A 72,089-nucleotide genomic window follows, 5' to 3' on the forward strand; every position below is an offset into this window, starting at 1 on the left:
CATAGCAGCAAAAAACGAAGACTTGGAGGCGCGCTCGAGCAGGAACAACTTGCGCATCATGGGGGTCCCGGAGTACGCTGTCACGGGCCGCATGGAGGACTATGTGGAGCGCATGCTCTTGGGCCTCTTTGGCACTGAAGCCTTCTTCAAAGTGCTGATAAGTGAACAAGCCCATAGATCGCTCATGGCGAGACCGCTGCCCGGTGCGCTGCCACACCCTATCCTTAGTAACACACACATAAGTGTCTATGGGTCTGGAAAAAACCTGATACTCATTATGACGCACATCAAGCTACTCAACAGAATGGAGCCAAAAATAAGAATCAGAAAAGGTGAAAAACACTAGTCCTGACCTATCCTAAAAAAATTAAGTATACCCATCAGTCACCACTCGATACCGCCCTTCATGATTTGGGAATCCTTATTGACCTTGTTGGTAGCGTGCTATAGGTGATGTATGAGGATAAGGTTGAAAATCCTTCATCAACAAGATAGCTCGAGGTCCTTATGGTGTTAGTCAATAGTCTATATTTATGGGTGACTGGATTGCAGTGCATGTGAGTGTGAAAAGGTGTGTTAAAATTAGGTGAAAGAGAAACACATCTTTTATTCCTGTTTCTGCTCAGTCCTCCAATATTAAAAACAGAATAGCAAAAAGCAGTTTTCAACAAATGACTGCCCAGATGGTATATAGGTCAACATGTTTCAGCAAATAAAATGGACCAAATAGTCCTTGCCTTCCACAGGACCTAAGATATTAGTGCTACTGCAATGTGCAAAAAAGAATACAAAATCATTAAAAAGGAATGTGATCACCTGAGATCCTAACTGTCTGATTCTTCCCTACGTGTGGATCAATTATATCACAGTTATGCAGGGAAAATGAGCCTCACCTCACCTGGCAGTGGCTCAGGAAAAGGAAGCACCGCTCTATCCGTCGGCCCTTCTCGGCGGCATCTAAGCCGACACCCTATCCTTGCACGCATCTTAAACTACAGGAATTGGGACACTGCACTGAGGCTTGCGAGCTAAAAGCAAGAACTGATCTACAATTGAGTAAAATTTGTGCTCTATCCAGATTTCACCATGGCAGTACAGGAGGCGCGGAAGAAATTCCTTCCAGCAAAGAAAAAGCTTCAACAGGCTGGCATCCCCTACGGAATGCTATATCCAGCAAGGCTGAGGGTTCAACATCGAGGGAAGACGCACATTTTCAGCAACCCCTAAAATGTCCAGGATTTCCTAAAAACCTGCACGAGACGTTCGCCCAACACATTAGCTGACGTTCATGAATCCGGCCGCTCTACACCTGATCATGAAGAACTGTAATGCCGCACCTGCGAAAGTGATGACGTCTCTGCGAACTGGTAAGACTGTTCTTCTTTCTACTGCATCGGGAACTGGAGTGGGATGAAGATCACCCCAGGAACTCTGAAGATATAGTTGGGCCTCCGAGCCCCTAGTCTAGATGACTCGAGACACTTTCTGAGACTTTTCCTCCTGGGCTCCCTCGCACATGTGAGGTGCGCTGACGGCCTCTCTGGCATGTCCCCCCAGTGAGAATGCCCCATACGGATGTTGTACATGATGTACAGGATGTTAATAATTGTTGTTTTGTTATGGTTTGTGCAGTGCTCAACAGCCTGGTCTCCCCCCCATCCTATTTACTATTGCAGAACAGATTTGGTTTATGGGGCGCAACTGCTACTGTACGCTATTCACAATGCCTGTGTTATTATTTTTTGGAGGGGACTTTATTCTCTGCAGAATTGGGTCGCAGGTGTGGGTGGTGGGTGGGATTTGCTCGATTAGATTGTGTATATTGCTTGGAATTGCATGGTACCACTTCTAACTGTACGCGCTCTAGTGGCATCTATAGTTCTTGGCACATACACCCCTTAGACAAATTGCCTGGTAACGGTCGCTTCCATACTTACAAAACACTGAATGGCTAGCCAACTACAGACTCGCAAACCCACTATTAATTGAATAACGTGGAATGTGCAAGGTATACGGGATCCCTGGAAGCGCCGGCAGGTCATACACTATTTTTATAGGCATCACATCCAGGTGGCTACGCTCCAGGAGACACACCTGGCCCCTGGGTTTCTGCCGACGTTTGGCAAGAAATGGGCTGTGCACAGTTGCTTGTATACGTATTCCACATATGCCAGAGGCACCGCAATCTTGATTAAGAAAGGTCTGGGGTACTGTCCACTGGGTTCCATACAGGACCCGTAGGGGGGATTCAGTATAATGTGGGGTAGATTGGCAGACCATTCGATTACCCTAGTAAACTGCTATGCCCCCAACATTGACGACGCACCTTATTTCACCCGGCTGTGGGGACACATACTGGAGACAGGCTCCACATTTATTTTATGGGGCGGGGACTTTAATTGAGCGATAGAGCCGGAGATGGACTGCTCTCATCCACACTTGCCCTCTCACCCACAGGCTACCAAACACCTCTCTGCCCTAATGGCTGATCATTGACTCTTTGATGCTTGGCACTCTCTGCACCCAACACAAAAGGAGGGCACTTTTTTCTCGACTGTACACAATAGCTGGTCTCTCTAAGACGTCTGAATATTGTCAGCTGGGCTAAACACATGGCTTAAAGGGGCGACGCAACTAGCCCACACCCTCTCAGATCATTTCCGGTCCTTATGAAGCTGGAACCGCCAGGCAGGGAATCTCCATACCGCTCCTGGCGCCTTTTACCTACAGTCCTATTAGGTAGTGCCTTCCGGGAGGAAATACGTCAAGAGATAGTAGAATTCTTCCCCTGCAGTCTTGGTAGTGTCCTCACCCTTGCCTGTGTGTGGGAGAGCTTAAACTTTACAGTCAGAGGCCTGTGTATTGCAAAGAGTGGTGGATTTTTGAGGTCCCTTAGGGGCATGTTGCATAATTAGACAGCAAACAAACAGAGGCACAAATTGCATCCTCACCGGATGCACCGCCGAAAGTCCAGCTTAAATAACTCCTGGTAGAATACGCAGAGGAAGTGAACGCAAGGCCAAATTTCGATCAAAGTACTATACAGATCTTACGGTGAGGACGAACGCCCTGGCAGGGCACTGGCTGAAGCCAGCAGAATTCCTAGATTTGCTAACCAAATCCTGGAAATTACAGATGATGGGTGGCAGAGGCATGTTGGTACACAGGAAATCCTGGCCGCCTTCACTAAACACTACTCTGCGCTCTACCACATGGAGGACCAGGATCCACCAGCCATCGCCACATATTTTGAGGATACGGTCCTGGGTTAGATCAGTGACTCCCGTAGGGAGTTCTTATCCGCAGATCTCAAGGAAGATGAGATTTGGGCTGCCATAATGGGGTTGGGCTCCAGTAAGACCTCGGTACTAGACGGACTCCCCGCCGAATTCTATAAATGCTACAGCGAACAGTTGGTGCATGTCCTCAAACAAGTCTTTGAAGAGGCGCATGGTTCTGGATATCTTCCTCAATCTATGTGACAGGCTCTGATTATTTCCTTATTCAAACTGGGAAAGGCAGCTGATAAATGCGAGACTTACAGGCCCCTGTCTCTAATCAACTGCAATACGAAAATATTGACCAAGGTGAAAGCCAATCGAGTATCCTTACTCATGGAGGGGCTGGTCCTACTGGACTAAGCAGGCTTTGTCCCGGGCAGGGCCATATCCCATAACCTGCGGCCCACCTTTGCGCTCCTCCACGACATCGATCTAGATAGCTCAGCCGCTGAAGTTTTTTTAGATGCCACAAAGGCATTTGATTCCCTGGAGTGGGATTATTGTTGTATGGCATTTTAGGATCCGAGTGAATTTTCCCGATTCATGCCCTTATATAGGTACAATTCACACTGCCCTAATATAGGCATAGAAATCATTCCCTTATTTAGACATAGCTCATGCAGACCAAATACAGGCATGGCTACTTCTACCCGTATCAGAACGTCACAACGATTTCTTGGAGAATCGGCTTAAGCAGTCAGGGACCTTCCCTTGCTTGAATATTGATTTGTCCAAGAACTCATGTACTTTACAAAGAACTACTATTCCCTTGGGGTTCTTTCCTGACGTTATTATGCCTGACTTTACGTCAAACTAGACACCTTCAAGCTATAAATATGCCTTCAACTTGCTCTAGTAAGACACAGTGGTTCGGAGCAGTTCGACTATCTACTTGCCCGACGCAGCTCGCTACAGCAAGTGCCGAAGGAAGTCGACCCTCCAGCTGACGCACTGATCGAGAGGCTGCATTTCTCTCGGCGAAAATCTAGCTCCAGTGTTTCCAAGCTCCCCTTGCGGAGTGTTGGGAAATCGAGTCCCGAGACTGAGATACCAGACCTCCTTCATTCTAAACTAAAGGTATGGAGCTGATTCGAACCTAGAGAAACCTTGGATAGATTCTTGGCAAAGATAAACTAAACCTATGCTACACCACACTTACTCCTTCTCGCGTACTAGGCTTAGGTTAGGTACATTGGGGTAGGCGTATTTTAGTAGCACCAGTTGAGTATTTTTAGCCCTTGTTATTTATGTATGTATTTATATATGGTTTAGAAACCATACAATGCTCTTACAGTAATATTTTATAATATTGTTCTCGAGGTACGCATTATACTTTGCAGTCTGCATTATGATTGTAGCAGTTCACTTTACTTGCATGAGAAAGAAGACTGTTCAATAAATTCTTTTATTGAAAACGCCCGTCTCTCTATTTCTCTGCACCTCTGTAGAAACGAAGCATGCACAAGTGACTTAGGGCTAGATGTAGGTAATTCTATTTTACCACTTCTTAAATACCGAATTTTACCGATTCGGTATTTAAGAAGTGGTAAAATAGAGGGGGGGGGGTATGTAGGTGTTTCAGAATCGGTAAATACCGAATCGTTAAGATTCGGTATTTACCGATTCTGTAAATACCGATTCGGTAATGCCCATTGATTCCTATGGCCCTTGAAGCCCATAGGAATCAATGGGCAATACCGAATCGGTATTTACCGATTCGGTAAATACCGATTTCAGCAAGGGTGCAGGGGGTGTCACTTTGACACCCTCTAGCACCCCAAAGACGGGCATGTGTGCCATGTGGCACACAGACATGCCCTAAGGGCATGTCTGTCTGTCACATGGCTAGGTGTGCATGCACACCTGGATTCGGTATTTTACCACCCAATTGGATTGGGTGTTAAAATACCGAATCTGTAAGGCTTTAGGGACTCTGAAGAGTCCCACCTACATCTGGCCGTTACCGAATCGGTAAAAATACCGATTCGGTATTTTACAGAATCGGTAAATTTACCGATTCGGTAAATTTACCGAATCTGTAAAATGATGCCCCTACATCCCAAATACCCATTTACCGGTCGGTAAATGGCCTCCTACATCTGGCCCTAAGTGAAATACTTATCTATTGTTTCCACTATTCTAGAGATACTTTTCATATTCTTGGGAAACAAAGTTGTCATGTTTATGCGGTTGTCAGAAACTAATCCCTTCTTGTGAATTCGAGAAAGTTTCTAGTGACCTCTGAGCTAGCTGGCATTCACTATTAAGTTTAGTATATTCGATAGAGACCTAGTCGACCTCAGTCCTACGTCTAAACTATAGGATATATTATTCCAATGCGCAGAGACTAATGGGAATATAGGAACTACACTACATGGCGCCCAACGTTTGGTAAGGCACTAATTTAACGCTAGATACTAAAGTAACTCAGTCGTGCTTTTCTCAGAGACCCCTTTTTCCCGTAAAATACTCCAATAGACTTCTGGAGTGGGTAAAAGGATAAAATATCCGCCATAACTAAGTAGGATAAAAAATCCTATGTATTAGTTTTTGTTTTGTTCAACGTTGAAGGATACAATGTTCCAAAATATTGTGCACCTTATCTTTGTTTCCTTGAAACTTGCTCTGCAACTTTCATTAAACAATGACCGGAGACAACAACAACACAATCGGTGGAGCTGCAGCCCTACCCGGCTTAGACGTTACAGGTTTACAACAAGATGACAAGATGACTTGGATGCTATAATCATCCCAGAAAATTTAAGGAAAGCCATCACTATAAAACTTATAACAAATGGCCTATCATCAAGAGGAGGAAGTGGAATTTTTGTGATAGAAGTACACAAATATCGGCAGACAGAGGTATTCTATTAATGGATTATCTTCCCTGAAGCAAAATCAGTAACACATGTGTTTGTAAGGATTGCAGGCTGGTTCCACAGGAGCGTCAGGAATCCGAAGAGTAATCCGCAGCCTTCCCCTACGGTCTTCCGACTCTATCAAGCACTAGAGTACGAGAGACACGCCAGGGGAAAACAGGGAAACAAAACAAGGAAAGATGGGGGAAGACAATGATGGTTGATGGTAATCTCCAGTAGTGAATGCGGGGTGCTTCAATGAAGGGAACCGGAAAACAGGTAGGCTGCAATGACAAGAGGAAGTAAAACACTCTAGCTCTAATCCAATAACTGGAATATACCAATGTACAAATACACAAACATATCACGTACCCCAGGTTCTTAATATGTCGCTGATTTAACAGGTGAAGGTGGAAATAAGGTACAGCGTCTGGAGCTATGATAGGGATGACACGATAGGAAATTGAGCACTTGCAGGCTAGATGTGTATGTTACAATAGTGGCCTATATAAACCCCTTCTTACTTCAACTATCGTGGAACAGCCTTTGAAGACACTTTCACTACTGTCTGGCACACAAAGAACCTTCCGCCCACTTCTTCTGCAGATGTTTTTTACGAGGTTTACCACCATCTATGAGAACCAAAGCGGAATATATATAATCCATCCACATGTATCAATAGTAATGAAAAAAGATTGGTAGCGCATGAGCGCTCTTACCGTGATTCCCTGTAGTGTGGAATATATGCACCCACCCTGATCCACGCAAGAGTGCCACCAAAATACCAAGGAAGGGGGTTCCAGTATAAGTTAAGTTTATGGCGGATATTCTGGAAACAGGGAACGTGAAGGAAATGAGGAAACAGGATAGGGACAGGAAATAGTAAGGGAGCAACCTAACTGACTAACTAAGTAAATAATAAATGGGGAATGCACCGACACCGGACAGCGGAGCACAAACCCGGCCGTCAGGTGTAGTACACAAGTACTCGGGAAGCAAAAGGTAAGACTAGTCCCACCGGATGGCGGAGCGAAGCCCGGCCGCCGGGTGGGACATACAACCAGCGGAAAATGAAGAAGTTCACAATGGTGCCGTGAACAAGCTCTGCAAACTGCAGAGAACAAGGCTGTGCCCAGCCGGATGGCGGAGCTAAGCCCGGCCGCCGGGCGAGGCACAAGGAAAAGGGGAGAGGAGACTAGGCGTTTACAAAGTACGCCTGAGGCAGCGAAACGCTGCCGAGCAAAAGCGTAAAGCGAGTCCCACAATAGGATGGTGCAGGGGACGCATACGCTAATCCAGCAAACAAACAGGAAAGTCGAAACAGGAACTACGAGGTCAGGCAACAGGAATTAGACGGAACCGGAAACAAGGGAAGCTTGACGCAGGAACGTGAAGCGTCGTTCCCGGTTTCCTGGTTCATTAAATACCATGCGTCTTAAAGGGACAGCGTAGGGGAGTCCCGAGGCATGACAGTACACTCCCCCCACAGTGCTCCCCACCTGGTTTGGGCTTGTCAGGATATCTCCGATGAAACTCTCTCAATAAACGGGGAGCATGAACATTGGCCGCAGGTTCCCATGTGCGTTCCTCTACACCATACCCTTTCCAATGGACCAGGTATTGCAATGTTTTTCTAACTCTCCGGGAATCTATGATGGCCCCAACCTCAAACTCCTCCGAATCTTGCAGGATAACAGGAGCAGGTCTTACAGGAACCCTAGTCCCCGGTTCAACCGGTTTGAGTAGCGACACATGGAAGACTGGATGGATCTTAAAGGAGGGAGGCAGGATGATCTTGATGGCGACAGGATTGATCACCTTCTCCACCTTGTAAGGGCCTATGTATTTGGGGCTAAACTTGCGTGGACCCCCCAAAGCGATGTATTTAGTGGAGAGCCAGACCTCATCTCCTGGTGTATAAATGGGTTCCAGTCTCCTGTGTAGGTTTGCCCCTTCGGTGTATCTCACCTTTGCCATTTCTAGATTCTCTAGTGCTCTCTTCTGTACTTCGTGTAGGTGTTCTACCCTGTCTGAGGCAGCCGGGGTTGGACAATCGGTAGGGACACCGGAGGGCAATAACCTGGGGTGATAGCCATAAGAACAAAAGAAAGGTGAGGTCTTGGTGGAGGAGTGTGTGCTTTGGTTGTAAGAGATTTCAGCTAACCAGACTAACTCATCCCAATCATCCAAGGTTTGCAACATCTGATTCCGTATGTACTGCTCGAAACACTGGTTAACCCTCTCTGTTTGCCCGTCTGACTGTGGATGGTGACTGGAAGACAAACGGACATCAATATGGAGAAGGGAACATAAACTTCTCCAGAATCGTGACACAAATTGTGCCCCTCTATCGGACACTAGAACAGAAGGAAAACCATGTAATCGGACTATGTGCTGCATGAATATGGATGCCAACTCTACTGCTGTGGGCAAGCCCTTTAATGGCACAAAATGAGCCATCTTAGTGAACAAGTCTACTACCACTAACAATGTATTGTTCTTCAGTTTTGTGAGCGGTAGTTCTACTATGAAATCAAGAGACACAGTATGCCATGGACCTGCAGGTGAAGGTAGGGGCATAAGAAGGCCCACTGGATTGAGACGTGACACCTTGGTTTGAGCACACACACAACATGTTTTCACATATTGTTCGATGTCTTTCAACATAGTAGGCCACCAAAAACGGTCACGCACAGCTTCTATTGTTCTCTTGATTCCAGGATGGCCTGCTACTGGATGAGAATGATACCACTTTAGGACCTGTTCCTGTAGCTCTCTTGACGGTAACACCACTCCCCCTTGTACCCGTACCAGTCCTCTTCGCAGCGACATTTCCTGTGCTCCTACCACTTGCATCATGTCTACTGCAACTTGACTAGTTCTGACCAGTGTTAGGAATTCATCCTCATTCTGTACAAGTCCTATGATGTTAGCTCTGGGGATGATGTTGACTTGCTCAATGGGGTCTGAAGGGATATCAAAACCCAACCGTGACAGGGCATCCGCCTTGCCGTTTTTTCTCCCAGGTCTATATTGGACGGTGAAGTCAAAGTCACTAAAATATTGGGACCAGCGTAACTGTCTCATGGATAGGGCCTTAGCTGATTTGAGGTACTGGAGGTTTCTGTGGTCTGTATACACTACAGCAGGATATCTAGCCCCCAAGAGATACTGCCTCCACTCCTCAAATGCTTTCTTAATGGCTAAAAGTTCCTTGTCTCCTACGGCGTAATTGTATTCAGCAGGAGTGAACTTATGCGAGAAGAAAGCGACCGGATGGCACTCGCCATTCACCGCATCCGCTTGGGACAGCACACCACCCACGGCCACTTGAGAAGCATCCACTTCCACTACAAAGGGCAATGCAGGATTCGGATAACGCAAGACAGGAGCGCTAGTGAACGCCTTCTTCAGTAGGCGAAAAGAACGATCTGCTTCACCAGACCACACAAAGGGAACGCCTTTCCTCAATAGTGAAGTGACAGGTGATATCAAGGTAGAAAAATCACGGATGAACCGTCGATAAAAGTTTGCTAGGCCCAGAAAGCTTTGAATTTCCTTTACCGAACGAGGAGCTGGCCATGCCAACACAGCCTCTACCTTGGAAGTATCCATACTAAGACCTCTAGGGGATACGACATATCCCAAAAAGGGTACTTCCTTGGTGTGAAAGGTACACTTTTCCAGCTTGCAATACAAACGGTTGTCAAACAGTCGTTCCAATACATTGCGGACATGTTGTTTGTGTTCAGTCAAGGTACAGGAAAAGATCAATAAATCATCTATGTAAGCAATCACATAGATCTCAAGCATGTCCTTTAATACCTCGTTAATAAAGAATTGAAACGCCGCAGGGGCATTACATAGCCCGAAGGGCATCACAAGATATTCAAAGAGACCGTATTTGGTGCAAAAGGCAGTTTTCCATTCGTCACCCTCCTTGACACGCACTAGATGGTAAGCCCCACGTAAGTCTAACTTAGTGAAATATTGGGCATTGCGTATTTTGTCAAGGAGGGAGGCGATGAGAGGCAGGGGGTAACGGTTCTTGATTGTGACATCGTTCAACTTCCGATAATCAATGCAGCATCGCAAACCCCCTTCTCGTTTTGGGATGAAGAATAAAGAAGAAGAGGCCGGGGACCGAGATTGTCGGATAAACCCTTTCTGAAGCATGGAATCCAGATAGTCCCGTAAATAAACATTCTCCTTTTCAGTAAGGGCGTAGACTCTACTGCAAGGAATCCTAGCTCCTGCCTCTAAATCTATACGGCAGTCATATACTCTGTGTGGGGGAAGAACCTCAGCTTCCTTGGCATCAAAGACTGCCTGTAGATCTTGGTAACAGGGTGGTAAGGACGAACTAGACTCTTGACTGTCGCGGTCCATACTTAAGCCTTCTACAGCTGCCCCCACTACGGGTGAAGGTACGACAGAAGGAAAGGTAACTGTAGACGTTTCCCAATTAATAACAGGATTTTGAGACCTCAACCATGGGATACCCAGTAATACTGGAAATTGTGGTGAACAAATCAAATCGAACACCACTTCCTCCTGATGATCAGAATCTATAGTCATACGAATAGGACTGGTACATTGGGTTACGGGGCCAGAAATAAGAGAACTGCCGTCTATAGTAGTAACAGTACTGGGTGTCTCCTTTGTAGTATAGGCTACCAGATTTTCTCTTGCCCACTCTTGGTCCATGTAGTTTCCAGACGCCCCAGAATCAATCATTACCAATACATGTAAACCAAGCGCCCCCTGAGTCATATGTACTGAAATATATAGATGGTTCGTGGGAGTGGTGTTAACCTCAGAAGAAGAGACTGTAAGACCAGATCTACCTGGGTTCCTTGTCTCACAAGAACCCAGGCTTGCTAGTTTCCCTGTACTTTGGTTTGTGTGGACTTGGGTTTCACCGGGCATTCCCGCAGAAAATGCCCTGCTTTACCACAATAAAGACAAAGTCTAAGAGCTCTTCTCCTCTGTCTCTCTTCTGTAGTCAAAGGACCTCTAACTACACCTATCTGCATAGGTTCACTGTCTTCACTGGCTTTCTCAGGAGTGTTCTTTTTCTCCTTAGTGCCAGCGTATCGGTACTCATGTTTCCCTCTCTCTTTTCTTCTTTCTTGGCAGCGATGATCGATCTTTACCACTAAATCGATTAATGCTGGACAGGAGGTGGGAAGGTCGACTATTTGAGAGAGAGCGTCCTTCAATTCCTCCCGCAACCCCCTATAAAACATAGTACTCTGTTTTGCTTCAGGCCAGTCTGATTCAACCACCAAGCTGCGAAATTTGGTTATATAAGATACCAAATCTTGGGTACCCTGTTTGAGGTCTAGCAACTCAGTATCAGCAGAATGAGTATACATGTGTCTGTCAAATAATTTGCGGAACTCTCGCCTAAAAGCCGAGTAGCTGTGTAATAAAGGATCATCCCTGTCTACCAACGGGATTGCCCAGTCTGCTGCTGACCCACTAAGATACGAGACCACAAATGCTACCTTGGCCTGATCTGAGGGAAAACATGCTGCTTTACAAGAAAAGTGTAACTGACACTGGCTAAGGAAAGCAGCGCATCGTGCTGCGTCTCCTGCAAATCTCTCAGGGGGTGCCAGCGGAATGATAGGGGGAGTAGTCACTTGTACTACTGATGTACCCCCTCCAGAAGCCCCCGAGGGCTGCTGCCTCTGGAGTGTGTCTACCCTAGCCATTAGAGTTTGCGTTTCTACCTGAAGATTACCTAACATACCTGCTAGGTCTGTCAGGGTCACTGCTTCGAGATCCATGACGCTCGGGCAGAACGTACCACTTGGGCTTCACGTTCTGTAAGGATTGCAGGCTGGTTCCACAGGAGCGTCAGGAATCCGAAGAGTAATCCGCAGCCTTCCCCTACGGTCTTCCGACTCTATCAAGCACTAGAGTACGAGAGACACGCCAGGGGAAAACAGGGAAACAAAACAAGGAAAGATGGGGGAAGACAATGATGGTTGATGGTAATCTCCAGTAGTGAATGCGGGGTGCTTCAATGAAGGGAACCGGAAAACAGGTAGGCTGCAATGACAAGAGGAAGTAAAACACTCTAGCTCTAATCCAATAACTGGAATATACCAATGTACAAATACACAAACATATCACGTACCCCAGGTTCTTAATATGTCGCTGATTTAACAGGTGAAGGTGGAAATAAGGTACAGCGTCTGGAGCTATGATAGGGATGACACGATAGGAAATTGAGCACTTGCAGGCTAGATGTGTATGTTACAATAGTGGCCTATATAAACCCCTTCTTACTTCAACTATCGTGGAACAGCCTTTGAAGACACTTTCACTACTGTCTGGCACACAAAGAACCTTCCGCCCACTTCTTCTGCAGATGTTTTTTACGAGGTTTACCACCATCTATGAGAACCAAAGCGGAATATATATAATCCATCCACATGTATCAATAGTAATGAAAAAAGATTGGTAGCGCATGAGCGCTCTTACCGTGATTCCCTGTAGTGTGGAATATATGCACCCACCCTGATCCACGCAAGAGTGCCACCAAAATACCAAGGAAGGGGGTTCCAGTATAAGTTAAGTTTATGGCGGATATTCTGGAAACAGGGAACGTGAAGGAAATGAGGAAACAGGATAGGGACAGGAAATAGTAAGGGAGCAACCTAACTGACTAACTAAGTAAATAATAAATGGGGAATGCACCGACACCGGACAGCGGAGCACAAACCCGGCCGTCAGGTGTAGTACACAAGTACTCGGGAAGCAAAAGGTAAGACTAGTCCCACTGGATGGCGGAGCGAAGCCCGGCCGCCGGGTGGGACATACAACCAGCGGAAAATGAAGAAGTTCACAATGGTGCCGTGAACAAGCTCTCCAAACTGCAGAGAACAAGGCTGTGCCCAGCCGGATGGCGGAGCTAAGCCCGGCCGCCGGGCGAGGCACAAGGAAAAGGGGAGAGGAGACTAGGCGTTTACAAAGTACGCCTGAGGCAGCGAAACGCTGCCGAGCAAAAGCGTAAAGCGAGTCCCACAATAGGATGGTGCAGGGGACGCATACGCTAATCCAGCAAACAAACAGGAAAGTCGAAACAGGAACTACGAGGTCAGGCAACAGGAATTAGACGGAACCGGAAACAAGGGAAGCTTGACGCAGGAACGTGAAGCGTCGTTCCCTGTTTCCTGGTTCATTAAATACCATGCGTCTTAAAGGGACAGCGTAGGGGAGTCCCGAGGCATGACAGTGTTTCACTTCTACAAAGTAGAGGAACATCCAACGGAATACGTTCCTTTCGAGGATATTGAAATTCCACTAACTTACCAAGAGCATGCACTCTGGTTTAAAGGCGCCCTACACCATCAAAATCACATTACCAGGTTCGGTCCACTAGGTAGACCAGGAGCAACATGGCCGGTACTAGCCAGCAATACACCACATCCTGAAATTGAAGAAATGTCAGGTGATGAACTGTTCGTTCAACTAAAACAACTAATAAAGATACATAGACAATTGGTTCAATATGTCATGCGGCCTCTAACAGTCCAACCTCCTATAAGGATTACACAACACACCCCTTACCAGGGGAACACAAACACAATCACACCACAGACTATGCAATCAGTCATTGGTAAATTACCTGCAAAAAGGGAACAAATTCCATTCTGGATAGCTAAAAAAATTACTCAAATCGAGGCAGTATTTCCCGATACTACCCCTCAGGAGAAACACAGGATTTTAACAATCTGTTTACCAATGGGGATCGCACCACACTTGGAAGACTGCGACACTTGGGGTATAATCTTTGCTGCAATCTACACAAAAACACATGGTGTTCAGTCTATGGCGGTAATACCAGACGTCCTGAAACAGATTCAAAATGAATACGGGCCTGCTTTAAATCTAGGTATGAAATTACTGAAAGATTTCAAACAGGTCTCAACAATAATATTAGCTAATATTAAAGGTGAAGCAGCATCCATGGCGATCCGCCAAAAGTTAAGAGAACTTGATGTAACAGAGCAACCTCAAGAACTAGCCAGAATAATTGAAAAATCCTATGAAGAACTAGGTAGAGACAGTCTGGGTGCTAAACCAGTAAAACCCCAGCTGACTGAAAGTCCTGAAAAGATCTTTATTAAAAACACTCTCACAGCTCCTAAAAAGAAGTGGGAGAACACTAAACAAACTTCTAAAGAGAAGCGTTCTCAATCCCGAGGTAGGTCTCCACAAAAGGAGCCCTTTGAAAGGAGGTATAACCTCAGGAATAGGGATAATTTGAGAAAACCTGATTTTCAGACTTCATCATAGAAATCGGAAAGAAGAGGACGATCAGAACAAAAAGAAGAATGCGTGAAGTCCAAAGACGATCAACATGTTGCAAAAAATAAGAAAACTCAATTTACCAAAAAGAAGGGGGCAGGTCTAAAAATCAGACATGCCGAGGATCTTGAGGACACAACTCAAGAACAGGGAGTGGGCTCAGACAATGTTAGACATTGCAGCAGAAGTGACCGTAGCTCGCAAGATCCTGAAGGATCATCTGGAGACAGTGGACTTGAATGAGTACATCCAAGTTGAAACTGCTGATACCAGGGTTAGTGTCCCACACAAGTTATATGAAATAACACTCCGGATGGAGGGGGATATAACTAGAAAAATAAGAGCGCTCTTTTGGGAGAAGCTCTTTAAGGGTTATGACATTCTTCTAGCTGAACAAGACTGGCCACCTGAATTTGTCAGGGAGTGCCCACATGGCGAAGACAACATTATGCCAGCCTAGACACATTCTAATTCATAAAAAATACACATATGCTAGAAAATGGGCTGTCTCACAGGCACCTGCATTATATAAAAATCATGTAGGATGGGATGAGGATTTCCTCAACATAAAATCCAGTTAAATACTCAACCAACTGCACAAAGGCAGTACCCAGTTAAGCAAGAAGCTAAAAAACAAGTCAGGGAGATCTTAGATCAACTTGAATACCAAGGGGTGATTGAAACATGCACCTCATCAATGAACAATCCTTTGTTTCCTGTATCCAAACCAGACAATACATATCGTCTAGTTTTGGATTACAGACATCTAAACTCCTGTTGCAAAACTTTTGCAGTACAAAATGCACACAGTGCAGCACTAATGAACAACATTGTGCGTAAAAAATATAAGACAACATTAGCTATTTTTAACAGTTTCTTCTGTCAAAATATTGCACCAGAAAGCAGGTATTTGACCGCTTTCTCAATCATGGGGACACAGCGTCAATTCTGTCATCTCCCACAGGGATTCAAGAATAGTCCAGGGTTATTTTCAGCCAGAGTAACAGAGTTTCAACAAACGTATGATGATGAAGCATTATCATATGTTGATGATATCTATCTAACAGACGATGACTTGGACAGGCACTTGAACAGGGTGAACACCATATTATTGGGCTTCGCCTCTGAGGGGTACAAATTCCATTTTAAAAAAATCACGAATTTCCCACCTCAACGTCCTGTTTCTAGGATATGAATTATCAAGTGAAGGCAAAAGCCTGGCGGCAAACTTTCCTGAGAAATGTGCGCTGCTCCAACCTCGAAAAAAGCTAAAAAAACAACTTACAGTCAATTCTAGGTTTCCTAAATTTCTGAAGAAACCAGATTTCAAACAAATTAATTGGACTCAAAAACACACAGAAATGTTGTGTTCAGTGCAAACAGACATGTTAGCAACCACACATTTACAAACACACGTAAATATACGCAATTTAGTAATCTGAATCATTCCAGGAAGATGCAGATTCACTTACTTAACCTTTAATGAAGGGGAAAAAGTACCAATTGCTTATAAATCACACTTGTACAAACAAGCAGAAATGAAATTCACTTCTACAGAAAAAATTCTGACAGCGGTTCAAACTGCAGTAGCAAAAGAGAGAGCCCTTACACAGGGAAAACGCATATTGGTCGTTACTCCTGTACCTGCTTTAGAAGCAGTAACAAAAGCGAGCATTCCGAATGCATAGGCTTTACTTCCAAAATGGATACAATGGGTTAATTCTCTTGCTGCAACAGATGTTGAATACGTTTTTGACCCCTATTTAAAAACACAAGAATTTCTACATTACGAACAAGAATGTCCTCTGCCCACTGAGATTCTGCCTCTAGAACAGTACGGATGTATAGTTTATACAGACAGATCTGCACAACCCGCAATTGGGGGTAAACAAGCATATAGTGCTGCGTGTACGATCGTTAAAGATCGCTGGCGCAATGGTAAATTCTGACCTATGGTCACAAAAACACAATCTCACGGAGATTGTACAGCTCAGCGAGCTGAACTACAGGCTTTCAAGATGGCGCTCGAAAATACAGATTGGGAATTCCCCACACTCATAGTGTGCTATTCATATTATTGCGTTCAATCTTATAACGAATACTTGCAGAACTGGATTGAAAACGGTTTAAAAGATGCAAAAGGTGGCACAATCAAGCATAAATCGCTTTGGGAACAAATAGTTCAATTACGAAATGAACTACAAAAAGCTCACGTGATCCATATACTGAGTCATCAACGTGATGGTGTTCATGTTGCAGGGAATTAATTGGCTGATGAAGCTGCAAAGGCAGCTGTGCAAACGGCTTCCGTAGGTGTAATCACTCGTTCAAAAATGAAAATAGATGGCGAAATAATGCAAGCTGTCAATGCCTCAAGCAAAGTCAGTGGTAAAACATTACCAAAAGGCTTTCCACTCGTATATAACTAGTGCAAATAATGTTCCGTTTGCTCGAATCCCTGGAGCGGGGGATAGAGTAATTCCAAACATGGAATATAGATTAGGACTAATTTTAGCAGCACATGAAGGGCTCGCTTCTACACACGCAGGTTTTTATGCTACAGTATAATTATTAAAGCAGCGATACTGGTGGCCGCGCATCAGGAAACAGACCAGAAACTATGTTTTGGAATGTGAAATCTGCCAAAAGATGAAAGTCTCTACAGTGAAACGCCCAGCGCAGAGGATCCTGTTAATTTCAGATAAACGATTAGCTTGCGTTTATCTGGACCACTGCGGCCCCTTACAGAGGGATGGTAACTATAAATATATCATGGTCGCAGTGGATTCATGCTCAAGATTCATTTGGATGTGGCCCCAGCGCTCGGCTGACGCCCGAACTGTTATACAAGATTTGCGAGTCTTTATCGGCCCATACGCAGTCGGCATGCTACATTCTGACCAGGGTCCTGCGTTTAGCTCAAAAGCTTACAAGGAGGCCATGGCGAATCTGGGCGTTGCATTGCGGTATTCTAGTTCATTCCATCCTGAGGGAAATTCGGTTGTGGAGAGAAAAAAACGGGACATAAAGCAATCTATAACAGCTAGGGTACTAGGCTCGGGAGACGGGTGGGTCAAACATCTAATAAGCGTCCAATGTAGTCTTAACAATCTGCCAAGATGTTCCCTAGGGGGAATCACTCCATGTGAAATCCTTTTTGGTACTAGAATGATTGCACAGGACCTTGATCGTCACACTTCAGTGGTAGAACAAAAACCTTTTGATATCAAAGACGGTTTGGCTGTTTTGCAGGACTTAAATGAAACAAGAAAAATTCAAAGCAACGTATTCCTGAAGCCAACGACCACTGTAGAAAAAACACCCGTCCCAGCAAGGCCTGCCTGGACTCCAAGGATTGGGGATCTAGTCAGAGAATGATCACGGACAAGAAGGAATTTGGGTCTTCTTACAGACAACCAGTACCTGTTTTAGCAATTCACGGATCAAGAACAGTACTTCTGTCGCCCCTTGCTGGAAGAAAGGAGAACAGGTTTGTATCCATCGACCTGGTAAAACCACATTATGTGGCCGATCATAAGTAGTAGGCCAAGCGGACTCCAAACATGTAGCAGATGCCCGAATCTGGCTAAAATCCAAGAGGTTCAGACTGAGAGACTGATACCATTTGAAGACTCTGCAGCACAGAACAAAGGACTATGTAACAAAGCCAAGGAACTTGTGCCTCTTGAGACCCAAATAACAGTTCATCAATAAACACCTATCTACAATGATATAGCATCCGAGTATACTAATATGACAAGTGATCAAGTGATTCTAGCGATTTCATCGAATCCGGAAGCAATCCTTACAATTGACAGAACTGCCTCTGGCTATTTCATTAACTTTGATATGTTTTCCGAGGATCCCAGTGATTTTGAAACGCCGCCAGCTGAAAAAACTTTCAAAAAACAAATAACAGGTCTCCTGCAACAACTGGAAAAAATAAATCTGGTTTCACCATGGGTTAAGGTATGGATTATGTTAGGTGTATTTTTTCTTCTACTTTGGTTGACTCTGGTATTTACCTTGGGAATGCTGATCCATGGAAAATATAGTACAAAGGACACAGTAAGAAAGAACATCAAAGTACTCCTCAAACCACACAAATCATCCCATCGTGAACAAAGAGACTTGTCAGCAGTAAACATCACAGCCATTCCTATACCAGGTGGTATAGCTTGGGACAGAACTGAATATGACATTCTTGGTCCGGCAGAGCTGTTGAAGATTCTACACCAATTCAAGGTTTCCTTGAGTCTTTTTGTTTCACCCAGCACATTTTCTGATGATTGGGACTTTGAGACTGTTAATAATATGATGTCAGACTTAGAAATGTCTGAACAATTTACAAATCATGAATACTTAGAAGGTTCATCAGACTATGAACAAATGTACTGTTATAATCACTATGGTCATCATTTCTTGCATAAATCTGCAAATCCTAGAAATGTATTTACTTATAACCAATGAGAACATTGTCCTATGCCACCAAAGGGTAGTTCAAAAACATTTTTTTCCATACTTTTCAGGGTATAATGTTTCCAATCCAGAATCATTTTACTTTAAAAATGTTAATAGGACAGGAATGAAAAGTATGTTGACAAATACAAAGCAAGTTTATTCTGTGGCCTTTTATGCTCATTTGTCTACATTAGGTTTTGACTTTTGGAAAGACACCATTGAGACAAAAACTGTCTGGGGCACAAAAGACTGGCAGGTGCAGGGTTTAGAAGCTTTATTTAGAGCCTGCAATATCCCAGAACAAATAATGTTTTTGAATGACACTGTTTAACAGACATCTTGTCTTGGATTAGCTAAGATAAAAGATTTAAACGAACCATCAGTACCTACACCTACACCTGAAAGAAGTAAGACTTCAGAGGGGGTGGTTGATGTAAAAACTATTTTACTTAACAACAGAACAGATCCTGATTTGAAGAAGAAATGGTTAATCTGGCCCACAGATACAAACAACTTTCAAGATACATTCCTGAATACAACACATGGGTTCACATTCACTAGGCCAGATCCAAGATATGCCCAGAGACAACATCCAGAGATAGTAACATCATAGAGCGTGGGAAAACTGTGCCTTGAGTGGCTACAAAAATATATGACATTCTTGGTCCGGCAGAGCTGTTGAAGATTCTACACCAATTCAAGGTTTCCTTGAGTGATTTTGTTTCACCCAGCACATTTTCTGATGTTTGGGACTTTGAGACTGTTAATAATATGATGTCAGACTTAGAAATGTCTGAAAAATTTACAAATCATGAATACTTAGAAGGTTCATCAGACTATGAACAAATGTACTGTTATAATCCATATGGTCATCATTTCTTGCATACATCTGAAAATCCTAGAAATGCATTTACTTATAACCAATGGGAACATTGTCCTATGGCACCAAAGGGTAGTTCAAAAACATTTTATGACAAGTTTCCATACTTTTCAGGGTATAATGTTTCCAATCCAGAATCATTTTACTTTAAAAATATTAATAGGACAGGAATGAAAAGTATGTTGATGAATACAAAGCAAGTTTATTCTGCGGCCTTTTATGCTCAGTTGTCTACATTCGGTTTTGACTTTTGGAAAGACGCCATTGAGACAAAAACTGTCTGGGGCACAAAAGACTGGCAGGTGCAGGGTTTAGAAGCTTTATTTAGAGCCTGCATTATCCCAGAACAAATAATGTTTTTGAATGACACTGTTTAACAGACATCTTGTCTTAGATTAGCTAAGATAAAAGATTCCAACAAACCATCAGTACCTACTCCTACACCTGAAAGAAGTAACACTTCAGAGGGGGTGGTTGACGTAAAAACTAATTTACTTAACAACAGAACAGATCCTGATTGGAAGAAATGGTTAATCTGGCCCACAGACACAAACAACTGTCAAGATACATTCCTGAATAAAACACATGGGTTGACATTCACTAGGCCAGATCCAAGATATGCCCAGAGACAACATTCGGGGATAGTAACATCATAGAGTGTGGGAAAACTGTGCCTTGAGTGGCTACAAAAATCTACACTGAAGGAAGTAAAACAACACTTATCTTTACTTAAAGATGGCGTTGATTTAAGGGACTTCTTATAAGGACCTGCGAAACTGCGTCATAAACGTTTTATATATGCAGGTATCTATGCCATGTATAATAAAGCATGGAAAACAACGCAAGCAGAGACTGCAAAACGAATAGGAGAAATTGATCGTATTAATTTAGAGACATCTCTGTCTGTAGTTGACAATAGGTTAACAACTCTGTCATCCAGAATATATTCTTTGGACAGTATAGTATCCTCTGCCATTGACATAATGGAACAGGACTTGGCCATGTTACAGCATGGTCATTCACAACTGCACTCTATAATGCTTTTGGGCTGGACGTTGCAAAACCTTTGTTCTGGATATGTGCCATGGCGTCTAATCAACACTACGTCATTGTTTTCTGAGTTTAACCTTACAGATAAACAAATTACTTTGGCACAGAGAGGGGCAGACTATACGGTGCTGAGCATTGAAAAACTGGAAAGATTACCATTAACTGTTTCTGAGAAGCTAGCGACAGGATGGATAACACATGGTACAATCACTCTGCCTGTGACGATTTTCCATTTTCAGTATTGCTTAAAACATATACCAGCGGGCATATATGAAAGGTTGGGTAAAGAATACATCAAGACATGCTGGGTTGTACCTTATACACACAAATGTTGGAGTGGAGGAAAAGAAGTGTTTCTTAGTGGTACAGATTGTGAAAACACACTAAGTGGTTCACTCTTATGTCAGGGTATTAATTTACACGGGACCTGCGATGGTTCCTCAAACAACTTATCCTGCCACCTGTAAGGTTCTCCAGCTGCAGTGATAGATCCAATTTTTAGGCAGCTTTCTAATGGAAGTTACATTATGTTGAATGATCACAGCTGTTGCGGCATGTTGCCAGGAACCCCTTTCTCGTTACTGTGTCTGCCAGGGTCACTAGCTGTATGCAAGTATTGTTTCCTAAATCTAAGTCAGACGGAGAGTCGCCATTATGGCCTTCACTGAACATCTCTTCTATTCGAATTGATACTTTAAGCAGACTGAAAGCCATTCTTTTACAAAAAACAGTGCCACTGACCTCAGCCAAAGAGACGTATGATCTGCAGGTTGCAAGGACTTCTGCAGAGATACATGCCCTTTTATCGACAAACTGCCCTATACATTTCTTAGAAATGTTAGGTTGTATCTTAAACATGTCTGATACGAGTGATATTGTACATGTATTTAAGACGATTTTTTCGGGACTGTTAGCACCCTTTAAAGCAGTCTTAGGTATGTTTCCAAACTTCGTGCACTCTGTGTTTGGCGGCCTGTCTCTTGTTTTGGGTCTCGTAGCAGGAATACTATTTTTATTCATTCTGCTCCGGTATGGCAAGTCAAGGCACCATCAACACCCAAATCACCTTGGAGAACACCCTCCTGGCAATGAAGTGTTGTGAGGACATGATACAAATTATGGGCTTGGCTCGTTTAAAAGATCTAAATACCACATGGTTTCTATCATTACGACCAATCTGGCAAGATTGCATCTTACCTGTTCTACGATGCCTGCTATGTGGAGATGAATGCGTGCTAGACATCTGTCTGACACTCCCATCAATCCTGCCAACGGAAGTTGATACTTTGCTTGAACCAGTAACGGCTCATGCACTGTGTTGTCCCCAGCAGCTACCAATCCTGATGACGGCATTCGTTGAGCTCTCACAGACACAGACTTCAGACGGTGAGATATGTGGAGCAACAGGCACACAGGTAGCATCTACTTCGAACATTGCTAATGCGGCTGTGGCTGACGGCGATGCTTCTCATCTATGTGCAATTCATCTACTCCAACTTTCACCTACAGTAGTAGACAGTAGCTTAGAGGATTTGATGTTTTCTCCAAACAATGACACTGACTTTTGAAGTTAGCACACAGTGTTCTCTGAATTCGACCTTCACTTTTCAAAAACAAACTTCTAACTTTGGAACTCTATTTTTCTATGATTTAACTTTTTTCCAAAATCGATTTTTTTGGGGCACAAAGTAATCTGCTTAAAGTAGAACTATTCCTAGAGAACAAGAATTCTTTGAATACTTCCGAGAGACAATATTTGAACGTGTCCACAACCAAACAATTTATATATTCTGTCATGGAATGGTCTCGACCTTTTCTTCTGTATTTAAGAGCCATTTCATAAATGTATTTTCATGATTCATTTGGATAGCGTTCTTTGAATGTAATCTATATGCTTTGCTTTTAATTGCGTACAGAACAAACACTCTTTTCGTGTACAATCATTTTGAATACATTTTTATGTATTTTGGGTGGGGTTTTTTAACACATCATGTTTAGATATGCTTTAGGAGTTTAGACCTTAGTAATGTCGTACATAATAAAGTAGAGTGGGTGTTGTATGGCGTTTTCGGATCTGAGTGAATTTTCCCGATTCATGCCCTTATATAGGTACAATTCACACTGCCCTAACATAGGCATAGAAATCATTCCCTTATTTAGACATAGCTCATGCAGACCAAATACAGGCAGGCTACTTCCACCCGTATCAAAACGTCACAACGATTTCTTGGAAAAGGGACCTTCCTTTGCTTGAATATTGAATTGTCCAAGAACTCATGTACTTTACAAAGAACTACTATTCTCTTAGGGTTCTTTCCTGACGTTATTATGCCGGACTTTACGTCAAACTAGACACCTTCAAGGTATAAATATGCCTTCACTTGCTCTAGCAAGACACGGTGGTTCGGAGCAGTTCTACGATCTACTTGCCCGACGCAGCTCCCTACAGCAAGTGCCGAAGAAAGTCGACCCTCCAGCTGACGCACTGATCGAGAGGCTGCATTTCTCTCGGCGAGAATCCAGCTCCAGTGTTTCCAAGCTCCCCTTGCGGGGTGTTGGGAAATCAAGTCCCGAGACTGAGATACCAGACCTCATTCATTCTAAACTAAAGGTATGGAGCTGATCAGAACCTAGAGAAACCTTGGATAGATTCTTGCCAAAGACTAAACCTATGCTACACCACACTTACTCCTTCTCGCGTACTAGGCTTAGGTTAGGTACATTGGGGTAGGAGTATTTTAGAAGCACCAGTTGAGTCTTTTTTAGCCCTTGTTATTTATGTATGTATTTATATATGGTTTAGAAACTATACAATGCTCTTACAGTATTATTTTATAATATTGTTCTTGCTGTAGGCATTATAGGTTGCAGTCTGCATTACGATTGTAGCAGTTCACTTTACTTGCATGAGAAAGAAGACTGTTCAATAAAACCTTTCATTGAAAACATTGTCTCTCTATTTCTCTGCACCTCTGTAGAAACGAAGCATGCACGAGTGACTGAGTGAAATACTTATCTATTGTTTCCACGACTCTAGAGATGCTTTTCTTATTCTTATTCTTGGGAAACAAAGTTGTCATGTTTATGCGGTAGTCAGAAACTAATCCCTTCTTATGAATTCGAGAAAGTTTCTAGTGACCTCTGAGCTAGCTGGCATTCACTATTAAGTTTAATATATTCGATAGAGACCTATTCGACCTCAGTCGTACGTCTAAACTATAGGATATATTATTCCAATGCGCAGAGCCTATTGGGAATATAGGAACTACACTACATTATATGCTCGCAATTTTGGGTTGAATGGGTCTCCCCTGCCCTTTATTGGCCTGGATCCAACTGCTATACACTAAACCGGAAGCGGTGGTCCAGGTAAACGTACTATACTCGGACCCAATCCCCATCAGGCGTGGCACCCACCAGGGCTGCCTGCTCTCTCCATTACTCTTTGCTATAGCCATTGAGCCCTTGGCTGCCAAGATTAGGCAGCATCATAGAGAGCATGCCATAATTTAACCTCTACCTCCGTGAGCCTAGTGTTAGTCTTAATCCCATCCTGAGGAAATTCACCAGATTTGGCCATATAAATCGGGAATACGATTAAATTGGAGTAAATCGCAGATTTTCCCGCTAACCCTTAATACTCCTAGACTCACACCTGAATATCTACTAAGCTGGTGTAATGATGAAATCAACTATCTGGGTATCAATGTCACCAGGTCCCCTGAGGAAACCATTAATGCAAACTATGGAGCTGTGATTGAAGAAATTGGCACATGTATAGACCGCTGGATCACCCTTCTGCTCTGCTTGGCTGGTAGGGTGGCTCTGATGAAAATGAACATCCTCCCTAAACTCCTCTACCTCTTTATCAATATACCTTACTACCCAGGACACCATTTTAACACTCTTCGATCCCTGCTCATTAATCTAGCCCGGGGGCGGGAGACAACCCCGACTAAGCTGGACACTCAGGACTCTACCATTCTCTAGGGGGGTGTGGGGGTTTGAAGCTCCTGACATGGAACTCTACTTTCTCAGTGCTCAGGCCCACTACGCAATACATTGGCTTCATCCACCACCTTTCATGCCACACTTAGCCATCGAACAAGGCTACATGTCTCCTATACCTCTAACGTCCATGCTAGGGGCGAAAGTCCCAGGCGAAAAGGTAACGCGCCACACAGTCTCCTGTACCAATAATGCCTGGAAGAGCTTAACCAGGATGATGGGTAAGACTTTACTCTACTCCACCCTCTGGCTCGAACACACCTTCCATATGCCCCCGTTACACAAAAAGCAGTATGCCAGGATATGATGCATGAAAGGGGCCTACATACATGGGGCAACCTGTACCACAAGGGTCGATTTAAAGGCCAAGAGAAAATACTGACTGGAGAGGGTGTTACCCCCTAGAGATGTTCCGCTACATACGACTGAAACATGACAGGCACGCTGACACACCTTGCTTCCCACTGGAACCTGACCCGCTAGAGATCTTGCACATCACACTCAAAATGACTGGGCCGGGGCTTGGCTTGCAAGGAGATGTGAGCGGACGTGCTCTGGCGGGGCTCCCGCTGTTGTCGGCCTTTATAAGCTATTAAAGCGGAGTCGGGGGGCCCTGAAACCACCCCCGGAGCTCCTTGAGGGTGTTGGAGCACCGAGAGCCAGCGACTGTCCGGCGACCCTTTCGAGAGACGGCTGGAGTGCGGTGCTCGGCGGAGCCGGGTGGAGAGCGGGGAGCGGCGACCCGCCATTTTGGAAGCCCCTGCCGAGACGGCTCCTGCTCTCGGCGATCGGAGGGTGAACCCTGGTGGAGGAGTGTTGTCTAGAGACCTCGGGGCACCCTGCCTGGCGGACCTTGACTGGTGAGCGCTTGTGGACACACCTCTGACCCCGGAAAGTCGCTGGCAAGAGGGGACAGCCGAACCCGGTCGCGGGCCGGGGGAAGGGAACCCACCATTTTGGAGTGCCTGGTGAACTGCGGCGGAGGTCCGGACGCCTGGGCCTTACTGCTGCGAGTGCGGCGTTTGTCCCTGCGCTGCAGAGAGGCGCGGGAACGTCCCGACGAAAGGTCCCTTGTGGTGTTCTCTAAGTAGCAGTGGCTGAGGTGCGGTGTCAGGGGATCCCTTGGATCGACGCGCCCGCCACCTCGAGAGCCGCTGGAGCGGATTGAGTGTATCGAGGGCCTCCAGTGGACGGTGATTTTGGGGCGCTGCCTGGCAGGTGCGTGGTGCCTTTGAGGAGCTATAGGGCGGCCTACCGGCGCTTTCTCCTGGGTGGACTGTGGGGAACCGGCCCTGGACGATGAAGGCCATCGGCGTGCTCCAGGGCGGTGACTGACCGGTGCGAGCGGAGACGGGCCTGACGCTAGGCCGGTGCTGGCCTGGCATTGCGGTCTGCCGTGGTCAAGAACCGGCTTCCAGGAGGTTCTCCAGAGGTGGGCACGGTTCCGAGGCATCAAGGTGAGCGGCACTGGTCCAGCGAGCGAGGGGAGGAGGAAGGCGTAGCCCGCCATCTTTTGTTTGCTGTGGGGCCGGCCTTGGGAGGCCTAGCGCTTTGAAGAGGGATTCCTTAGGGGGAGTGGGTGTGACCTGCCTGTCACCCTCCATCTGGCCCCCGGACGCCCTAGACAGTGTGGTATTTTGAGTGGGACTTACACTTCTCTGGCGGTGGCTGGCGTGCCGCCCTGCAATCGTGCGGCGAGGCCCGCAGTACAGGTGCTGGAGTGCAGTTGCTACCTAGCTCACAGTGACCTGGCCCGTTCCTCAAATCAGTGCGTGATTCCTTCGTCTCGCCTAACCGAGTGGGTGCAATGACGCGCTCAAATAAAGGAAGCAGGGCCGACCCGGCGGCGGCCCCCAAGGACAACACGGTCGTGGCCATGTGGGGTAAAGCGGGAGCACCTGCTGCTGGAGAAGGCCCATCCCTAGTTGCTGGGGATTCCCCGCCGGTCACTCAGGCATTCTTGACCACCTTTATGACTGAGCTGAAAATGGAGATAGGATCCCTGCAGTCTGAGGTGCACAGCTGTGTGAAGCTTAGGAAAGAGGTGACGCACCTTGGGGACCGAGTAGATGGGCTGGAGAGGACAATGGACACGCGCACGGAAGATCAAGAACATCTAAGGCAGCGCCTGGCGGCCCTCGAGGAGCAAAACATCGAGCTCCAAGTAAAGCAGGAGGACTTGGAGGATAGAAGCCGACGTAACAACCTCCGCATCCGGGGAATTCCGCTTGGAGAAGAAGGGGAAGACATCATGGGCTACGTGGCGCAGCTTCTACACGAGGTCTGGGGGGACGAGGCCGCCTCACCCCTGACTCTGGATCGGGCACACCGTGTAGCCGGCCCTGTGGGGAGGCCGGGGCTTCTACCGGACATTTTGACCAGAGTTCATTTCTTCACCGAAAAAGCGGCAATCTGGAAAAATGCGCGTGATAAACCAGACCTGCGATATAAGGGCCACGAGATTCAAATTTTCCAAGACTTGGCGCCCAACACCCTGAAGCGGAGGCGTGCATTCCGACCTGTGACCGAAAAGCTACGCAGCATGGGCATCGCCTATCAGTGGGGCCATCCGTTTGCGCTTATATTCCAGTGGGAGTCCAAACGCAGAGTCGTGCGATCCTACACGGAAGCGGCGCAGCTCCTCCGCCTGTCGACGACCCCTCCAGCGAATCCATCCCAGCCCCATAGACAGAAGAGGACGCCGGCTGGACCGGACTGGACCACGGTACATCGGCACCGTCGTACCTCCCCCACGGAAGGACGCTCGCCCACTCAGGCCAAACAGGACATTATAGCCCACATCTGGTCTCTTGAGGGGGACAAAGCAGAGTCCGATGGGAACTCCCTCACACCTTGAATTGTGGGCTGCTTGCTTCTTTCTTCCTAGTTTGGAGACCTCACACTTGAACATGCTTGACTCTGTGGGTGGAGACGCGCTGAGGCTTCTCGCTCACTACCCTGACTCCAAATGTATGGGTTGAGAGGGCGGCGGGAGCCCCTCAGCTATTTGTCCTTTGAGACCGCCACAACCCCCTTTTGGTCTGCCCCTTAGGGAGTGACATCCCAGAGAGCGTCCAAACCTGTGGGTGCAGGATGCCCTGGAACGGGGTCAGAGACCTTCGGCCCTGTTGGCCGCGATTGTTATGTCTAGATGGGTGGCTCCTTAGGCCGCTAGTTATCTCTCTATCTCTTTCTTCTCTCCCTTGTTTCTTGCTGCTCTTTCTTCTCCTTTTCATCCCTTCTCGTGGGGGCTCAGGGAGGGGGTGCTGGACGTTGGTAGGGTGTGGATGGGTGTGGGCCCAGGCCTGTGGTATGTGTGATGCGAACAGGATGGCAGTTGTGAGGGAAATGATAACTTATGACAATACCCAGCATGGCTGTGAACACGCCTAGCACTCTGCAGGTCCTGACCCTCAACGTAAAGGGCCTTAACTCGCCTAACAAGCACAAGCAGGTATGGCACTATCTTACCCGTCAGAATCCAGACATCATATTCTTACAGGAGACTCACCTTCTGCAGACTGACACTGCGCGCATGGCACACCCTAGATATCCTCTTCAGTTCTGGGCCGCAGCAGACACAAAGACAGCAGGAGTGGCGATATTGTGCAGAGCTGGCATCAGGCGGGGGGAAGACAGGCCCTTTCGGGGTGGTGATGGGCGCTTTCTCAGAGTGAGTGTCGAGGTGGGGCGCCGCCGCCTCACGTTGTGCAACATTTATGCCCCCAACCAGGCGCAGGACCGCTACCTCAGAGACCTCTTGAGAGATCATGTGCCGCAGGGCGGACCCTCGCTTATTGTGGGGGGTGATTTGAACCTGGTCTGGTGCCCCGAGATGGATCGGAGCGAGGGATCCTTCAGTGGTGCTGGGGCAATGTCCTCAGCGCTACGCAAGCAGATTACGGACTTAGGGTTGTTCGATGCGTGGCGTTATTTTTCACCGGGCAAGAGAGATTATTCATTCTATTCACACGCTCACCGCTCCTATTCTCGCATCGATTATTTGTTTATGTCCCATGATCTCTCCCGCGATGTTCTAGGGGTAGAACTGTCCGATATCTCGATTTCTGACCACGCTCATGTGAAATTGCTCCTGCAAGACCCAGCAGCCTGTCCTTCCCGGGAACGGAAATGGTGCCTGCCGCCAAGTATCCTTCGGGATGCAGCGGATGTCGAGGACATCCGGGGGGCCATTGTTTCATACTTTGAGTGCAACGACTTGCCTGAGACGCCCTTTCCGGTGGTCTGGGATGCCTTCAAGGCAACAATACGGGGGCATATTACGTCCCTTTCGATCGCGAGGTCGCGAGAGGCGCGAGCGATGGAAGACAAACTGACGGATGACCTGAAGAAGGCGGAGGCACAGGACCAGGGGGACTCGACCCAGCGGACGAGGAGACATTTAGCTAATCTTAGAGGTCAACTCAGGATGTTGCGCACCAATAGGGCTGAAAATTCCCTGTTGGCCATAAAACAAAAATATTTCGAGAGGGGGGACAAGGTGGGGAGAATATTGGTGAGGAGATTGAGGGCCAAAGCCGCTAAAGCGCACATAACGAACGTCCAACTGCCGAATTGGACCAGGGTCGCGGCGGCGAAGGATAAATGCCAGGCTTTCAGGGACTATTACACATCACTATACTCGGAGGAGAAACCGCCTCCTGAGCTGGAGGACGAAGTACTGGGGCAGTATGGTGGGGCGACACTACATCCCCATTTTGCGCAGCTTCTGGAGGACGCGATCACGCTGGAGGAGATAGCCTCAGCTATCTGGGAGCTCCACCTGGGGTAAACACCGGGGCCCGATGGGCTCCTGTTGTCCTTCTATCGCATGTTCCAGGCGCAACTTGGGCCTTACCTTCTCCGGCTATTCAATTCTTTCACTGACGAGCAGGGGCCGTCCCCAGACATGGGGTTGGCCGAAATCGCTTTAATCTTGAAGCCTGGGAAGGACCCCACTATGTGCACGTCGTACCGCTCGATAGCCTTATTGAACACCGACTTTAAAATATACACCAAGTTGCTGGCGAGGCGCTTAGACCCCCATATGCCGGGCCTGATTGACCCCGATCAGGTGGGTTTCATCCGCGGCCGGCAGGGGGCCGACAACGTGCGGAGGGTGGCACACCTTGTGGGAAAGGCCCATCACTAGCAGATCCCGGCCAGCCTCCTCTCGTTAGACGGCGAAAAGGCGTTCGACCGGGTGGATTGGTCCTTCCTCCGGGCGGTCCTCCACAAGATAGGGCTCGGTCCGAAGATGGTCAGCAGGATTATGGTGCCTTACATTGCACCGCGGGGCAGGATTCGAGTGAACGGACAGCTCACGGAGCCGTTTACTATAGGGAGAGGAACCAGGCAGGGATGTCCGCTCTCGCCTTTATTATTTGCCCTGGCAATTGAGCCACTGGCGGACATGATTCGTCGAGCTCCTGACATTTATGGCATCCCTTTAGGCGGCCACGATAATAAAGTGGCGCTCTTCGCGGATGATCTCATCCTAACACTTACTAAGCCCCGAGAGTCCCTGCCGGCAGCACATTCTACGCTTTGCCTCTTTGAGCGTGTTTCTGGCCTGAAAATCAACCATAGCAAGTCCTGGGCGCTCAACCTTACCATCCCAAAGACAGAAATCCCCCACTTGGAACAGATAGCCCCCTATCGCTGGACGGCACAAAATATCCGTTATCTTGGTTTGCAGTTGACACCCTCGCTAGATGGCTGGACACATGCCAAGTGGAGGGAATGTCGTTGATCGGTCCTTGAGGATCTACGGAGATGGAAGCTGCTTGTACCGTCTTGGGTGGGTAGAATCAATGCGATAAAGATGTCCATCCTACCCAAAATCCTTTATTTATTTCAGTGCCTCCCCACTCCCATCCCGTTGCATAATATAAGAAGTCTGCAGAGAGATCTAACCAACTTTATTTGGGGGGGGAAGAGGCCTCGTTTCTCCCAGGCACTCCTTTTGGCACCGCAGGATCGGGGGGGGTTGGCATGTCCTAACCTGGTGGAGTACTACTGGGCTGCCCATCTTCGCTTCATAATAGAATGGGGTACTACAGAGAGTGGCAAGGGGTGGCTGCATATGGACAGAGCCGTGACTGGCTGCACCATCTGGGATTTAGCATGGAAACACAAGGCGGGCGATCCCCGAGTGCCTACTTGGCGGTGCCCACGAAAATGGTGTTGGAGATTTGGGACAGGATAGCGGTACGTAGGGGCCTCACGACCTTCCCCTCGCCACACACTCCAATTGAAGGAAACCCGTGGTTCCCACCGGCTCTCCACACTGGAGCCTTCCATAGGTGGCCTCAGGGCAATTGTAGGGTGCTTACAGACCTCTTTGATGGGGGCACCCTTAAGACCTTTGCGCACTGCAGGGAGGACTTCCGACTACCACCTGAGGCCGAGATGCAATATGCCCAACTGAGGCACTGGGTAATGGCGGATGAGACATACCAGGCGGCTACACGCGCTTTCACCCCGTTTGTGCGGCTAGCTCGTTAATTCACAGAATCGAAGGGTCTGATCTCAAAAATTTATCAGATTCTGCAACACCCTCAGACACCGCCTTCACATACGTATCAACACCGTTGGCAATCTATTTCGGGTACAGACATCACACCGGCACAATGGCTTCGACTGTGGTGCGACATACCTAAAGTTTATCGTAGCATACCGCAACAAGAGAATGCATATAAAATGATGACCCAGTGGTACTATACGCCGCAACGACTCCACAAAATGTTCCTGGCCTCTTCTCCTGAGTGGTGGAGGTGCCGGTCTGCGACTGGGGATTTTTTGCACTTATGGTGGACTTGCCCCTCGCTAACCCTCTTCTGGAAGGAGGTCTTGAGCCACATCAGGGGGTCCTGGGCTTTCCTCTGCCTGAAGCCACTAGCACGATATTACTGGGTGTCAAACCAACGGGCCTGCTAGCACTAACCCGGAGCGACTGGACGCTAGCGCTTCAAATGCTGGGGGCAGCCAGGCAGCTCATTGACCTGTATTGGAAAAAGACGGAAGCGCCGCCCGTCGCTGCGTGGTTCGTGAGATTCTGGCATGTCATAACAATGGAGCTCCTTTCAGCTCGCCTGCAGGCTCGCGACACGCCCTTTAAGGCGGTGTGGCAACCCCTGGTGAAATATTTATGCACAGTAGAGCATGCGCGACACATGCCCCCTAAGCTACGGGCGCTGCGTTTGGTAGAAGATGCTGTGATCCCCCCCACATCGAACAGGCTACTGCCATAGCAGCCCCAGGGATGGAGGCGTAGAGTGTGGCAGGCGCTGTTGTTATCCCCATGGTCTGGTATGCTGCTCCCACCCCCCCGCCTTCTCAGCTGTCCCCTAGGCCCTCTCTCTTCTCTTTCCTAATCCTTCTCTTTCAATCTTTTCTACTGTTTTCTTTACACTGGTGCCTCTCTTTCAGCCACTCTGATACAGTTCGGACCCGTCTGGTCCTGTGGTTCCGCCAGTTCTGGTTCTTTGGTTACATTTGGTCCTAGGGGCTGGGCTATCATTGGCAGTGACTGCCCAGTGTACACTAAGTGCTGTAAGACGCAGCCGGCCCTATCGGGTTGTAGGCATAACGCTGTGTCTAAAGTTATTACAGGTGTGCACCACCAATATTTTCTAATGCATTTTGTATGACGCGGCGGGCCCTTTCAGGGTTGTAGGCTTATCGCTGTGTACACGTCACTCTTATGCGTACTCCCTGCTTCGGGGGTGAAATAAAAAGACTTGAATATAAAAAAAAAATTACTGGGCCCTCCCATGCTGTGACTCGCATTTGAGGGGCATCTTTGTTTTGTTTGGGCTCCCCTGATTATCTGGGCCTGCCCTGACTTCCCTGCTTGTGGCGAGTCCCCTGGACCTTGCTAGACCCGACATTGCTCCTTCTTCAATCCCTGCATTGGTTGCTTTTGCCAAGGCTTGTTGGTGCTCCCGCCGGACACCGACCTCTCAGCACTCAACATCCTTTGTGGGACAGCTCGGGTATTGCTCTTGGTCCTCCTCAGCGTCACCTGGTCCTCACAGCTGCAGAGTCAAGGTCCTCGTCACTCATCCTGCAACACCCGACATCGGAGGTCACTCGTCTTCCAAATCTCCTGTTCACCCCTGAGTGGCATAAACTCTGTCCCCTCCCTTCTGCTTGCAGGTACCTCTATTCTAGAATCCACCTTCAGATTCCACCGGACACTTTCTCCTTCTTCAACAGCAGCACTTTCCGGAAGTCCTCCATTGGGTTCGACGGCGGTTTCTGACACCACTTAACACATATGCACCCGGCTTCCCTGGTTAGGTAACGTGAGTACTAGGGTATCCACAGGTGAGGTGGCTCTCCCACCTTCTGTCTTCCAAGGGGTTTCTTCAGGGTCGACTGGGAAGGGCCGTTACTCTTCGAAAATCCAACCGCGACTTACATGTAGAGTTGTACGGAGCACGTGGTCGTGTTCCCACATTGTACACACTCTCCGTCAGGTCCCTATCCACTCCCCGTGGGTGGTTCCTTGGGTCCCCAGCACTTCTACGTCCTCTTGACCTTGTTTTGACCCGAGTCGTGGTTCTTATAGCACTTCTTAGTGCCCAGATTGTAGAAGTAGAAGTGGTGTCTGATCTGAATCTTGTCCACGATGAATTTAGGGACCTACACACAGGTAGGCCCTTAAGTACCCTAAGGAAAGGGTTGGGATGATTAAAGGGACCCTCCAGGGGAGGTTCTGGACATGGGGGAGGCTACTCCCATGTCCCTTTCTCCAGTTTCATCCCAGAGGGGTGCCAACGACCCCAGGACTGGTTTGAACTGGGCTATGCACAAGAGCACCAAATGTGCCCCAGATGCAGACTGAGTGGCGTTGTAAGCTCACCCACCCCAATACACTAAATTCTGTCTGGGAGGTGGTCACAATTCCCTGTGACAGGATGCCTATTATTCTGCCTGCCCCTGCTCGAGTTTGGCTCAGCAGCAGGGAGGCACAATCGTGTCTCTGGTCGGCAGCAACCATTTTGTGCTGTCCGGGTCAAGAAGGCTGGTGCCAGGAACACTGAGAGCCTAAAAGAGGGCTCTTCCAGTGCTTGGAATCATACCTCCCACACCATTTACAGTGTGGGGGAATGATTCCAACAGGCTTGATACCAAGCATGATAGGATTCGTTGCAGCTTTTTTCGAGATGGTCATCGCGTAATTACAAGGTGCCCCTCCATATAGTATATGGCTGCTTCACTGATAACCTGTGAGAATGGAGTCTGTAGGCTGTAGGGGTGCCCTGCTCATGCACTGGCACCCTCTCTCTTAGAACCGGCACGCTGCCTTCAGGATTGTAAAGGCCTGCTATAGAGGTGACTTATAGGTTTTAAGTGCAGTGATCCTAGATATAATAAATCTATATCTTTAGTAAGTGGTGCTAGCACCAGCTTCCACAGGGGCAATGGCAAGTCTGTTCCATTTTGAATGGTCTCCCATGGGTGGCATGGGTGCATGCTTGAGCCCATGGGGGACCTCTGGGGTATCTATGCCCTGGGTAACTTAGTATCATATACTAGGGACTGATAAGGGTAGCCCAGTATCCAATCTGGGATTTACCTAAGTGCAGAACATAACAATTTAAGGGAGCTAGCAAATAGACTGAGGTCCGGATTTCAGGATCCCAGAAAGACTAGTCAAATACAGCTTAGCACCAGGCAAAAAGTGGGGTTAACCATATAAGCAGATCCTACTTTCTTACAACCTCCAAATGCTTTACAGTGGAATGGGCCCTAAGGTCCCCAGCCTTCCACCGGCTCCAGGGGCACCGTCACTGGCCATAGTGTCCCGATGTTAGATTTGGCATCTTTTGGCGTGTTTCCCCTGAGTTTTTGCTTTCTGACCTCCCGGTTTTGACACTGTATGTGCTGGCTAAGTGTTTCTGCACACTTTTCTCACTGCTGATCAGTGGTAAAGTGCAAGTGCTTCTGTGGTAAAATATGTTATGGATTGGTGTTTCCATGATTGGCCTATTTGATTTATGTGTCAGTCCCTAGTAAAGTGCATGGAGTGAGCCAGGGCCTGTAAATCAACTGCTGTTGCTGGGCTCCAGCACTAGATTGTGCCACCCACACAAACAACCCGTAAATGTAATTCGGGCCTGCCCTTGCAGAGCCTTTGTGCAGTCTGGCACTTGCCAGGCTCTAACGTTCCCTTTTCTTACATGTCAGTCACCCCTAAGGTAGGCCCCAGGTACCCCTGTGGGCAGGGTGCAGTGTATGTGAAAAGTAGGACATGCTCTGGTGTGTGTGGCACGTCCTGATAGTGAATTACTGCCAATTTCGCTTTTCAATATTGCAAGGCTACCTGTTCCCCTTAGGACAGACTGGGGAGTTTGGTTATAACATCTTATAAACATAACTGACTCTGGGAACTAGGTAGGAAAATAAAGTTTAGTATGCCTGAAGTCAGAATCTAAAGATGCATCTTTTAGTGAAGGTGATTTTACATTCTGTGTTTGAAAATACCACTTTTAGAACGTAGATATTTTCTTGCTCAGCCATCCAGCAGGCCTCTGCTGGGTTGGTGGATTGACTGTCTGGGTTTTGGATGACATGGACTGGGGAGCAGCAGAGGCTCCAGATAGTCTAAGTGGGTCAGGAAAGGGCTGAATAGACCTGGGCTGCATTTAGAGTAGAGGGAGATTTCGTTGCACCTGAATGGGCCTGGCCTGCCTCTGACAATGCTGTCTCCACCTCCTACCAGGAGGCCACACCAGAGAGGGCAGAACTGGTTTTGGCTGGGCACAGACACTCACTGCCTGAGAGGACAAAGGATTTTGGGCTATAAAAAGTGGAACCCAAACCCCTCAATTTTAGAACTCTTTTAGACCAAGAAGACTGCCAAGAAGAAGAGCTGGAGAAGCTGTGAGGAGGAACTACCACTTTGCTGAGTGCTTTGTTGTGTTGGCCTGCAGTGGCTGCTTCAGTCTTGGGCAGTAAAAGGACTGGACTGAACTTTCTGCAATCTACTTTTGTGAGTTTCTCCAAGGGCTTGACGTAGAGCTTACCCCCTGTTCAAGAAGTCTCAGGAACAGCAAAGACTTCAAGTTCTTCTGCCCTCAGCACTGGGGACTGTGTGTTTTGTGCTGCAATAGAAGAAAAAGCAATCCAACGCCATCTACAATGCCGCTGCGACTCCGTGTCCTGAAGGCACCCTAAAGGTAAGCCTGGGCGGAGAACTACGCTCCGTTCGCGGAGTTTGCGAAGTTTCGGCAACTTCGCACTACGCGGAGAGCGCGAAGCTGTCGCCTACTTCGCAATCTACAGCGTAGCGTAGTAGTTTTTCTTCCTCGCGCGCTCAATAGCATTCTCGCGTGCGCGATAATGACTTACCGTGGTTCTGCGTTCGCTTTCTCGCTTTTCTCTCCCGGTCGTGTTCGCTACGATGTTTGGAATCCGGCCGAACATGTCATTGGGACGTGCGATCCTCCCATGTTGGTAAGATCGCGTTTCCTAACACGCAGAAACTGCATTCTGGCACAGAATTTCTCCCGAGCATGTTAAAATCTTCTCAAAAATTTTCATTTAACCCCTCAGATTGTGATTTGGCTGTATTTTTTGGGGCTAGGAGTCTTCTTTTTGTTTGTACTCTTTTTTTTCAAGAGAAAGGAAGTGCCCTTGAGTCTCCAACTTCCTGTTCCTGTCCACCAGGCTCCTCCCAGTGCTTTGTCCATGTGGTGTTCACTTTCATTTGGAATTGGAGCTGGAAGGATCACTCTTTGTGTTTGTCTGCTGCATCATAGCAAATGATTTAATTGGATTTATTGAGGAATTTTGGATTTGAACTTTTCTTTCACAAGTAAGTTTGAGAATTGAGAATTGGTGTACTGTATAAATGTGTTTTTTTTGTTTGTTTTTTAAACTACAGTTTTCTGTGCTTCTTAATCTTTCCTAAATATTCTTTTTGGGGTAGGCCTGTACTGTTTTAGCATGTTTGCACAGTGCTGCAACGCAACCTTACAGTTTTTGTCTTCTTCGCGCGCTCAATGTGCGTGCTCGGGCGCGCGATCACGACGTTTTGTACAGTTCGCGCCGCCGAACACACCGAATTTGCATTCTCGCGAGCAATATCTCTCGAGTTGCCTAAAACGTTCCCGAAAATGTAGATGCTGTTTTTTTTGCTAAAAGAAACTCCTCAGGTTGTCATTTGCTTGTAGTTTTTGGAGCATGGACCACTTACTGTTTCTGTCCTCTATGTACCTTGTTGTTTGAGGGTGGCCTGACCATGTGGGCGGCTTGGTGGCGGCCATTTTGTCAAGCCAAGCATTGTCCTTTTGCCATAGGAATGTATTGTCTATTTGTCTGTCTTCTCTTTCTTTTCATGTTTTTGGGGGTGGCCAGGCCATGTGGGGGCGGCCATTTTCCATGTGGAGGGCGGACATTTTAATTCCTGGTACTAGTAGCAGCCTCTGTGTTTTTGCCATAGGCCTCCAAGCTACTAGAGTCCTCCTCATCATGGGTGCATGAAAGTTGTTCAATTGTTATAGGGGTGTTTAAGTTGTAAGTGTAACATCATGTAGGTCATGGATGGCTTTGGATTAATTAGCAAAATGTGTCTTTGGTGTTGAATTGCAGGTTTTGGTTGTGTAGAATAATATGGCTTTTTCCTGCGCACTAGGTAACCCTAGAATCCAGCTCGCGTAGTTTTGGTAACTTTGCACAGTGCAGCAACGCAACCTTACAGTTTTTGTCGTCTTCGCGCGCTCAATGTGCGTGCTCGGGGGCGATCACGACGTTTTGTTCAGTTCGCGCCGCCGAACACGCTGAATTTGCATTCTCGCGAGCAATATATCTCTAGTTGCCTAAAACGTTCCCGAAAATGTAGATGCTGTTCATTTTGCTAAAAGAAACTCCTCAGGTTGTCATTTGCTTGTAGTTTTTGGAGCATGGACCACTTACTGTTTCTGTCCTCTATGTACCTTGTTGTTAGACGGTGGCCTGACCATGTGGGCGGCTTGGTGGTGGCCATTTTGTCAAGCCAAGCATTGTTCTTTTGCCATAGGAATGTATTGTCTGTCTTCTCTTTCATTTTATGTTTTTGGGGGTGGCCAGGCCATGTGGGGGCGGCCATTTTAATTCCTGGTACTAGTAGCAGCCTCTGTGTTTTTGCCATAGGCCTCCAAACTTGTGGCCTACTGTGCCAGTAGGTAGGCCCAAGGGTACTACTAGAGTCCTCCTCATCATGGGTGCATGAAAGTTGTTCAACTGTTATAGGGGTGTTTAAGTTGTAAGTGTAACATCATGTGGGTTGTGGATGGCTTTGGATTAATTAGAAAAATGTGTCTTTGGTGTTGAATTGCAGGTTTTGGTTGTGTTGAATAATATGCCTTTTTCCTGCGCACTAGGTAACCCTAGAATTCAGCTCGCGTAGTTTTGGTAACTTTGCACAGTGCAGCAACACCACCTTACAGTTTTTGTCGTCTTCGCGCGCTCAATGTGCGTGCTCGGGGGCGCGATCACGACGTTTTGTTCAGTTCGCACCGCCGAACACGCTGAATTTGCATTCTCGCGAGCAATATCTCTCGAGTTGCCTAAAACGTTCCCGAAAATGTAGATGCTGTTCATTTTGCTAAAAGAAACTCCGCAGGTTGTCATTTACTTGTAGTTTTTGGAGCATGGACCACTTACTGTTTCTGTCCTCTATGTACCTTGTTGTTAGACGGTGGCCTGACCATGTGGGCGGCTTGGTGGCGGCCATTTTGTCAAGCCAAGCATTGTCCTTTTGCCATAGGAATGTATTGTCTGTCTTCTCTTTCTTCATGTTTTTGGGGGTGGCACTGGCCAGGCCAAGTGGGGGCGGCCATTTTGTGTGACCTTCCATCCTGGTTGCCGGCTTGCCGCAGGCCTACAAAGTTGTGTGATTTTTTTGCTGCCAGTAGGCCTAGAGTCCCAGAGATAGTCAGCGGGGATGCTTGATGTAGCGGTTTCCATTTTGTCTGTTGAATTTAACATCATTTAGGGCATGGGTGGCCATGCATTAAATTTTCAAATGTGGTGTTTGGGGTGTAGTTAACTGTTTGGGGGAAAACTCCAAATGCCTTTGTTGTTTGTGTTGTTGTGTAACTTTCAAACCTTGTAGCCATGGGGATTTTCTTTTTTGCATTAAGCTGGGATGTATGCATCCTACTTTTTCTGGCCATATAGGGAGGGATATAGGCCTGGTTGAGTTTATTTTTTTCTGGCCTTTGCCCTTTACCCATGTACCTGTGATGAGTGCCCATGTGGAGCTGTGGTGGTAGTAGTAGTGTGCCGTTTTGTTTTTGACAAATTAGTCTGTGTCTTGCCATTGTTCCTGTTGGCTTACTAGTTGTTCACATCCCCATTGCTATCTGCTGCAGGTCACTGATGCTGCATCCATGATGCACAAATTATGGATAAACAAGTTCCACTACATTTGCATTTTAATTCTTTGCTATTCTTACTCTTACTGGATGTACTAATACTTCTAGCAGTAATTAAAGCTAAAAAAATCCATATTCGACTGATGTTGTTCTGCATTCTTTGCTTGTAGGTGCACAAAAGACTGAAGAGGAGGTGTCTGTCATCATTCATCGCCTGTTCTACTGCCAGACGGACGTCCTTCTGTACTACGTCACGTGTGGTGTGAGTGACTAACCTGACCAGACATCATTCTCAGCAACTGAGTGCTGCTGCTGACATCTGAGGAAGATGGGCCCAAAGAAAGCAGGTACCAGGTCTTCCAAGACCAAGAAAGTTGCTGAGAAGAAGGAAGAACAGAAGAAGGAACTGACACTTAAGTCTGGTGTTGACCCGAAAACCTTTTCTGGGAGAAAAAAAAGTACGCCTGCAGCAGCAGTGACCGGGGTCCAAGCTGGGTCCAGCACCTCCGCATCAGTGGGCCCAAGCCACCACCCCAGGCCCAAGCTGATGAGTGGGGAAGAGGTAGCCAGCCTAATGGTGGAAAGCAGTGATACTGAGCCTGACCTGAACTTATCTCAATCTCAAAGTAGTACACATTCCACGCAAGAGGGAACACAGCAGAAAAGTGGTGAACAACAACCAGCGCCCGCAATAGTAGATGTTCAACAAACACCGCCCGCAATAGTAGATGCTCAACGAAAAGAACAACCACAACCACCACCTGTAATAGCAGTTGTTACACAACCACCGCCCGCAATAGTAGATGTTCAACAAAACAACTACCACAACCACCGCCTGCAATAGTTGTTCAAGAACCACCACTGGCAATAGTAGTTGTTGTTCCTCCCAAAGTCGGGGCAGTTCAGGAAATTGAGCCTGATGCAGAGCAAGAAGAGGCAGCACATCATGCCGGAGATCTATTGGTTTCCAAATCCCCACCAAGGAAAAGGAGGGTTAGTCCATTGAGTTCTTCGCCAAGCATCCCTTCTGATGATCTTGACATCACTTGGGAGCCAGAACGATCTGAGCATGAGAGGGAGAGACATCCCAAGAAGACCAGGCTAGGGAAAAGGAAGGTTCCAGGAAGCCTACCACTTATGGAGTGCGATGTTCAGCAGCCGGATAATGATGGTGATGATGAGTCAGAACCAGTCATCACAAGCATTACTCCTGGCCCTGAGGACATGGAGACCAACATTTTAAACCTATCAAGAATGGCTGCGACTAGGGATGTAGTAGCATGCATACCACCAACACAGGCCACACCAAAACTACCTCCAGCTTCCATTTTTACATTTGCACAAAGCCGGCAGCGTCCTACATCCAGCACAAGTTCCACCTCAGCAGAAGAAGGTAGTGGTACTACTGCACAGCCACATAGTGCAGTTCACCACACAACCTCCAGTTCATCCGGCATTGGAAGTGGCACTTCTAGCAGGAGACAAAAGTTAAGCTCCCCAGTGTGGGACTTCTTTACAGTTAGCGCAAATGAGGACAACATTGCTATATGCTCCATTTGTCATTCCTCTGTTAGTCGTGGTAAGCTTGGCACAAACTATGGTACCAGAGGCCAAATGACCCATATGAAAAAACACCACCCAATCAGGTGGGAGGACCACCTACGTAACATAAAAGCAGGAACCATTAATGTTGGTGGGGAAGCAGTAGAAGGTCCACGGGTAACCGGACAGGATGAAGAGGGAGACATTCTATCTGGTAGTGGTACACTAAGTACCCCTGTCCCACTCCCCAGCACTGCAGTGGTAGAACCCAGATCCTCCGGATCAGCAACATCTCTGTGGCGCCAGAGTAAGAGTAACCCGGAGACACCAAGGAGGACGGGTGCGAAGTCTGCGACACGAAGTACTGCATCGGGCATATCTGAAAGAAATAGCAAGCAGCGTACCATTCTTAGCATGTTTAGGCAGGAGGGGAAGTACGAGCGCAACCACCCAATAGCACGTTTGTATAATGCTAAGCTTGCTAAAATGTTAGCTCTGGACCTTCTCCCTTTTTCTTTTGTTGAAGGGATGGGTTTCCTGGAATTTGTGTCAACCCTCTGCCCAAAATGGAATGTTCCCAGCCGCTACTATTTTGCCAGAGTTGCTGTTCCAGCACTACACCACGACGTGCTGGAATTGCTTGGAAAAGCCTTGCAGCAGAGTGCTGTGCATAGTATCCACCTGACAACAGACATGTGGAGCAGTAGTCAAGCCACAGATTACATGTGCATCACAGCACACTGGATCTCTTTTTCAGGTGTTAGAGACAAGATATCTACAGGCATTGACACTACTGAGATTTTTAATGATACTCGCAAACATGCTACTGTAGCCATGTTTGCTATGGAGAAATCGCATACTGCTGCAAACATTTTGGATGAGTTCAACAGCAAGGTCTTTGAATGGCTCCAACCAAGAGGCCTCAATATTGGTTTTGTTGCCACCGACAATGGCAGTAATGTAGTTAAGGCCATGGAAGATGGCCGCTATTTCAGGGTCCCGTGTTTGGCACACTGCATTAACATTGTGGTTCAAGACTTTCTGAAAAGTGAAAGCAAAGTCAGCAACTTACTGACCATTTGCAGAAGAATCTGCACGCATTTCAATCATTCTTTTAAAGCCCGGAAGCAGCTACGGGTCATTCAACGTGAGTGTAACATGCCAGTCAAAGCACGCATTCAGGAGGTACCAACACGTTGGAACTCTACGTATTACATGCTCGAACGGCTTTTTGAGCAGTACATACCACTTAATGCTTATGTCATGACAAGAAGATCAGGGGATAATGCTGTTAAAGCCATGACCGTTGAGATGTGGCAATGGGACCTCATTAAATGCCTGACTGAGATGCTACTTCCTTTTGAGGTCTTCACACGTGCAGTCAGCAGGGAGGACTGTACTATGAGCCAAGCAATCCCATTGTTGTACATGCTTGAGCAAGAGCTGAAGGAGGTGTCTGAAACGTACGAAGGTGTGGAAGGAAAACGTGAAGCATGTAATTTAGCGAAGTCCTTAGCAAGCCGCTTATCTGAGAATACAAGGATTCAAAATAAGATTGTGTCACATCAACATTACATTACTGCCACAATTTTGGATCCACGGTACAAATTATTTGTGAACAGTAATGCAGTAATTCCTTTTTCAGAAGAGGATGTTTCCAAGTACAAAACTGTAATAGCCAAGGAAGCCACTGATTTAGAAAATGAACGGCTCTCAATTAGAGGCCTGCCAGTGCCAGCCCAGGACAGTGCAAGTACTACTGAGCATCCTACAGAGTCAAGTTCTTCTTCACAGCATGCGAGCAGTGCGTTTGCTTCCCAGCAGTCACCAACACAAACAATAACACCAACCGCACCAACAGGATCTGATTCATCAGACACAAGCAAAAAAAATAGCTGCTTGGTTTCTACAGAAAGGGATGGGGAAGTCCGTTGCTGTCGCAAAGCAAAAAGAGGACGAGCAAACCAGAGCACCAATGAACATTGAGCGGATGGTCCAGGCCAATCTGGATGACACAACAGAGGTGTTCATGGAGCAAAGCCCATTGGTGTATTGGTATAGGACAAGAAGCCAATGGCCACTGCTCAGCAGGCTGGCGATAAAGTATCTAGCTTACCCTGTTGCAAGTGTCTCTTCTGAGCGTGTGTTCAGTGCTGCTGGTGCCATTGTGACTGTGAGAAGGACCAGTCTCTCGCCCAAAAGCGTGGAGAGGTTAACCATGATAAAAATGAACCCGCACTTGATACCACCAGACTACCAAGTCCGTGAATCAGAGCTGGAAGAGGAGAGCGAGTCGGAAGAAATAAGTATTGGGTTACAGGACCTACTTCTGTCAGAAGAGCCACCAGGGTTTGAGGACGAGCTCCTCTTCCCTGACAACTAGGCTCGGAAATTGTTACATTCTCCCTTCCTTTATTTCTCCCTTCCTTAGTTATTTGTGTGTATCTGTCTTTCTGACTCAAACTTGAAAACCAACTCCATCTTCCTTTCTCTTTTAATTACCTATTGGAGTTGCACATCTGAGCATTTACTGTGCACTCCACTCATCAGAGTCCTGCTCCATCCTCCTGACTCACCCTAAATACATTTCCATCTTGCCATACTTTGGATGGAGATGGACAATAGTGCAATAATGTAGCCTCTAACAGTCCCTCCATAATACTTGAAACGTACGTGACTACAGCCATCTTCTGTTTTGTTTCCAATCTGAAATGCATAACTGTCTTAAGGCTACACCTCTGTCTGCAGGCATACACAACTCTTCAATGTCAGAACTTGAACAGGGCTCCAAAATTAAAGTAAACTCGTCATCACTTTCAGAAGGCTCTGCTGCATCTGTGATCTGACAGTCACAAAGAAGAGAAAGACAGGTATATGAAATAAATGATGCCATACATTGCATTGGCTGCTTGCTGACTCAGAGCAAATGTGCATGAAGTCGAAGTATACTAGTAGTTTCAAAGTGCTTGTGTCTCGCGTGATGGTCAATGTTTCCATGTTGTTTAATAATATGTATCCAATTGTACTCCTACTACTGCAGGTGCAGTCTGGACTTAATCGTAGTCACTCAATGCATACTTAGTTGCTGTTTTTGGTCAGTTGGAGAACACGTACACGTGCCACACCGGATGATGATGTCAGTCAGTTTGATCAGAGATGAATGATGGAATATGTTCAGGATGTGGAATACAAGGTAAACACACAACCAATCAAAAAGAAGCACAGCAGACCTAGGTTACATGTGTGTGCAGTGGTGAAATGGAATAGTGGTATGATTGACATTGGCGCATTGATTTACAATTACATTAATCACTTGCTTTGGAAATACTAGGTTGATGTATATGCCTTTTGTCTGAAACTGAAAAATGTAGGTAAATGGACTTTGGGCCACAGACTCACATCCCGGTGTTGTGGCCCTGTAACTGTTCTGTGCTGGCTCCTATCTTGTTGTTCTTTCTGATGACTGCTGTGCAACTAGAAGAGTAGAGTTAATCAATGTATCCAATTAGCCTCAGTCTAAAAATGTTCTCGCTCACAAGTTTTGTCTTTTTCGCACTACACCGTAATTGATTTCTATGTTTTCATTCTGTTAACTTATTTTGTAATACCCCATTTCTTCTTCCATCAACACTTACAGGCCGGCCTTTCACCCAGCGCGACTATATTGGAGCAACAACTCACACTTACCTTACCAATCCTCCTCATCATTCTGCCAGAGGCGCCCAAGGATGATATAATCAATCAATCAGTCACAACAGTGTCCATGGAAGGGAGGAAAAAATGAATGACGAGATACAACTACACATTTGGCCCTGGATAATACATTAACTTTAGTATCATTCTCATATTTTTCTTTGATTCCTTTTTCCTCTTCATTTATTTTATGCTTGTGTTTGGTAATTGATTGTTCACTTAAAGTATCTCAATTTTGTTTGCTAGCTTTCAGCCCGCTACAACAGGTATTACGGTTTCTCAGAGGGCATACAGCCTAGGCAAAAGTCATATCATTCATATCATAAGAAGTACTTCCTTTGAATTGTGTAGTAGTAGTTAAGTAATTACCACTTCTTATTAATCATCCAGTTAATGAAACCTTCATCGTGCATCCATTTCGTTGTTCTTAATTGACTTTACATTTATTGTGGAATTGTGGATCAGCAATCATCGTCTTCATTGTTTTGCTTGTTGTCTCCATGCGTACTGTTTTTCTTTGTCAAACCTTTCCCCAAACCCCCGTTCCCATCCATTCATCAAACCCTAACCCTCTTACCCCGGGCTGTGTGGTTTTTTATTGAGGTGTGATGTTACTACATTAAATATACACCAACAATTGATCACACGCTTGCTGGGGCAGATGTGGTGAAACCAACACTAATAAAATCAAAAGTCAACGAGGCAGGGCGAGGATCTTCTTCTGCTTGCCCACCCAAGCTCACTCTATGTAATAGTGTACAAGGCAATTAATTTCCCAAAGTGACCCAACGAATAAATGTAAACCATTGCTGGCATTGTTTGAATTTAATTTTAGAGCATGTACGTTTACGATTTGTATTGTGTTTTAATGACTCCAACGCAACAAAAGTTATCTTCTTCTACTTTTTCAGTCCCCAACACCATTGATTTCTTTGAGTTCGTTTAGCTGTTGCAATATTGTTTGTATTTTTGGTCCGTATTATGTACTGTAATTTTCTACTTCTCTCACATTCTTTCTCAGGCAAATGACTGTCTCTTTGTTTTTGTTTTCCAATGCTAGTGCCAGTGTCTAGGACTAGGAGTCTACTTGACTACTATCACACAATCACGGCATATTCTCCGTTGTCTTGGGAAACCATGCAGCCCTTGCGGTGCCAAACGTAATCATCATCAATCACAGGTAAGAAGAGCAGTTTGCTGGGTGATCTAATGGAGGAGAGGCTGGTAGTACTAATAGGACAAATGTTACTTTGAGTGAGGGGCACAGCATCTATCTGTTTGCATGTTACACATGTGGTCAGTTAATAAAGTATTTCAATCAAACACTGGCCGCTGCCCTGCATGTAGAGTAAACCTTGTGACGTACAACAGTAACCCCACCACAAAACAACATCATATCATATCTGTGTTAGTTGAAAATAAATAACATTTATTCATGTATAAAAATATCCTCCTATCCCCACCCTAACCCTAACCATAGTCCACGTCCAAAGAATGTCCCACAAAAATAACCCCAACACCCAATTCCCACCCACCAACAAAAGTATTAAAAAAGGGGCAAATCAACAGGGTCCATTACAATTGGCGGGCTTTGAGGTGTTTGTCCACTAAAATCTTTACACGCTCCTCTAATTGGTCCTCCAGCTTGGCCACCCGGAGGAGAAGTTGTTGCCGAAATGCACGGCACCTACATTTGCATCCATGCTGTGAGGGGGCGGCAGATGTTGAATGGCGGCGATGAGCGGCTGCCTGGCCGCGGCGCCGTACTCCTGCAGGTGGAGCCTTGCTGGGGCCGGACGCATTGGAAGAGGCAGCAGCTGCTGCCGCAGCCTCTTCCTCCTCCTCAGCCTCAGCCACCAGCTTGCGGTACTCCTCCACAATGGCCTGCAGTTTCCTTTGCCGGGCCCTGGCTGCCAACTCCTTCCGTGATGGTTTTGAGGAAGGAGTAGGAGTATCTATAAAAAAAGAAACAGAATTGTAGCAAACTCTTCATAATGAATTCAACAGTACATAGTGGCATTGTAGCACTATCAAGCGCAGTCCATACAATTGGTGTCAACTTTTAGTATCTATCTAATCTGTCCTCCTGCTTCCCCTGCCTGTAGCATTTGTTGACGTTTTTTCCGACATTATACTTGCCCTAGTACTGGGTGGGCTTGAGTAAACATAAGAACAAAAGTCTTTTTTGTATCTCCTTTTATTTTTTCAAAGTAAGACTCTGCTTCCAGTGACAGTCTTCACCTATGATGAATACAAATTCATTTAGGGGGCATCCACCCATTAAAAGTAAATGTCTATCATTCTTTATTATCGGCTTAGCTGGTTTCACTTTCACCAGCAACCCAACCACCCATGCGTCCACTCCTTCCTTGCCTTGGGTTTCATTGACACAAACTCCTCTCATGATTCTTGCTATCCACTGTATCCATGTACCCATATTCTTTTGCCCAACCAGGCCTGCATTTTCTTTGACCTTACAGTTCTACCCATCCTTTAACAATCAACCCATGCATCCGATTCATATCAGCCATGTGAATGAACCTTCCAAAGTATCCTTCTATGGTAGTTAGTCTTATTATTACATCTCTGAGTCCACCCTTCCTCCTTCCACCCTAGTTCACTTCTTTCCCTTTTTGTTCAACACATGCCTCAAGGTCATCTGATCTGACTTTTAGTCTTCTCCATAAGTTTCACAGCTGAGTTGGAGTCTGATGGAAGAGGCCTTGTTAACTCAACTAAAACTGATAATGCTACAAAGGGTGCCTTCTTCAACCATTGTATATTGTCCAGTACAACTTAAAATTCATACTTTCTTAATAAGTCTCATAGCACAGTGAGGAAAAAAATGTCCCCCATCCACCTAGTAATGCAAATAAGTAATGAATATAACTTACCACCGCCCACCGCTGAACTTTCCTCCCCCACTGATGCTCCTGCAGGTGCCGCATCCTCTGTCCCCTCCTGGATGGCAATCTCTTCGCCGCTGGCCCCGTCGGCACTGGTGGTTAGTATTGATTGTGCACCTATGAAATCAAGTACACCTTTTTAGATGCCTGCACACCTCCCCCTATTTTACTAGTTGTACTTTTTTAACCAGGAAGATTGAAAAAACAGTTACGTATAACATGAATCGTTGTGACGGTGTAACTAGTCCAAATTGCGTCCTAATGTACAGCAGTCACATTAGACAGAGTTTAGTTTTCATTTATTAGATAGTCCCTAGGGTCATCTAATCTACTCCTACTCTAGTCTTTGGAAAGTTAGCCTGAGCCATATAACCATTTTTAGATCTGTGTCTACTGCTTTGCCCATGTTACCTCGCAGCTTGTTGCACAGTAAGAAAGACACCATTGAGACCACATGAGTGTCGCATACAATTGACAAACCAGTATTGTTAGTCCCTGTTGCTTATCCATAATGTAATGTTGCACTTTTTGCCATGACTGCTAAAAACTGGCATAGTTTTATTCACTGTCTAACGTGCAACATTTTTCTCATAGGCAGATGAGAAGAGAAGATTGCTTTACGAAACAAGGGATTTGCAGAGCTTTCGAAAGATGCATGTGTAACCACTTACAGTATACGTTCAACGGTGAGAGGTCTCCCACAAATCACACATTTCTCTATCGTGCACTAGATGTACAAAATGTACAGTATTTAATCTTCTTCATTTTGCATGGTGGAGCAGGATGTTTTTCATGGAAATACTTACAAGTTACAACAATACAAAGCTTGTTATTAAAAAAAATAAAGTTTTTGAACTTACACGTAGACTCTGTGGTATATTATTTTCAGTGTCTGGGGTGTTGTGGAGTGAAACGAGTGAGTGAGCGAAAGGGTCTTCTTCTTCTTCTGTTCTGGGTTGTGTAATAAAATCATTGGGTATATCTAACTATCTTCGTGTGGGGGTCGGGAGTGGGACAAATGACTATGACCAAGACACTTAGGTAGATAGACTAGACGGTCATTGGATTATGGGTTCTTCTGACTGAGTTCTGTAACCAGGGGGTAAGGTCCAACCTCCCTATCACCAACATCAACAACATCCTAATTTCTTGTGCATAGTTCTGTATGTGTATGTGCAGAGAATAATAACCACAACAGTAGTAGAAGTATACTAACTGAACAAAAATTAGTAGGCAAACATCTGGTTGTGCATTTTTGTTGGTGGGAATTGACAAAGACTGGAGATTACAGAGGACAACGCAAAAGACAGGAGTGGACCCAGTGCCTACAGCTATTCTATCACAGCTTTATTCAAAAGAATACCTTAACTAAAGAGTGGCCCACAGGGCAAGCTTAGCTACACACAGTCTAATAGTAGTAGCACAGAGAGTCTTGGGGCAGAGGCAGTTTGAAGGAACTGAAAGTCAGGGATGGCATTGGATAGTTAGTGACCCAAAATTTGGAAAACAAATTTAAGACCAAAGAAGGTTTTGCTAACATTGAATTAGGAAGGAGGATTAATCGGTTGGAAAAAATAAAGTGCGTTAAAAAGTTAGGGAAATATAATTGTTGATATAAGCACTGTAGGACTTACTGGGGCCAGCAGCAGGATCCGCGGTAGAGGAGCGCTCCTCTTGTGGTTGTCCCGCCAACTCGGACCCCGTCTTCTTGCCCTTGGGTGGTGATGATCATGTAAGAAATAATAAAGAAAGAGAAACATTAAGTGCTGTGAAACAAAGACCTCATTCAAAAATCATCTCAAACATTTTAGGGAACAACAATTCCAATAAAATTGACTTCAAAGTATAAATGACTACTGGCTTGCAAGATCCACAGACCGTCTACTTATAGAACACTAATCAAATGTGCCATAAACATTCTGATTGCAGAATATACTAAGGAAGCCAGTACCACCTGACCTACAACACCTATTCAAGAATCCAGACGGGCCAATTGTTCAGTAAGTCGGAATTGCAATTTTATTTTTGCCCGCAAACATGCATAGATGATGAGATGGAGGACACATGCATAAATTTGTACATACACGTAATTGTTGGTTGCTTGCATCAGAACTGCTACTGACTCACCTGACCATGCTATTGCTGTGCTGCTAAGCCTACCACTCAGTAAACAAACTCAAACCGGTTTCAATGGAGGGGTGGGGTAAATAAGAACTAACTAAGCATTCAGTGACAGAAGAGGCGTCATGCAGACCGTTAAAAAAATATGAACTAATACTATCCATCCACCACTATTTCACTAAAAGACAATGTAAGGACTAGACTCTAGCAATAGCATCAACTAACTTCAGTCCTCTAAAAACTCTAGCATCAATAATCAGCAGCCCAAGCCAGCGCTAAGTTGCAAACCAGTAAGAGAAGTGGCGAGCAGCACCTGTGTCATACAATAACAGAAGAATTTGAGACGGAATTCATCGGCAATGTAACTAAGCACACCAGTAACCGTGTTACTTATTCGTCCAAGAATTATACACAATACTTATACTACTATAATATATATTAAATTATTAATATTACTAGCTACTCACCAAGCCCCACGACTTCAACACCTAGCAGGTCCAACAGGTCCTGCTCCCTGTCCAGAATGTCTGCCCACCGGTGGGCCAGCTGCTGGTGGGTGCGCCGGATTTGCGAGCGACGGTACACTGCCCGGCGCACCTTCGCCCACCGGCGGTGACGCTCCTCTGGGAGGTAACCGGACCCTGGCCTGCCGCCTGCTGCCAAGGTCAAGGGTAGGTGGCGCTGCATGAAAAAAACCAGGGTGGCCACCTCCGCCTCCCCGAAAAGATTCCGGGCCTGCACCCCTGCAGGTCGCATTCTGCCGCAAGGCAGCCGGCTCTTCTTGGGCGCAGGCGCCTTGCCCTTCGAGCCGGTTCTGCTGCTCCCCTTTACCATGGTTCTGGGGTGGAGGTGGAAAAGAAAAGTTAGAACAAAAGGAAAAAAAGTTAGGGGGAAGAAGTAGGAGCTTAAATGAAGAAGTAAAATAAAACAGTAGAAAAGCTAAAAAGAAAGGTGGAAAAGTAGAAATAAAATGCAAAATATAAACTTAGGGACAGAGAGAAATAAATGAGAAGTATAAAAAGTAAGAAAAACTGTGAAAATAGGTAAAAGATTGAACAGATATAAGGTGGATAGAAAACTAGGCCCAGAACCATAGCATACAGTGTGAAAAACAAGATGGCCGCGCCCATCGCGACCACGTGGGTAAGTTCGCGCGAGATTTCACGCGAACACGCACTTTCTCAGTGTGAACAAGTAGTTGTGTTCCCGAACAAGACGTTGCCAGCGCGAACGCGTTATTCGCGACCCGGAAGAGGAAATAGGGGGCGCGGGCGGGCGGGACAATTGAAAAAACAAGATGGCCGCGCCCATAGCCCAACCACATGGGTAAGGTCGCACGCTACAATCCCCCGAACACGCAGACAGCGCCCCGACCACGCCCTACGCGCTCCCGAGCAAGAAAAACGGCTCGCGAACGGGACCAGCAAGCTACTACGCATGCTCGCGAAGCTCGCGTAGTGCGAGAACGTCTTCGCTTCGCGTAGCGCGACTACGCGTACTACGCCCAGGGTTACCTAAAGGGCACAGCCACAACGCAACCCTGGTCTCACCTACCAGATGCCGCCACCGAGCCGCTGCTCGCACTGCGACCTGTGGGCACTGCACTCAGCATCGCCTCGCTTCACAACACCACCTTGGTATCCCCAAAGATGACGCTCTATGCCAAAATCGATGCCGCTGCTTGCACCGTGGTTCGAGGGCAGCGCTTGTAAAGTTACACGACGTACCACCCTCATCCCGCACCACAGCCTTGGCCTGCCGACGCCAGTGCCATCTACTCCAGCTCATCAGCCAACAGCACTTCAGCAAGGACGACTACGATGCCTGCACCGTGACCTGCCAGCACCGCGACGAGCACTACATCACTTTGCACCGCAACCCTGGTCTCACTGACAACACCATCTGACGCCGCCACCGAGCCGCTGTTCCACCGTGACCTAAGGGCATCAAACGCCGCACCGCTGCACTTCAAACCACAGCACCCGACTCCTGCCGAAGCCAGCGCACCTGAATTCAACCGCGAGGAGTTGGATCAGCAACGTATGTGACATCAAGGGCCCCACAACTCCTGCACTGACCTCCGGAACTGACGCCTGTGTTCGCTGTGCTTTCGGTAGGTGCTTTCGAGAGGTCGCGACACCCTGCATTTATAAAGGTACTGTTTTGCGGGTCTTCCTGACACCGTAGCTGGCCCGCGATGCCGCGGCCAGCCAGAACTGTTTGGATTTGTTTGTTCACAATGCTGTGATAGCCCAGAGGGAGCTATCGACTTCAAGGAACTGTTTTTCAAGGTTATTTTGATAACTGAATATTTCTAAAAACTGTATTGTAGATTTTTATTGTTTTTGGTCTTGTCTTAAGTATATAAAATATTAGATATTTTTCTAAACTGGTGTGGTGTCCTTTTGTAGTGCTCACACTGTATTACTGTTGGTTATGTGCAAATGCTTTACACACTGCCTCTAATATAAGCTTGACTGCTTGTGCCAAGCTACAAAGGGGGTGAGCAGGGGTTATTTTAGGAGTATAACTCCCTTATCCTGACTAAGAAGAAGGGTCCCAACTTGGACAAAGGTGCAAGGCCTTGCCAACTAGAGACCCCTAACACCCGACTACCGAACTTCCAAGACAGGCACACAGAAGGCTAAAACTCCTAGGCAAGCAAATAGAAGGCGGGCGTGTGCACATCTACCAAGACCATGCCACTGCAGTGCAAAGGCAGCAGGAGTCCTTCCACAAGGTTAAACTGCAATTGAAACTGAAATATGCACTCAGCGATGCGGCGAGCGTAAGGTAAGTGGTTTCATTGATTTTTTATTTAAATTTACCTAGCCCGTCGTCTGTCGACTTCCCCCTAACCCTGCCCCGCCTCCCCACTCTTACCGGCACCTGCCACCACTGCATTTAGGAAAAGCATAAATTGGATTGGTATCCACTCCTCCTTTGCATTGTGCTATTGATGTGGGAAGGAGCGACATAATGCGTTATTGGGGAGGACAACAACCCCGACATTTTTGGAATGGGTCTCCAACCTACACTGATGCATGAAGAAGTGGTCTGTCAGGCCAGAGGCTATCCCTGCAGGTTCCATATAGATTGAAGGGGCCCAGTCGTTATGATTCGTAGGGAGATGGCGGCTGAGACTGACCTGTTGATTTGAGCTCCAAGATTTTCTTGTACTAAGAGTTTTGTGTGAGGATCGCATATATATAATTGTAATAGTAAAAGTAACTGTGGTAAAGAGAAGGATGTGGTTTAAAGAATGGTCAAGTAATTGTTTGCCTATTGCAACAGTGTTATCTTTGTATGTTGTTTTAAATCTAATAAACAAAATAAAAAACATTGTTTTTACTGTGGAAAGTATATTAGCACCCATTGGCAAGCACAGACTTACACGCTAACAACTCAGCTGTGCTAACTTATGAGTTGGACTACTAAAGTTGGTATTTTAAGGCATCATAAGAATCCTTACATGAAAACCGACTTGATGCCCAAGTTATCCATCTGATTTAATGTAACATTTCAGTAATAGGAAAATTTACAAAGTTGCTACTCTGTTGCCCAAGTTATCCATTGGCCAGTCATAGATACTGGCCATAACACAGCCTCTGCCCTTTGGGGGAGAAGTGTGATTGACTCCCAAGAAACGACACAATAGAAGCCTATTGTTGGAACAGTGTTACCTCTCCCTGGCAGGAAGCCACACAGGGTGTGGGTCCAATAGGTGAGCTTCAAAGGGGAAGCCCACTTTGAATGACAATTGGTTGACACACACAAGAGGGGCTTCTCTTTTGTTCTGGTAGACAGGTTGGCGTTGGGGACAGAGAGGGGGGAACAGTTACAAAACTGGGGATGTGTAGCCTCAGGTAGCCACATCTCTAAGGTGAGCTACCAAGCTCCCCACACCAAGAGAGGGGTTCTGCCATCTTGAGAGTGGGCAGAACATTGCATTCTTTAATAGCTAGATGCCATTTATTGCAGGCAGTCGTCAACAGGCAGGAGTGGGCCTGGTATCCCATTGGCTAGTATGCACTGCATCCCGCGACGGCAAGGTGTGGGCATACAATTAGCACGCATTGCACCCAGACCTCAGATCACAACTGTACTGGGGAAAGGTCCAAAGAGAGAATGCCCTGCTGTTCCCTGGACCAAATAAAGGGAGGCTGTACCAAAGTCTAGACTGCACTTGCTGCTCCTGGGCTAGCAAAGAAAAGAATGTGGTGCGATCAGTGGCTTAACATAGGCCCCCACAGTGCGGGGGCCTGAGCTCCAGGTAGCCCCCTCATTACAGTACTCTGGCCTGAGGCCTCTTGACTGAGTCCAGAGGGAATGGCCCAGTGGTTCATTTGTAAAAAACATAAGTGCTGGGGCTCTTGCAAGGAGGCAGCTTGCAGCAGTCCATTTCTCCTGGTAGAGCGGCCTAAAACTGAACCAACTACTAACCATGAAAGTGGGGAGAGGAAGTGGCATAATGGCTGGAGCTGGGAAATCAGGGTCGAATCTCAGCATTGGTTCAACATCATGTGATTGTAGGCAATTCACACAAACTCCCCTTGCCTACCACCGGCTCAAAATTAGCATTTAACTGTTGGAATTAACCATCTTGGGACGGATGTCTTTTCATACAAAGTAGGGCAATGTGTAAGCACTTTGCTGACAACCATGCTATATAATGCCACACTAGGGATTTGTTTTTTTAAATTGGTACATTATACAATGAAACCAGGCTACCTTTTTATAGCCACAATCATGTGTACCTGTCCCGCATGTTCGGCTATAAAGCAACTAGGCTTATTTCCTTCATAATGAGCCAAACGTGTAAAACGCAGGCCCCAATTCATCGTGACTCCACTAGATACAATCACAATTGCAAGCCTTAAAACATCATCCTGCCAACGATAGGAACACAAGAAAATGCCCCATATGTGAAGACACAAATCTATTTTTAAACAACTTAACTCCTATTAATCCTTCCGCTGAAAGTTAATAATTCGCAAATACACAACCACACATGTCAATTCAATCTAGCGTCCCGCATTGCGTATACTGCCTCACCTGAATCCCTATCAAATCGACACACGTATCGAGTCCGCCTTTATAACCAACTCACAACCACCCAATTTAGGCTCAAATTTAGCACTGATACATAGATGTTGAAAGGATTAAAGGCTTGCCCCCCCTTTCCCGCCTGCCAGCTTTCTTAACTCAAAAAACTTTACTTAAAGGACAATCCGGTAATATCTTTTGTTGGATTGATATCCTAGCCGCCAGAATACATTGATATTTAAAGGCAGCAAAGATAGACAGTGTGTCACAAGCCCGTTTTTTTGCAGGCAGCATGGACTTAGCCACTCTGAGCAGGGGAGGATACTTCAACGGCAGGGGCCGGGCGGGCCCTATTGTGATATAAGTGTGCGGTTGGCGGCGGCTACTAGGCCAGGCAGTGCATCATCAGCATCGAATCTTGTTGAGCTGCCGCCAGAGCTAACACCACGCTCCCAAAAAAAGCTGCATTGATTTGGCAATGGCATGGCTACTGCTACTCAGTAGTACTTTCTTACCGTTACTCGCGGTGTGCCGGGACACTGTACTGCCTGTATTAACTGATTAGGCCTGGTGGTGGTGTGTCTGCTGCCTGCCCTCAATCTTCAACGTCGTCAGGCTGACTTGAACGATGACTCGTGGGGTGCGACCCATGGGTGTGTTGGGGTGTGGAAATCTTTTAAAAATCTGCGCCTGTTGCGGCACAGCCTTTACCCCTGCAGAACCGAAATCCAGCACAATCAGTGTCCCACCCACCGTCAACACTTCCGCCATCAACATATCATTAGAATCTCCTCTTGGCTCAGTCTCACAGCCCTAACACTCTTCACCTGAGTGAGGAGACGAGAACAACACTCTGCGACAAGTCCTGTAGTGAGGTAAATATATAAATATCATCAGTGCAATATGTTACGTGAAGCAGATGCGTGTAGACCCAGCTCTGATAAGTAAGTGCCGGTGCAAAGCACTGGAAAGTACCGGCACAAATTAAGCACTGCCCTCAAGTTTCGTTATGCTTGTGGTGCCCTACTCGAGAAGAAGCCTTTCCCCAAGCCCCAGACAGAAGAGGTGAATTCCAAGAGCCAGTTGGCTAACTTCCTCTTATAACCCCAGGGCCACAAAATCTTAAGAAGCTGCCTTGGCAAAGTTAGCAGCCACAACTGATTGTTTGCCGAAGCGCAGTCCGGGAGACTGAACCCTGACAATCAAAAGTTGCACCCAAGTCTGCTAGACCTGGGAAGGTTGTCAAAGTGCAGTTTGGTCACCCAAGAAGGTCACTAGTTGCAGTTTAAGGGAACCGCTGGTTTTGCTGTGACCAGAGACCAGTAGACCAATGGAAACTAGTTTGTGTCTGGACCTCACCTAAACGTCAAGGGACATAACCGTAGTGGCCAAAGTCACCCTGCTGTGTTCATGGATCAAGGGGTGGCACCAGGAAGACCCCCATCAACCATTTTAGAATCCTGAGTAACTTCAGCATCTTCCACATGCTGTATCCCTAGCATCAGGACCCGCCATTGATTTCTATGGTAGTTTGCCCATAGAGCCTGGAACTGGACTGGACACTGCTTTAACTGCAAAGTAACTGTCCTGCCAAGCATTACTGACCCCCTGACTTGCTCCTTGTTGAAGTTAGCAGCTCAGGGTGGGCTAGAATAGCAGAACACAACTTTATAAAAGGTTTTTTAAAGTTTTCAAAGAAACCACTAATCGCAGTAGTGGCCAATGTTTTTTTACCTTTTGAGGGAAAAGCATTGATTTCTCCGAACTGTTTTAATAAATTGGTGTTGGGTTTCTTTGCTCTTCTAAATACTTTGCACTTGTTCTTTTGTTAAAACCGGACTGCTCAAAGCCACAGCTACCCACCATCAAGCCCTCAAGTCACCCTCACCCCCTTTTATTCTACCCACTCGAACCCTTAAGTCACATTCACCTTTACCTACCGCTGAATCTTCGTCACCCTCACCTCCCTTTACCTCTACCAACCCCTGAAACCTCAAATCTCCCACATTTCCCTTTACCTCTACACATTCCTGAACCTTCATTCACCCTCACCTCCCTTTACTCCTACCCACCCCGAACTCTCAAATCACCCTCCCCTCCCCTCACCTCTACCCACCCGGAGCCCTAACATCACATACCATTACCTCTAACCACCCACGAACCCTCAAATCACCTTTGCCTTCCTTTACATCTACCACCCCGAACCTTCAAATCACCCCACCTCTCTTTACCTCTACCCACCCCTGAACCCTCTGATTTCAGAGGTACTTTTTTCCTTTTAATTGCCCCCTTCACCCCTCCCCCGCCCACAATTTTGCTTATCCTAACCGTCCAGACTCCTCCAGCATTGTTGCTTATCCAGTTTGACCTTCATCCATTGTTGCTTGCCCTGTCCACCCCCACATTTCACCATCCATTGGTATCCCCCTCCTGTCATGTCAGGAAAAGAAAGTGCCCAAACGTTATCCCTACAGATTTCAAGATGTAAACGGCTCAGCGCTCGCTGCACTGCATGGCCCTTTTCCCACTGTCCTCATGCGGGGCCAACACTGTGTACTTGAGCTCGGATCCCATAGTAAGAAAACAGACCACTTCCCTTTCGCGGTCCCTGCTGGCCGCATCATAGAACTTTTTCCCAATTACTTTCAGCCATGCTGCACAGCAGCCACCCTGCTCTATAACATGCTTAAAAGAAATTGACAAAGCCAAAAGCTCTCCTGTAGGCACTCTCTCTTTCCATTACCACCCCGTCTCGTCTTCCTGGATGCAGTCCACACACAGGATACTTCTCCTTTCTGGAAGTACCAATTCCCTAGCTGAAACTCAAAAACTTCCCCCAAGATGGGCCCCGTTACCCATGAGCTACCACAAAAGGGAGGAACAAATTAAGCACTTTCTGTTTTTTTCTTTCTGGACAAGATGTGCCCTAGTCTGACCCTTGTCTGCTGGCTGTTTTGCTCCTTTTGTATCTTGAGCTGCGTTAGTTTTTGTATGTTGTATTAAAACTTGGTTTGCTTCAGGATACTTGCCGTTTCACTGGTGTGTTTTTTCCTGCATTTGTGTCTGGAAATAGTCACCGGTTTGCTTGGGTATTATATCATGAGTGAGGACTGCATCCAGGATGACGGAAGAGAAGGTAATGCCCTGGTTACTTACCAATATTCTTCATTAATCCGAGTCCTGGCCTTCCTGGATGAAGTCTTGAGTCCTGCCCTCCCACCGGCCATGGCGGTTGACTATTTCCTGTTTTCTTGTGTCTTTTGGCATGGTAGATTACAGGTAGTGCTTCACTTGTTCCTCCCTTTTGTGGTGGCTCATGGGTAATGGGGGCCATCTTGGGGGAACTTTTGATGTTTCAGCTAGGGAATTGGTTCTGCCAAAAAGGAGAAGTATCATGCGTGAGGACTGCGTCCAGGAAGACCAGGACTTAAAGTAATGAAGATTACCGGTAAACAGCCGTGGTACGTGCAGGTAACAGCGGTAGGGCGGCGGGGCCGGGCAAAGGGGAATTTCGAGGGACGATGCAGAGGGAAAATTAAATAAATAACACGTTTTCCCCTGACATCGTCCCTTGAAATCCCCCCTTACCTGGCCCCACCGCTGTTACTGCACGGACCGCTACTGCCGGTAAGTAACCGGGGCATTACCTCTCATGCTCTTCCGTCCCGTCTTATTTTCCATCATTTCTTCCTCTGCCAGGACAGAAATGACACCTGGATGCATTTGATTCTGTTCCTTCAGTAAGTTCAATGCATCAGGCGTGACTTCCCAGAGCAGATTTAATTGGCAGTACTGATGAGCCGTGTGCATATACAACTTTAGATTTAATTGGTAAATACTCTTTTTCTGTCCAAGCATTTTTTATAATAGACTTATACTTTATTGTGATTTTTTAAAATGAATCTAACAAAATATTTTGCTTGCTAGTTAGCGGGAGACTGGAGGACATAAACTGAATTTATGTGTGGGTCTAGCTGTGAACAACACCACATTTTGTATTAGTCGATGAAAAGTAAAAGGTGGTTAAAATGATACATTTGACAACTTCGGGGTCCCTGTATGGTAGATTGACACACTTAATGGCAAGATCGATTAAGAGCCTCTATGCAAATGGAACATTTTTCTGCCTAATGCACACTGCTCAACAAACCCAGGGACAAACTGTAATTTGCCCAAGATCACACACTTAATCTAAGTTGAAAAGGTGCACTTTAACCACTAGAGTACATCCACCCACAAGGAGTAATTCTTGTTAATCAACAACCCCTAACATTAAAGCAGCAGCTCGGAACCTTTGGAACGTCACAAAGTGCTGGCTATAAAAGCAGTCTCTTTTATTTTTTATTTAAAGCGTTTTTTTAAGTTCGTACTTTTCAAATTCAAGAACTGTAAAATAAACTGTAATTTAGAAAGGCTGGTTACCACTGTTTCTCCAAAATCTACTTTGTTTAAATAATACCTTTTTCCTATAAACCCTTTCCTACTACATTGTTACTGCTTCTTAACACTGTAATCTGTTTTAGCAACAAATGTTCACCTAATTAGATTTTTATAATTTAATAACTTCTCTCTTGTCAGATTAACTTTTAGGGGCATATTTACTAAGGGCACGCGTTGCTCTTGCATAACGAAAGTCATCACAAGGCAAAGCAAGTCCTTACTTAGATGGTAGTTAATAAGCCACCCAAAGCCATCTTGTGTAGCACTGCGCTGCATAGTAAATCACAACACGTTGTTTTACTGTGTTGAGCTGCGTGAATTTTTTGTAAATATACGCCTTAATGTATTTAGTGTTCACACCTAAGACTTGGGGTATGCTACCTACTGCTAAAAAGTTGGCAAACGCTTCTGTGTTTGGTGGAGTATCTCATCTTCATAACTTGCTTTTTCTAGCATTCTTAGAAGATAATATATTGTTAAGCAAAGCAGCTGCTACTCTGGAAAGAAAATCTGCACAGTACCATAAGTAAAAGCCCACCAGCTCGAATATTCTGCCAAACTTTAAACGATTCTGATTTGTATCTTCTGACTCATATCCTCAAGCTCTGGTACTTGTTCATGGTTCGCTGCCCTCCACCGTGTTCGAAGTATACAAAATATACATACATAAATACATACATACATTGTATATACATATGTAAATACATTCATACATACATATGTACATACATACACACACATACATACATGCAAGCCTACATACATACATTCATGCATATGTACCTGTATTCATAAACACATATGCACATACAAACATACGCACATACATACATATGTTCATGCATATGTACCTGTATTCATAAATACATATGTGCATACATACATACATATGTTCATGCATATGTACCTATTCATACACTCATATGTACATACATATACACACACATACATATGTGCATGCATATATACCTACATTCATACACACATATATACGTACATACACATGCATATGTACCTGTATTCATAAATACATATGTACACACATACACACGCATATACATACATATGATAACGCATATTTACCTACATTCATACACACATATGTACATGCATACACACATGCATACATGTCCATGCACATGTACCTGTATTCATAAATACATATGTACATACATACACACGCACATACATACATATGTTCATGCATATATACCTACATTCATACACACATATGTACATACATACACACACACATGCATACGTATGTTGACGCATATGTATCTGTATTTATAAATACATATGTATATACATGCACACGCACATACATATGTTCATGCATATGAATCTCATGACCATCCTCAATGAGTGTCACATTGTATATGTATAGTCTTCGCACGCACTTGCACTTTTCGCACACAATCATTGCAATGAAAGTTGATGACCACCAACAATAAGCGTCACATCGTAAAGTCATATTGCAACTTTGCCCATGATTTTAGTACATGATTTTAGATATAGGACAAAAGATTAACAAAATTGAGAAATAATTTGTACACTGATTATTGTTGATTAATGCCGACGAATGTAGAATTTTGTAAAAGAGACATTTCCTATTGTTTTATTGTAAATTCATTGTTTTTGATAAATCAATGATTTTTATTACAAATTGTAATTGTTTTAATTAAATACATGCAATACATTGCTTATTTACCAGGATTCAATCACACATATGTACATACATTCACACGCACATACATACATACATATGTTCATGCATGTGTACCTCTATTCATACACACATATGTACATACGTACACACGCACATACATACATACATGCACACCTACATGCAGTTCCCTAAAGGAACAGCCACCTCAGTGTTTACAGCGCTGTTAATCTGGGTCTTTGAAGCTGAGCATTTCCTGCTACTGACGAGTGACAAACGAATAATATTAAAGCACCCTTTCATTCTTTAGTTAAATAGCTCACCAGCTTTAAGGGCCTCCAACAGGCACTTAAATATAGTTTCTTCGCAATATTAAATGTGGCCAATTAGACTTTTGCCTTTGGGGTATCCTTTTTTGTAACATAATTCCCACATAGAGGGAGCCCTTCTTTTGGGTTCTGCTGGGGAGGGATTTTTGCTATTGTAGTCCCCGGGGGGTGGGGGAGGGGGGGGGGGGGCGGGCGAGATCTTCCTGCCATTCAAATATATAAATAAATTCATGTATATGTATCTATCCCTCCCCCTTCATGACTCTTCCCATAAGACGGGTATCTCTCGCATTCAAGGGATCACAGGATCTACAGGATCTGTTGCTACATTCTATGCTTCCTACAGAGGAAGAGGCGCCATCTTTCCTCCTGGATCTTCTAACAGCGGTCTCCTGTGAGTTCCCTGAGAGAGACCGTGCTCTTCGTCCAGAAATCTTATTTGGGGCGGGGGAGTGTCTATCATAGACCTATGTGGGCATCTACACAGTCAGTGGTTGTTCTGAAACTCTGGTGTGGATCCACAGTCTCAGGGGTTGTCGTTGCCGAGCCACCCTCCTTCTCAGAGAACACCTTGGATAGATTTGTGGGTATTTCTTATGGGTCCCCACAGTGGAGGTTTCCTCTGGAAGTGTTCTCATCTGTCAGAAGGTCCGCCTTGAAGGAACTCCCACTCTATGATACTAGTTTCCCAGGTTCGATCCTTTGGTTCTTTATTCCCCTTCTGGATGAGGTTCCACATCCATTCTCCGAAGATTCTGTGGGGTTGTCTTGCAGGGTTTCCATCCGTGGTCGCCGCTTTTCCTGATCCACTCTCAAGAACCTATCCTGAGCCCCCACTCTGTTTCTGAGGGTTTTCTGGGAATGTCTTGCAAGGCTTCCTTCCCTGGTCTGTCCTTTGCCCGTCTCACTCTCAAGCAGTTTCCTCTCTCACAGGGTTGCTTGGGGATGTCATGCTGGTTTTCATCTGCGGTCTCTCCTTGGCTTCTCTCCCTCTCAGGAAGCTCTCCTGGAGACCCTCTCTCAGATGGTTGTTTGGAATGCAGTCAGATGGTTCTTTGGGAATGCGGCGCGGGGTTTCCCTAGCCCCTCCTTTCCCTTTCCTGTCCCAGGAAGCCCCTCGGAGCCTCCCTTCTCTCTTGTAGAGTTCTCTGGGAATGACTTACATGGTTTTCTATCCCCCCTTCACCTGTTTCCGCTTCAGGAAGCTTCTCAGAACCTCCCTCCCCCAACTCTCTCTCTGACAGGCCTCTGGGTCTGTCAGTCTGTCCTCTGAGACGTACCTCTTGCTCTGAGATTCCTACAGAGTCCTAGCTTTGCCCTTCCCCTCTAAGGGTCCTCTCCATTAGACCAGGCGCGGCCTGTCCAAAGTCTCCCTTGCTTGCCTCTGTATACACATTTTTGCTCTCACACCCAAGGGCTCCTTTCTTCACGCCCCTTAAACACACACTGATAGAGTCCCTAGTCCCGCCTCACATCGTCCCAGAGAATCCGGGTAGCGCTATTCTCTGATTGGCTAAACTAGAGGAAAATAACGTAAAAGAGAAAAAGCCCAACCCCCTACGTTCATGACGCCACAGCGCAGGTCCGCTACACTTAAGTCACGTGGTATAGGACACGTGCTAGCAGCCCCAGAACTTACTCGGGAGTCTAGCTTGTTGGAGTTCTAACAGGCCTAGTTGTAGCGGGAGGCAACACCAACAAGGGTATCCATTTGTGTTTGTTTCGTTTGTGCATGCTTCCCGTGGTTGTTGCCTCTTTGACACGCTTTCAGAGCAACAAGCAATCGAGCGATTACTCGGGATGCTTTGTGTCTGCATAACAGGGCATTCACAGCAGGTGTGCAGCCGAGTCTATCATCTAAGGTTGAGGCAGAAGGCAATGTAAGTTTCTGACAATGCCTGCTTCATGTTCATGAAGGTGTTCAGATGTCATGCCCATGCAATTTTTGGCCTTTCTGCAGAGCACACAGACGAATGGTCACGTATGTGCTAATTGTAATTGTCATTTTATCTGCAAGTGTGAGTAGGGGATATGCACAGATGCGAAATGTTCATAGCACCAATGGAAAGGAAAAGGCTGTTTTTGTAGATGAGGAGAAAAGGCGGGAAAGGGCATGGTGAATGGGAAGTGACAAGAAATTGCATGCAGAAAGACAGAGTGAAAAGGGATGTGAGAAATATGTAGACGGTAGATTTCAGGAACATGTGGGTAAGAAAAGAGCGTAAAACTTTTCCTGAAAGATTGCACAGAAAGGTGGCATTAATGGGACAGGAAAACTGACTGGGGAACTCCAAAAATCACTGTTTAACTCACAGTCTCTTCTTTTCAGAATTAAAGCATTTTCAATTCTAATTATTAATTGCTTAATCACTGTTAGTTTTTATGTGATATATCTGTATGCAGAGCTGGAATTACGGTGATCCAGCCTAATTTCATACCTGGAAGCTATTATTGCGCTGTATCTGGGCCGGCGCCAGTGAAATATGCTGAATTTGTACAGGTGTAATTTGCCTACATAGGAACACATTCAGCAGCACCTGCTTGTCGTCTACTTTCAGTTTGGAGCAGCAACAGGAAAGGGGTGAGAGGGGGCGTGGCTTGGGCGCCAGCTGTGATGGCGGCGTGAGCCCGGAGCTCCTTACAGGATCCCACATTTCTCCTGTAAAGCCCTGCACCGGCGCTGGCTCGACAGCCGGAAAGTTCGCCCCCCGCACCCGACACCGAGAGGCGAACGTTGCGGGAGAAGCGGAGGTCCGGCGGCGACGGGGGCAGCCTGCGCGGAGCTCCTGCGGGGTCGCGATCCAGCGCCTAAGATGGCGGCGGCGGCCCCGAGGCTGCGGTGACGGAGGTCGGCGAAGCTGCCTGGCAGGGGTGCGGGAGTGGCAGCGGCCGGCGGACGCCCGGCGGGACGGCACCTGCAGGCGCAGGAGGGGCCGGCGACACCCGCGCTGGGGGAAGCGCTAGCAGGATTGACGACGGGAGGGCTGGTGGCCCCTCCCCCACTGCTGTGCAGGCCCACGAGGCGGGCGGCCCTTGGAGATTGGGGCTGCGGCTGGCGATTGCGGAGGGGAGGAGAGGTGGTCGTCCCGGAGGCTGCCGGGTGCCAGCGCAAGGCAGTGGACCCCTGAGTTGTGGTGGAGCAGTGGCCTGAAGGGCGGCCCCGGGGCCCGGGCTGTACCCGACCTTCGGCTGGAACTACGAGGTTGCTGGAGAAGCTGCGCACACGTGGTGGGGCGGCTCTCCTTAGCGATCGCCTACACGCACTGAGGGGACATCAGGGGCCGCTGTATCGGACCGCTGGGGGCTCTCCTGGGTCCAGCCCGGAGGGCTGTGTTGAGGGGTCCACGGAAGTGGCGAGCTCGAGGGCCCGCTCCTTGTCTCCGCTTTCGGGTCTCCAGTGTGAGCCGACAACGAGATACCGACTGGTGGAGGGCCATCCTCTGCCGCGGGGGCGCAGTGGGATGTGGCCCCATGCTACTGTATAGCTGGAACCCGCGGGGGGGCGCGGGGCTCTGCTGCTCCTGGGGACACACGTGGACACTGCTCCTTCTTTCTTTTCGGTGGTGCTTCCTTGCGCAGGACGTCCCCCGGTGGAGTGCAGCGCGCCTGCTCCAGGACACAGGCGCGGCCTGCGGATTGGGGGCTGCAGCGGTACAGTTCGACCCCCAGTGCTGTGTCGAACATTTGGGGGCTCTCTCTGATGGCGGACGTGGATGGCGATATGGCGGCTGGAAGGGGCCAGAACGCGACGGCGGGGCCGAACGGGGCTGACGCCCGACAAGAATGCCCGGATACCACAGCACAGGAACGCAGGTTGAATGCTCGCCTGGATGGCATATTGGAGGCGATTACTGCGACCAAGGAGTCCCTGCACCAGGACATAGGGCAGGTGGCTACGGGGCTGGGACTCCTGAGGGCGGATCACGCCAAGCTGTCGGATAGGGTGAAAGACAATGAATCGCTTCTTCAGGAGCTTAAGCCTGCGGTGGTCACGGCGGAACATAAACTTTCTGATATCCTGGCCCGACTGGCGACGCTGGAGAAGAGAGCGGAGGACTCCGAAGGTCGCAACCGCCGGAACAACGTTAGGGTGGTGGGCCTGCCGGAAAAAATTGAAGGGGACGATGCTGTGCGGTACATGGAGGACTGGTTCCGATCCACGGTTGCTCCTGAAGGCTTGTCCCCGTTCTTTTCCGTGGAGAGGGCGCACAGGGTCCCATCTCGTCCTCCCATGCAGGGCCGTCCCCCCCGGCCAATGGTAGCCAGGCTTCTGCATTTCAGGGATAGGGACCTGTTGATACAGAGGGCGAGATCAGCGGGACCCTTCCAAGTGGACAATAGCCGAGTGACTATTTTCCCGGATTACACCCAGGAAGTTCAGCGGAATAGAGCGACCTTCCTTGCGGTCAAGAAAGAACTTAGAGAGGAGGGTATTCAATATTCACTGCTCTTTCCGGCCCGGCTGAGAGTGATACTGGATGAACAGACTCATTTTTTCCACACCCCTGATGAGGCCTGGTCATGGCTAGAAAGGTATAGGATGGGTACTGACCGCCAACACAAGGATGGGAAGGAGAAGAAGAGGCCGACGCAGATCCGTAAGTCTCAGAGGATCCGCAAACGCGACAGGCTAAAGCAGGCGTTGAAGGAAGAAGCGCTAGCTGCGGAACGGAGAGGAGCGTTGGCTGCCACGGCGACGATCACGGGCTCGCTGCTCAGGGAGTTGGAGGAGGACTCGGAATCGGAAAGCGGGGGCCGCAAGTCGGGTGGAGAACTCTCCGAGGCGGACAGCTCTGTGGGACCCTCGGCCACGCCGCAAACGGCGGATGGGCTGTTTAATGTGTAACTGTTGGGGTGCGCTGGAGTCTCTGCAGTGGTGAACATTTATCCAGTTGGCCAGCGTTTAGCAGGTACTCTGTTGCACTTTACATATGGGATCTTGGACATGGGGTGTGGGTTGCCCTGCCGCGGGTTGGTGCCGAGTTACCCCCCTATTGCCCTTACGGCTCCTGTGGCGGCTGCCACAGGTTAGTGAACTGTGTGTATTGTTGTGGGTTTGGATGGAGGCTGAAGCACCGTTGTTAGGTCCTGTCCTGGGGAGTGGGGTTGGGGTAGTTTTTTGGGGTGTTGGGGGGGGTGGGTGTGGCTGCAATGATGTGATGGGTTGGTTGATGCGGGCGGAGGGGAGGAGTGACAGCAGCAATGGGGTCGTCACCTGATGTGAAGTGCTTAACATGGAATGTTCGAGGTCTCAGAACAATGTCTAAGCGATACAAAGTGCATGCTTATTTAGTGAGGCGGGGTGTTCAAATTGCCATGCTACAGGAAACTCACTTAACCAAACTTGAATGTGATGCATTGCAGAAAAGGTGGCGGGGCCAAGTGTTTGGAACCTCTTACTCGGCGTTTGCAAGGGGGGTGCTGATATGGGTCAGGGCGGGGGTCCCATTCCAGGTCACGGATCGAGTGGTGGATCCCGGAGGTCGATATGTGGCAGTGAAAGGGAGGCTGCATGGTTCTGAGGTGGTGTTATGTAGTGTTTATGCTCCTAATGTTGACCAGGCCCGTTATTTTGATGTCCTGTCAGGCTCCTTGGCCCATTATGTGGAAAAGTAAATTTTGCCATGTTCTGTGTCCCTACGTGTCCCCCATGTTATGTTGTATGTGCATGATTAATATGCATATGTATTCCCCATGATCGATTAAAGACGCAATTACAGTTGTGTCCATCTCCAGTATGCCAGTTTCCAGTTCTCGTGAAAGCTACGAGTATTAGGCCTATGTAAAGCTACGTTGCCACGTTTCTCAGTGTGCACGTTATTTTATTGTAAAGTCCCTGTTTCTAGGCCTCAAAAGGGCCCGGACTCAGATTCAGCTCCTGTCTCCTGAACCCTCGCTGAGGAGCGATACAGCCCCCACCTGTATCCCTGACCCTTCACTTACTTCCTGCCTCACAGTGCCCGGCTCGGCCTGGCTCTGCCTGCCAGTCTGCCAAGAGTATGTTATGATTCTAGTTATCAGTCCAGCTCTCCTTCTCTGCATTACTAAGCTACTGAATCGCATCAATAGTTTCAGTCATCGTCTAGCCTTTACGTCTCCATGTAAGAGAAATACTGTATTTATGGTCATTTAATATTCCTCAACACACACTACATGTAGAATAATGCATGCACCAGTCTTAGTGTCTGTTAGCCTTTACCCTGATAACTTTTGGATTCTATCAACATGTTCTCTAAACATCAGATACTAGATAGTGTTTAGGTACATGTCGCTCTGACTCTCCAGACTTTCGTCTCTCCTTCTAGCTCAGAAGTCATAGCCCCCAGCTTCTCCCTAGTAACACGTCATTGTTAGTTTGCGCGCACCACTAGGTTAGAGGTCCCGACTCCTTAGGTAGCCCCCTCCATGTTTCCGCCCCATTTATGACATATTCTGTTACGTTTACATCACATGTCTATGTACACGCCTCCTGTTACACCCACTTTCATCCTTATCTTTCGCGACTGTTACAGGCCCCACCCACTGTTCCGCCTATTGTATGTACTGTAATGCAATTGTTTTAGTATATATACTTGTGTATTGTAATTAAAAGCTAGCGCGCTCATTCCAGCTCCTGCCCGACAGCTGTCGGGGCCCCCCTGTTGGCTAGCCATCCCAGATCTTGCCCGTGCAGGTTGTCCTGTTCCTGTCCTTTATGCTGTATTAAACCTGCAAACTCCTACTACCTCGAATCTTGACTCTTATTTATTGAGCTATCTGTTATTGTTATATCTAGTCAAAAATAGAGGTATTATTTATTTATTTACCACATAATGGCGCCCGAACAGGGACTTGCCCTTTCCCCACGCGCCGGAGAAGCCACGCAAGCCCCCTGATCCTCTGCAGCCGTGACGGAACCATACCGTGCACGTGCAGATATTTCTGCTTCAAGTATCCCTCAGGCCCACGGAGGAGACGGAGGTTGCGGTCCAGCATCCAGACGAGGCGGTGGAGGAACGCGGCGAGTCCCGACCAGAGCCCAAGCCGAGAGTCCAAGGTCCGAGGTATCCGGAGGCCCACCCGTAACAGAAGTCCGAAGTTCGTCCGTCCGTCGTCGTAGCAGTCCAGTCCAGTCCGAGGCCTTCCGTTCTTGCTGCCCGGTGAGTACCGTTGCTGGGGTAGTATCTAGACAGGGTCAATTGCATTGTCTCTGGTCCGTGGGTTTGGGGTACACAGATCCAACACGAAGTGTCCACTTAGGTGGATGCGGGTCCTGACGTGTCTCTTTATGAGACCGGTAAGTTTCGTACTGTTTTAGCAGTGCATCTAGTTTCTGTTCTAGTCCATTCTGTTCTCGAGAAATTCATGTATTCTGTTTTCAGTATTCCAGGTAGTATTTTGTCAAAACTGTTATTTTAAATGTCATTCATGTATTTCAATGTCGTGGTATGAAAGTGGTGTAATTATCGTGTTCATTGTGTATTGTATTGTGTCTAGACTACAGTTCAGTCATGCCTTTGTTTTCCAAATTACGTCAGTTAAAAACTAGAAAAGGTCTGTTAGAAGAAGCAGTTCCTGTCCCGTCTAGGGACAGTCCAGGTCATTTTATGTATCAAAAGCATGGCATAAGTGCCATATTATATCTAGATTTATGGGTGGAGTACACCAAACAGTTAGAAGAAAAGTATAGATGGCCCGTATCGGGTACATGGGATGCCGAGTGCATCATGCGAGTAGAAGAAGTATTATGGAAAAAGAAAGCCAGACAGTCACAGAAAGATGCCATCGAGTTATGGCGCAAAGAATCTCATAAAAGAACCGAAAAAGAAATCAGAAAGTCAGAATTAAGTAGAGAATCCTTAGAAAAAGCCCAAGAAAAGGAACTAATAGAAATAGGTGAACGAGTTAAAACCGAACAGTCAGACAGACAGAGGAATGCCCTCATTAAGGGTATGTATCCTCTTCTTGCCGAGGGCTTGCCAAAAGCAACCCCGGAGGCATCCAGTAATTTTCCGCCACCCTTAGTTCCGACCAAGCTACGTCACAAACAGACCGCAGCTGATATTTTTCTCTCGTCCTATTTGGACGACACAGTTCCAGAATATGCAAATCCTGTTCCGCCAGCTCCTGTAAATAATGTAAATCCTGCTCCTCCAGCCACCGGGGCACCTGTTACAACACCTGTTACGGTACCCCCGGTCCAGCCCGTAGTACAAATTCCCGCTACTTCAGTCACTCTGCCAGCACGAAGAGTATCAGTCGACGATTCCAGTATAGGGGCCGCGGGAGGAGGTCCTCCTGGTACCCCGCCGCCAAGTAGACGTTTAGGAGCAGTCGAGTTACATGAACGTGCGTTACAGCGTACGCCCAAATATAAGTCCATTGCAGAAATCAGGCGACTTCTTACTGAATGCTGTTATGATCCAGTCCCAGGCGAGGATAGTATGGTTATATATTCCGTACGTATAAGGCAGGTGTCCGAGTATTTGGTCACCCTACCGAATATGAAAGAAGATCTAGACAGAATGTATCGTTTCATTCGTACAGGAGACGATCCAGAAAGTATTGCTGAAGTCATGTCTCTCAGGAAATCTGAGATCCAGTTTATGCTATTAAAGTTTCTGATCAATTGTTTAATAAGGGAACAAGATTCCCCGACTAAAGATCCGACCGAAATGAAAATTCTGACAAAGTGGAGTGATAATATAGCCGAGGGTAAGCACAAGACACTCAATAGTATAGAGAGTATGTACAAGAAAATACGTAAAGAAATAATAAGGTTACACGAACAACGCAAAGAGGCACAAGTAAGCGAGAAAGAAAATGACTCTTCTACTGAAGAGGTAGACGACGAGAATACCGCCAGAATAGCGTATGTGGGTAAATCTAGAATTCCAGACCGACATTTACGCCTAGAACACAAGAAAGTCTTTCATCTTCCAGCACCGGAACAAGGTTCTCTAGAACAAGTATTTCAAGCTACCGATCAAATTCTGAAATCACGAATCGGTTATAGTGAATTAGGTACTATGCATGAACAAGAACTAGTCCGATCAGCAGTCCGATAGATTACTGATTCTACCACTTTTCCAGACGAAATAGTGGCACAAATGTTTCTGAAACTGCCCCCAGCCGAGCAGCGACTGGTGGGTATGTATATGATCCAACACCTCATTACACTGTATGAGGGTCAACATTCTGATCCAGGTCCGTTACATGATGTCCTGAACGAGTTACTCCAGTATAGATGGAAAGGTTTAGGTACCGATTTAATTAGTGTCATTCTAGAACAGCGCAACAAAAATAGAACGTTTCTGAATCCGCATTTTGTTCATGTCTCACCTCCAGAAAGTAAACCGTTTTACATAGACAGACAGCATCCGTTACGAGAAGTACACCCAGTTAGGACAACGGGTGGTGAAATGCAACGAGTATTTGTTTACACCCCAGTTACCAAGATGGAACTCTTAGAGATGAAGAAATTAATTCCCTGTCACGACAAAGATCCAGCAGGGTTCCACCGTGAATTAAAGGACATGCTCCGTATGGGAGAATACACGTATCCAGATATTATTAAAATGTTAAAAGTCCTGTTGCCCGCAGGGGTATACGAAAAACTCAAGGAAAAAGATTGGGAGGTGGGAGAGAAAAAGATCGATTGGACAGCTCTAGAAGCTGAAGATAAGATACGAGTACCAGGTACCGGTCTTGGAGACAAATGTAAAGAACTACCAGAATTATTAATACAAGTTTTACCTAGGTTATTAGCCACTAAAAAGGAAGACTGGGATGCAATCTCAGCCTGTAAACAGAAACAAGACGAAGATACTAGTGATTTTTATTCTAGATTTGAGAAATGTTTTAGCATCAACAGTGGTTTGAAGACGAGTAGCGAGTCATACCCTCATCTTTTTGTTACTAAATTAGTCGAGAATTCAAGTCCACAAGTTAAAAATCGAGTTTTGAAAGTCGAAAGTACTTGGCAAGCTAATACTCCGTCGCAAATGCTCCAGATGCTCCAGTATCACCAGAATAGAATCAGAGAAGAGCAAGAACACGAGAGGAGACGTATGAAAGACACGAAAATGAAAGTACTAGTTGCACAATCTGTTCCTCAAGACAGTCAGAAGAGGGGTCCGAATCAAGCCAGTCATCCTGCAGCTCCCGTTAAAGGGACATGCAATTACTGTAAACAGCCAGGTCATTTTATAAACGAGTGTGCAGTTCTGAAACACAATATAGCCACTGGTAAAACTAAAGAAAGACCACGTCCGCCTAGACAAGAACAAGTTTCACAGACTTCTCAGCCACAGAATGCACAACAGACAGTTCCAGCACCGCAGCCTATTGCTGCAACACAGCATGTTACACAGCAGATGTACCAGTATGCACAGACAGAGTATCCAGAGTATCAAGCGTATTCATGAAACAGCCTAGAGAGGGAGGTAGGCTTGCCTCTCATCGAGATTCCTGTAGATCAAGAAGGTCCCTATGTTCACAGTCAAGTATTAGGGAAAGACAGAAAGTTTCTGATTGATACAGGGGCAGGTAGGACTACCATTAGTCACGACGAGGTTCCAGGGGCTCCGCTCTCAGGCTCTAGAAATGTTTCCCTTGGATTTTCAGGAAAACCAATTGTAAACGAGATATCAAAGCCAGTTACTCTAGAAGTAGGTCCATTGTCCCGAACTACTGATCTATTACTTACGAAGTCATGTCCAGAAAATTTGTTAGGCATTTAGACACTGAAAGAATTAGGTGCAGTTATTTGCTGTTCCCCAGAGGGGATACGTTTGTTTTTACGTGACTTCAAGGGTCACTATGTATTACGAGATTTTGATCCGAGATTGTCTAATGTTCCGCAGCATCTATGGGCGCAAGGTCCAACTGATGTTGGTTTCATGCGAATCACACCCCATCGTGTGACTCTCAAGCAAGGTATAGTCCTGCCAAGAATCAGACAGTACAGATTGCCACCTGAGGCTGTAGCAGCCTTATCCAAAATTATTGACGAGCTCATTGCTCAAGGAGTAGTTGTAGAAACTGACTCCAATGTATGTAATTCTCCGATCATTCCAGTCATGAAACGTACTGATCCAAAAGCACCCCCAGTATATCGATTAGTGATTGATCTT

The 72,089-nt window shown here is 46.6% G+C and overlaps 1 long non-coding RNA gene across 1 annotated transcript; it reads right to left on the reverse strand.

Annotated features, from left to right (window-relative positions):
• Positions 1 to 46,303: 46,303 nt before the first annotated feature.
• LOC144774054 (uncharacterized) lies at positions 46,304 to 49,092 on the reverse strand. Its single transcript, XR_013600090.1, has 3 exons — positions 49,008 to 49,092; positions 47,362 to 47,490; positions 46,304 to 46,422 (listed from the first exon to the last, which is right to left on the reverse strand). It is a non-coding gene; the product is annotated as an uncharacterized LOC144774054 (long non-coding RNA).
• Between the last annotated feature and the right edge of the window lie 22,997 nt (positions 49,093 to 72,089).

Source organism: Lissotriton helveticus, chromosome 1_1 (assembly GCF_964261635.1).
Source record: "Lissotriton helveticus chromosome 1_1, aLisHel1.1, whole genome shotgun sequence".
NCBI lineage: Eukaryota > Metazoa > Chordata > Amphibia > Caudata > Salamandridae > Lissotriton > Lissotriton helveticus.